The sequence below is a fragment of the Alosa sapidissima genome, chromosome 6 (assembly GCF_018492685.1).
Source record: "Alosa sapidissima isolate fAloSap1 chromosome 6, fAloSap1.pri, whole genome shotgun sequence".
NCBI classification, from domain to species: Eukaryota; Metazoa; Chordata; class Actinopteri; order Clupeiformes; family Clupeidae; genus Alosa; species Alosa sapidissima.
Window position 1 is genome coordinate 31,572,736 of NC_055962.1, and position 72,089 is coordinate 31,644,824.

Sequence of the window (72,089 nt, forward strand, 5' to 3'; positions counted from 1 at the left end):
AAAACCGTCCAGGAATTATTTATGCAAAAGTGGAACGTGCTTAACTTTCAGTGTCCCGCCGGCGGGATGGTTACCCCCCTCCCCCACCTCCCCCCAAGATTCTAAATCAATTGCACCATGTTGCTATGTAGCATAGTAATGTTATACACCATTTCAAAGCTTTGACTCTTGGGAATCCAAAAATGACAACTTTTTTCATGTACAATCCGTATAGTGCTTTACATTCTCAGATTAATCTTATTATGTCTCAATTAAATTTTATCCAAAATGCCCCCCTCCCCCCCTTCAGCTTTTGGTGCTACCCTGACTTCTGGCTGCAGTGTAGCTGCAGCACAATAAGTAGATGCAACATATTGGGTACTGAAATATTCACAAGAATCCATAGAAATTGAATCTTCATGTTGTGTTATCCAATATTAGTTGTACAGATGTATAGTCTATCTTATACACACTCATTGAACCAACAAAGTAAATGCAAAAATAGAGACATTTTTGTAATCATTCCATATTTAGTGTAGTCATTCCATATCAGAACCCCTGAAGTATAATCCAAATACAAGCATGAAACCTCAAAGTGTTACCTTTCATTTGAGACCAGGATTATGCTTCTACACAAAGGGGTTAATGTGCAGTAAGCATTTGATTGTCAGTATGCATTTTGGATAACAAAAAGTCCTATGGGGAGTATCCATAGGCATTTTACAAAACGCATGGGCATACCCTGGCAAATAATAGTCTAAAGCACTCATATTTTTATTCTATATTGATCTACTTTTGCACACAACTTCACAAGACCTGGTGCTAGGGCTCAGGTGTGTTTCTAAGGGATATCAAGAGACCTAGAGGGCTGAAATGTGGTCAGTTCAGAGATGCTTGTAATCCGGCAGAAAGAAACAAACTATATTCTAGCCTCTGTAACTCTGTGAGTACATCACACATTTATTTTGACTGTTTCCTACGAAAACTAGAGGTTCTCAGCTTTCTATAGAGGTCCAACATTTCATGGTAGGCCCCAGAAGCGGTGGGAACAATGCCCTTGTAAATAGGCACAGTGCAATTTCAGGCAAAAACTTGAAATTCTTTTTGAGAGTTAAGCTGTTAATGTTTAATTCTCCCTCCTTTTCGGCACGAATGAAACAGCATGAGAGAGCATGAACCATATTGTTTCTCCTGTTTTGTATTTGCCAAATTTGACAACAGTCTACATTCAAATCATAGCCTACTTCCAGGCGCGCTGGAACATATTTTTGACCAGGGGTGCTGAATAACAAAATAATCATGGATGTCTGACGATTTCTCCCCCAGCATATGATTCGAATTTAGACAGCTAAATACGCCATTTCACCGCCGTGTATGAGTAGGTCTAAGAGTGAGAAGTTTTATAATGCCCTGGGCAGCCACATTCCACTGCAACTGTGCGCAGTACTTGCCACTCCGACTCATCAATAAAAACTGTGCGCGCACACACCAGTCCCATAGAAGCGCACTTGACTTTACATCATTAACCTATTTCAATAGGTTATATAGCCAGAGAATGTCCGTAGACGGGCTCTGATATAGCCTAGTCTAAGGTAGCCTATATTCCTTTTCTGACTTCTTTCTCTTTATCGCCATGGCATTTAGAATAAAGAATAACGTTCGCGAACCGTTCTGGTTTTGTTGCCAGCATAAAAACAAGCTTACCATCGGCCTATCCGCAAATTTTAAACACAAGGGATGAATTGAACGATGACGAAGTCTGACATATAGGCATAGTTCATATTGGAAAACAAGTTATACAATTTGGAACTCTAGCTTTTCCCCACCGCAGTCTTTTAATGCCATCTAATCATAACGTGCGCAGACATCCCAAGTCTCCCGGAAGTTCCGGGAGTCTCCCGCATATTGATAGCGGATCCCTGACGCCCGCAAATTAGATAAAATCTCCCGGAATCTAGAGTGAGCTATCAAGAGTGCGCATCTGAGTGTAGCGCGCACACGACGGGAGAGAGAGAGAGGGGTGGTGCGTGTGTGCCTGAGCGCATCCAAGACAGAGAGCTTCCTGATTGGCATGTTTCGCTAAATCAACCAATCAGTTTTCAGTGTAGGTGGGCTTTAAGTTATCTCTTTTCTCCCGAACTTCAATCAGTTCAGTGTATAGGAACAGGTGTGTCATAGCAGAGTCAGTGCCTCAAAAAAAGGAAAATGTAGGCTACCCTTGTCTCATAAGAGTAAAAAATAATGATAGGCCTAGTCTTGCATCATGCTGCCCTGTTTGTAACAGTGACTTTAGCATTGCCCATGCCGGGTTAAATGATTGCAAAAGACATGTTGAGGTGAGTTTAAGTGCCAATTCATGTGCATATTGTTCAGGCCTATAGCCTACTAGATGGCTAGTTGCCAAGGCTACATGAAAAAAAAAAACTGCCAAAATCTACATATATTCACAATTTCTATGCCTTCCTTATTTGGTGTACTGACTAGACATTAAGTAGGCCTAGGCTAAAGTTTTTTTTTTTGGGGGGGGGGGGGGGGGGGTCGTGATACCTCCCTGAAATGACTTTTTGCAGGTTTGGATGTCTGCGCCATACTTAAGCCCAAATCACACCCAAGATTCGCAACGAGATGAGCAGCAACTTGAATGAACATTCTAAAACTGTGACCAGACATGTGAATGCTTTGCGACGGCTTGTAACGACATGCAACATCTAATTCACACTGCTGTAACCTCCTTTCTGTAACGGTTTCGTGTCATTGCGAATCTTTAAACAGACGATCTGACGGGTTTTAGAAGATTAAATACAACCCGAAACTAAAAAACAGACCAGGCCTCTACTGGAGACCGGCCTTTAACCCAAACCTGTAGCCACGCCAGGCGATTATTTGAAGTTTTACGGTATAAAAAGTATTCTAAAGAATAGGTCTAAATTAAGGGTTGAAATCAGAATAATTAAATCTTTGCTGAAGCCCAAAGAATACATTATGGATCCAGCTAAACCTGATTCGGAATGTACAACATTTGTTTCAGTTGTTACTTTATTCAGTGTTTTTTTCCAGCATTGAGATTTGTACTTAATTCACTCACATCACACATCATTGCGTGGGGCAAACAGGCAGACCAGACAGCACAGTTATGAGATGGCCCTCTAACACCAGAGAAAAAAAAGCTAAACTGCCAAACCAGAGTGTCAGGATGTCAGCAGCCTACACTCTCATAGCTTAAAGCTCTGCAAGAATCCCGAAGCAGAGGTACAAATATTAACATAAATATGAGCAAATATTAGTTGCACAATTATTAATTGAAAGAAATTATTATAAATGTAAAGTCTGTGCCACCTTTCAGCCTCTGGTGACCATAAACAGTTCATTCTGTTGGAAAATAAGAGATGTTTTATAGTGAGTAGTGTATCTCATGTGGGCCCTATTATGGGACAAGAAGCAGAATGTAAAGCATGCAGCTATAGCACTCGAAAAGTTACCAACACAATTATCTTATTAGAGAAGTTAAAATATAGCTATGGCTTGTGGTTGGGGTACAGTAGTCAGCACGCAGCACTATGTCATCTTATGAGGAAGTGATGTATGTGGAATGAGCAGATTAATGATCATCACACCCTGTGTGAGGCCCAGAATAGACACACACCAGCTCAGAGATCAGAGGAAATGGCAAAGCTGCACAACCCAATAGTGGGACTACTGCTGACTGTGCTGCTGCTACTGCAAGGTGAGACTCAACAAGTTTCATATCTATTAAAGTAGCTATGCGGAGTTATGTAGGCTTCAAGTTGATTTGAATGCAGACACAGAGCACACTTCAATTGACTTACATTTAAAACAGCGACACTGGTATTTAAAACTGGACACTTTAACAATGTAACCAGCATTAAGATGATAATTCAGAGAGTTGTAATCACTTCAGCCTTTACTCCATGCTTCTTAACAGATATCCCAGCATATAATGCTCTGACAAATATGCACATTTCCATGTATTTAGGAGAATTAATTGATGTGACATATAAAAAGATTTCAGACCATGTTTGAGCAAAATTACACTCGTACTGCGTATCTGTTAGTGATGTTGATTGCCATTGTGTGTTTTCCAGATGCCTATGGAAACCCAGCTGTGTTCTCTACTAAAGGAGGGGCCGCCACTCTGCCCTGTGCTAATGTGCAATATCACCGAGACTGTTCATCAACTACATGGATCTACAGCAGGAACAGCTCAACAGCCGCTGTTGAGGAAGTCACCCTTGGGAAGATCAGACCAGAAAACACACAGAGAGCTGAGAGGCTGAGTCTGCTCCCCAACTGTTCTCTCCACATTACTGATGTCACCACTGAGGACGCTGGACTCTACACCTGTCAGCAGTACCCAAATGGACAGAAATATGGAGAGGATGCTCAAGTCCACCTTTCTGTTCTTCACAGTGAGTATGACAGACAGAGAGACAGATAGATAGATAGACAGATAGACAGATACTATTTGGCACTACAGTTTTAGATTTGAATTTGTGCACATTCTAATGAGATGCATTTTCACATTCATATTTCATAAATATCTACCCTTAACAGAGCAAATTGAACAATACCTCCTGGATGAACCTAACCCTCTGGAAAAAATGAAGAGACCACCGTACATTTTTCTGATGTCATCCTACGGTTACTGAGTGACATTCAAATGAGTTGACGGTCATATTCAAATTGGCAGTGGTCTCTTAATTTTGAATAGGACTGTCAAGTCATTTGAATGTCACTTAGCAACTGTAGGATGACATCAGAAAAATGTGCAGTGATTTATTATTTTTCCCCCAGAGCTGTATTAATATAATTAGTTTAGAATTTACACACTCATACTACCCTTCAAATGTCATTGACCCTGAAAATGATGCGGCTAAGAAATACATATGCATTAAAATAACCAACAGATTAACCATACAATGCAATTGCAGTCCACATGTGTGCCTGAAAAAGGCTTAAAAAATAAAGTGTCTCTTTTTCAGCACAGTCAGTTAGTTATATTGTGTTTTCGATTTGTAGCTGCCTCAAGACTGGCTGAAAAGGGACTTGATGTGATCATCTTCTGCCTCCTGAACATCTTTGATGGCTGCAACAGTTTAGGCCAGGATAGGCATCTTAATCTGCAGTGGCTGAATGCCAAAGGAGTTGTGCAGAACTCAGACAACGTCATGATTGGCAGAGTAACTCAATGTGACATTAATTTGACTCTGAAGCACCCCGTTCTCCCTCAGAGGACTTGGAGATGCCAGCTGACTGCAGGAGGGCACGTTCAAGCTTCTGTGTCCCACACCATTGGAGAGACTAGTGAGTGGTTATGGGATTTTCTCACTGAAGACTACACAATATATACAGTAGTTGGTCTACTGTTGTACATAATATAGTTTTCTTCAGATATTTTTTCCTGTAATTTATCGCACTATGCAAAATGCTACACATTGACTTCACCTTTTCTACTGATTGCCCTGGTAATTATTTTAATCTTCACTCTACAATGACATTTCTTCCTCTCTGCAACAGCAAGGCCAACACCAAAAAGGACAACAACGACCACTATCACTACCACTTCCACCACAACAACAGCAACAACACTTGTTTTTACTTCACAAGGTACATTCAGTCAATCAAAGTACACCAGGTTTCAAAATACTGGCTATTGTTGACATTACAAAAACTGCATAGACTTTTATATTTCATTTTTACAGGTATTTGCATGCAAAACATGCAATCCACCGTTTTTACACTAAATTTCTTGGTTGGGAACTGTATGTCCAAACCGGTCGGTATGTCAACATGTAATGTTCACATTCAAAAGCATTCCAGTAAAAAGCAAATCAGTTTTTTTCCTTTACTGTTTATTACAGGAGGCACAGCAGAAATACTGTTTACAGTATGATAGAACAGAAAAAAATTACAGTATTGCTTACAGTGAACAAAATATCCATGAAACACACAAGAGCATTCTGAACAAAAAACAACAGCAAAAAGCCCAGATAAAAAGGGGGGAAACTTAGAAAAAGCACAAAATTACTGTATCTAATCTCTGCGATCTTCAGGGTTAGGCCACATGTTTTTTTTTATCAACATCGCATCTGATATTACAGTATCCAAGGCGATGCTAAAACCGCTTGGCAGCAGAAGAGGTTTTTATACTGTATCTATAAATATTTAATTTTTAAAAATATAATTAGACTTTCTGAGGCGGGCAGGGGGCCCCATTTTTTACATCTGTGCCCAGGGGCCCAGTGACCGTGTGTGTGTGGGGTATGTGTTTATGTCATCCATGAGCATCTTCTATCCATTTTCCCTAGAGATCCCCATTAGACTCAGCATCTTCTTCTTGGTGCTGATTGTACCTGGACTCATTGGAACTGTTCATTTAGTGAGGAGGAGGAAGCAGACAAGTAGAGGTGAGAGTGGCACACACACACACTCACACACAGTCACACACACAGTTACACACACACACACATACACCACACACACAGTGCACACAGACATACACCACACACACAGTACACACATTATATTTTAGATGTGTAGTAGTGTCAGACTGCTTCAGTGGTTTTATTTGTATTAATTTCATATAAACTTTATACGGTAAATAATTCCTGTCAATTTACAGAGGCTTCACAGTCCATTGAGCTGCAGGTGCTGAAATAATGTGATGTATTCAGGATGACGCCATCACCAGGATGAATGTGTTTCCACATGATATTCCCTGGAACACTCGTAACATGGCTTCAGCTTCCTCCGTCAGGTGGCGGACCTACAGTGGGCAAAACTGTCTCTTTCCAGATTTACATTTAAGCTATTAACATTTAAGCATTTAAATATTTAAGCTACAGAGCTACAGTTACAGCAATAGAATAAAATGTAAATATTTGAACATTTAAGCATTTTAATAGAATTACAGCTACAGCAATAGCGATTTCCAAGGTGCTGATGGATTGTTCCACTTCCTTATCAGTCAGGATGAGGATATTTGAGGATTATCTCTGTGCGTGCTTACTTACTCTTATCCATCAGTGTTAACATATGTGTCTATGAAGTCAAAAGGAAATTTAGTATCATTTCAATGTACAATGCCCTTGTTTTAATAATAATTATAATAATAATTATAATAATTATATTTATAAATAAAAAATAAATATAAATAATTATAATTATAATAATAATAATTATATATGAGTATTTGGTCTTTGTTTTGCTTCTGTGAGTAGGTCAAATAACATAGCGTTATGGGATATGTCTTAATAGGGCCCCTCAATCATGTACCATGGGTTATGTTATTAATGGGGTATGAATGGGGTCCAAAGAGTAAGTTTTAAAGTCCGCACATCCAAATGTCTGACATGGGAGCAGGACAAACAAACGACCAGACAAAAAAGAGAAAAAGTCCACTTCAACCAGGGTTTTCTGCTCCCACTTGTTTTTTTTTTTCGTGACGTTTCAGAAGGGTGATTACCCGAAACATCACGAAAAATAAAAACAAGTGGGAGCAGAAAACCCTGGTTGAAGCAGACTTTTTCTCTTTTTTGTATGAATGGGGTCCCTCAGTGAAATGACACAGTACAAGGTCACACTACACATATATATATATAGGGACTTCATGAACATGGGGAATTTTGGGTCCCATAGCAAGACCAGTTAAGAGCCACTGTCCTGCACGGTCTTGCATAGTCCAGCACGGTCCGGAACAGTTTTGCATAGTCCTGCACAATCCTGCTGTCAGGGTTACGAATATAGGACCCATGCGCAAGACTCTTTCTGACAGAAAACACACTTTAACTACACAAACTTGACAATTACCTGCATGCATGACTTGCACTAGACAAAACAGAGAGCCAATCCGACAGGGAACAGAGAAACAGGATGGTAGAAATACCTAGCGTTCATGGGCTTCGGAAAAACCTCCTCCGAGTGAAAACATCATCATTCCGCATTTTGCTAACAGAGTTGCCCAGTTAGGGGCTCGTCATCACTTTTGTCGTCACGTTGTAGTTCGTTTGTAGTCCATGTGGCCTTTCATGTCCAACAGTTTTAATGTGAACTTGGGAATTTGCCCTTTTTATCACTTGAAAAGCTGCATATCTTTCTTTCACGAGCATCTTACACTATATTTTAAGCAAATACAGTTGTTTGTTTAGGATTAGTGAGTGTATGTTTTAACCTTTGTTGTGGCATCCGTGTTTGTCACACATTCGATGGCAAAGCACTTGAACACTAGCTGTCAGAAAAACAAAGTAGCCATGGGTCCTTGTCATTCCGAGGTGCTCTGAATGCACCCATACACAGACCAATTAACAGAAAGACAGAGGACTGGACGAGACCAACGAGACAATAACGGGGAACAGGTGTGGAAACAGAAACGGAGGGAAAACTAACAAGACAGGAAGCACAGACCAAATAAGGAGATGGGGCGGAGACAAAGACAGGTGACAGGCAGGTCACACAAAGCACATGGGGAACCAGGCAAACACAGCACACACAGGACACTACACAAAGTTGCCACCAGGGTGGCACAAAGTCACTCCATCCAGGCAGGATCCTGACACCTGCATGGTCCTGCACAATCCTGCACAGTCTTGAATAGTCCTGCACAATCCTGCAAAGTCCTGCATAGTCCTGGTCCTAGGAAACAAATGCAGACCCCTCAGCAGAGTAAAGGCTTCTACATAATCGCCACTCCCGACTGGTTGCGCGGCAATGTGACGTCACGGGTGCGCTGTAACCATTTATATATCGCGCGTGGTGGTCGCAACACTAGTTGCAAGGTTATTACCGCTAGGTTATTACCACGGGTAAAACACTGCAGAATAGGGTTGTTGTTGCATTTGCATTCAGAGCCTGTCACATGATTATGCAGAACTGTGTTTTAGGGGTGTTTGTGGTAGAGGTGATGAGTACTTAGAATTCTCAGTTCTCAGAATATTCTAAAAATGTTCAAAGGTGTCAAAGACACATTTGCGTCTAGGGCTTAAAAGTACACTGTTGAGTCAGTCAAGTAAAATGTGAATAAACAGAACTTTAGATTGCCAATCTCAATAGATGTTCTCCCCAAAATGGGAATATAAATGGGACTGTAAGAAATAGGTCTAAATTAAGAATTAAAATTAGAATAATTAAAAAGCTTAATCTTGGCTGAAACCCAAAGAATCTACTATACTGTTGTGTGTGCAGCTTACGTTATCCAGTAAAACCTCCTTCAGGCTCATGCAGAGTGTGAAACATTCTCAATTGTTACTTTATTCAGGGTTGTTTTTTTGTCAGTATTGAGATTTACACTTAATCCACTCACATCATGCATCATTGCATGGGGCAAACAGGCAGACCAGACACAGTTAGAGACAAAAGACAGAAGTGACATCAGAGAAAAAAATAAAAGCTAAACTGCCAAACCACAGTGTTGAAATGGTTAGCACTTTAGTATTAAGCTTTAGCAAAAGTATATAAGTATATGCTCTTTTGATCCCATGAGGGAAATTTGGTCTCTGCATTTATCCCAATCCGTGAATTAGTGAAACACACACAGCACACAGTGAACACACAGTGAGGTGAAGCACACACTAACCCATAGCAGTGAGCTGCCTGCTACAGCGGCGCTCGGGGAGCAGTGAGGGGTTACTTTGCAGCCTAAAGCGATTATGCATTCTGTGAGTCTCAATGCAGAGATACAAACATAAACATATAAATATGAGCAAATATTAGCTTGATATACGTGTAAGACTGCCTGTTTGGGATTTCACCTCTGTTTGTCGATTAGAGATCCTCCCTGTAGTCCCTAATAAGGTGTTTTGGCAACCCTGTGTCATGCAATTGGGTCCAGAAGTCTGTAATTTTGTGGCAGTACAATTGTAATTCCATTCTGTTCATTTATATAGAAATATTAAATATTGATATTGATTCACAACACTTTACAGAGTCCATGGCCTGAACTCCCTAGCATCAACGTGGTGACAGTGGCAAGAAGACACCTTGAGCGAAACCCAGTTCAGAGTGGTACCCAACTGGAGAGGTACCCATCTGCTGCCATCACCCTGACAGTGCCAGTGGCCGGTTGCACAAAGCACCTTAAGTTTTTTCCCTTAAGTATGACCCTTAAGACTTAATTTCTCCTCAGGTAAGGGATTTACTTAAGGGTGTTGCACAGAACACCTTAAAATGTTTCCTTAGTTAAGGAGAAACGTCAAGGGATTTACTGCACTGAAAGGGAATTTCTGGCATGAAAATTCTATAGTTTCCACGGAGATTGTTCAACAGCTGTAGCCTACAGCTAACTGCCTTTGCCGCGATGCCGTTAGTTAACCCATCGAACACAGTGCTCTATCTTATCATTCATCTTACCTTAATATTAGCGAAAAATTATCCAGGTAGCAAGTAAAACATGTTATATACATGAACTGAACAATACTAGTTGGCAAGTTGACTAGTTCGCTCCTCAACACAAGCAGCAGAACTGGTGGATACTTTTATGGCTGCCAGACCCTCCAGAAGAGGCTACCATATGGGCCCTCAACAGGACCCCTGGAGAAGACCCCACCAAGCAGCCCAACGAGAGCCAGAGAAGACCTCAGCATCTGGTAAGTCTGCGGGTGATGGTGGTTGTGTTTTTAAGCCCTCTAGCAGCCCCAATAGACCCAGTGTTAGCTACAGTGTTAGCCCCACCTCAGCTGCAACAGCTAGAACCCCTGTCTGTCATGGTTGTGGACAGCAAGGTCATATCAGGCCTAACTGTCCTGTTAAGAAAGTGTCTGACTCAAGACTGTGTTATCTCCCTGGCCCTACCAAACACTTAACCTGGTATGTCTGATGTCACTGTCCCAGTAAAGGTAAAAGGAAAGACTCTGCAGGCTTTAGTTGATTCCGGAAGTAGTCAGTCTTTTATTCTTAAGTCTTGTTTAAAGTCCGATTTCCAGCCTGTAGGAAAGGTCAAGGATCGTTGCATCCATGGCGATGAGACTGAGCACCAGACCAGTGAGGTCCTCTTGGAGATTAACGGACAGAGGTACTTGTTAACCGTTGGTGTTTTAGATAAATGCCCTTACTCGGTGATTCTAGGCCAGGATGTACCTATTCTTACTGATCTTTTACAGAGTGTTAATACGGCTACTGCTTTTGTCACAACTAGAGCACAAGCTAGAGAGAAACAAGACCAGGTTTGGTCCAACTTACCATTTAAGTGTTGCCCTGGTGGCAAAACCAAAAAGTCAAAGGCAGAAAGGCGCAGAGCAAAAGTGAGGGGCACGGCAGTGCAGGAAAGACTCCCCACCTCTAGAGGGCAATGAAGTCTTGGTAGAAGACCTTATAAAGTTCCAGAGAGACGATCCCACACTTACCTCTTGTCTTTCTGCTGTAAAAACCCCAGATGAGACTAGGGAAGCCATTGAGGAGGGTGACACATGCTTTGTTTTAAATAATGAGAAGCTGTACAGAGTGAGTGCAGACATAGAACAGCTAGTGGTTCCTGAACATCTCAGAGCCAAAGTTCTGCATCTTGGACACAGCATTCCTTGGTCTGGCCATTTAGGCAAAGAAAAGACCGAGAGCAGAATTAAGCACAGGTTCTACTGGCCAGGTTTTCAGAGAGACATAGCAGAGTTCTGCAAATCATGTCCAGAGTGCCAACTAACTGCTCGCTCAAAGAGAGGTTTGAAAGCACCTCTGATCAGCCTTCCCATCATTGAGGTACCTTTTAGTCGAATCGCCATGGATGTAGTAGGGCCCCTAGAAAGAATCAGGGCAGGTCACCGCTACATTTTGGTCATATGCGACTATGCAACACGTTACTCCGAGGCCTTCCCCCTCAGACATACCAAGGCTAGACAGATAGCCAACTGTTTAATCCAGCTTTTCTCCCGTGTGGGGATCCCTAAGGAAATTTTAACAGATCAGGGTACTAACTTCATTAGCAAAACACTGAGGCAGGTGTACTCCCTGTTAGGGATTCGAGGTATCAAAACCACACCCTATCACCCGCAGACTGATGGCATGGTCGAAAGGTTCAACCAGACCTTGAAATCAATGCTGCGGAAGTTTGTGTCTGAGTCTGGAGCTGACTGGGATCAGTGGCTCCCTTTCCTGCTCTTCTCCTACAGAGAGGTTCCGCAGGCATCCACCGGGTTTTCCCCCTTCGACCTCCTGTACGGACGGGAGGTGAGAGGCCCACTTGACATCCTTCGTGAGAGCTGGGAGGGGGACGCTCCTCGCCAGCTGACCAACGTAGCGGGCTATGTCATTAGGATGCGGGAGAAGCTGGACCAGATGAGCTCCATGGCCCATGATCAACTGGCCAAGGCCCAGGCACAGCAGAAGACGTGGTATGACTCCGCTTCTGTATTGACTTTTCTAAACTGAACGGAATTTCTGCTTTCGACCCTTATCCCATGCCCCGTGTGGATGAGCTGCTGGAGCGTCTGGGGAAGCCTGAGTCTCTCAGCACTCTTGACTTGTGTAAGGGGTACTGGCAGGTACCACTCTCCCCCCGTGCACAGGAGCTGACGGCCTTCAGAGCTCCATCTGGCCTCTTCCAGTTCCAGGTCATGCCCTTTGGACTACATGGTGCCGCAGCAAGTTTCCAGTGCCTCATGGACCAGGTGCTAAGAGGCGCTGAGGACTACGCCGCTGCATACATTGACGATGTGGTGATTCATAGCTCCTCATGGGAGGCGCATCTGGAGCACCTGGGAGACGTCTTCCGGAGGAATTATCAGGCCGGGCTGGTAGTCAACGCCAGCAAATGCCAGCTTGCCCGGTCCGAAGTGTGCTACCTTGGGTACGTCCTGGGTGGTGGCACTATCCGCCCTCAAGTCAACAAGGTGGACGCCGTCCGCAGCTGCCAGCCACCCACAACCAAGAAGGGCGTGAGATCCTTTTTGGGACTGGTCGGCTGGTACAGGCGCTTCATCCCTAACTTCTCAAGTCGAGCTGTTGCTTTGACTGACCTCACTCGTAAGACCAGTCCTAACAAGGTGGTCTGGACTCCCGAGTGTGAGACTGCTTTCTGGGATTTGCAGGAGAGCATGTGCCATGAGCCGGTGCTGCAAAGCCCCGACTTCTCCTTGCCCTTCACAGTGCAGACGGACGCTTCAGGCCTTGGCCTAGGGGCTGTGTTGCTGCAAGGTGAGGGGGAGGACAAAAGGCCCGTGCAATATGTGAGCCGCAAACTTTTCCCTCGAGAGACCCGTTACTCCACCATAGAAAAGGAGTGTGTCTCGCCATTAAATGGGCATTAGAACGCTCTTAAGTACTATTTGGTGGGGAGGGAGTTTGTCCTAGAGACAGACCATAGGCCTTTGCAATGGCTCCATTGCATGCGGGATTTTAACTCCAGGATTACTCGCTGGCACCTGTCCTTGCGACCTTACAAATTTACTGTGAGGTACAGGGCTGGTAAGGACAATGTAATAGCGGACTTTCTGTCGCGCCACGAGATGGACGCTCCTTCTTAAGGGGGGGGGCAGTGCATACCCACCGTCACGGTAGCGAGGCGCTACCTTTAGTATACAAACGGACTGAGTGTCATTGTTACCTGTGTGTGTTTGTCTGACGTGTCTATGTGTTCAGTTCACCTCCATACTGTTTTAAAATAATTTGTTAACATTGTCATTCATCATACACCTCTGCCGTAATCCCGTAGCTGTTTAACTAGTCGACATTACCATCAAACTCTACGGTGCATTTATTGCATGCTACCAACCACTATCATTACATCGCTTACTGTTTACAATCATTTATTATTCACGTCACATATTCTGTTAAAATAACCACGCAACACAAATGTCTTTGTCTTAACTGTTCCGTTTATTTACCTTAATAGATACATGTGTTATCACAGCGTTATGTTTGTCTTACCGGTGTTTCGTCATGTCTCGTCTTGTTTGTATAAAGAATGTGTGCCGCGACTGTCCAGTTTAAATGTCGTTGAAACCCCCGGGTCAACCGGAAGTGATTCATAGTTTAATGAATTAATATTTTTTGCTGTTTCATATACATTTTAACTGTGTCAATTTTTTGTTTCATTTATTGAAAGTATTTTTTTGTTCTTTTGTTTATTTTTTATTATCTTAATTGCCAAAATACTGGCCTTATTTGGGAAAAATAAAAATCCCATCATCAAACTTACTCCTCTGCGTCCTCCTGAGTGTGATCACCTAGCTCAAGACTGCACTTCCACACTTTACCCTTCAACACTTTTGTTTTGACAAGTTGTCGTTGTTCTGTCTTCCACATTCATGAAAGGTTTGGTATGAGTGTTGAGTCATGTCTCATGAAACAGTCATGAATGCTTTATGTGCAGTTTATAGACAGCTGCTATGAATGTGTTATGAACTCACCCGTCAAGTAAAGTGTTACCGAGATGAGATGTTTTATAGTGAGTAGTGTATCTCGTTGGGGAAATAAGAGATGTTTTATAGTGAGTAGTGTATCTCATGTGGGGAAATAAGAGATGTTTTATACTGAGTAGTGTAGGCCTATCTCATGTGGGGAAATAGTGAGTAGTGTATCTCATGTGGGGAAATAAGAGATGTTTTATACTGAGTAGTGTATCTCATGTGGGGAAATAAGAGATGTTGTATACTGAGTAGTGTATCTCATGTGGGGAAATAAGAGATGTTTTATACTGAGTAGTGTATCTCATGTGGGGAAATTAGAGATGTTTTATACTGAGTAGTACATCTCACAGGGCTCTCAAGTTTTGAGGACAGGCAAGAGTGACATTCCCCGTCGACAATTCCCCCCCCGTCCGGGGGTTAAAGGGGTGGCTGGTCAGACGGGTTGCGAGAATGGGGGTGTTTCATTAATAATACTACAACTTTTTGTTGCTGTGTAATAATATGCCTTCAGATGTTCCAGAGGTCGTTTCGTCCGCCGCTCACGGCCCTCGAACCCGCCACCTCAACACACCGGCATGGGAGTCGAGCGCTCTAACCACTGAGCTAAAAGCCCAAGCTTCCAACTCAGCGGTTAGAGCCGTTCTTAAGGTTAGGGGTGTGAGAATTTACACGCGCAACTAGCATCACCAGCTAGCATACACCAGCCCCAGGTCGGTCAACAGTTGATCCAATATTAGTTGTGCAGAAATATAGCCCATCTTATACACACCAATTTAATTGAAATAGAAATTGTAAAGATTTGTATTTTTTGTAATTATTCCATATTTAGTGTAGTTATATCAGAACCTGAAGTAGCCTACAATCCAAATGCAAGCATGAAACTTTAAAGTATTATACCTTTCATTTGAGGCCAAGATTATGCTTATAAGGGGTTCATATGCAGTAGGCATTTGATTGCCAGTAGCCTACTGTATGCATTTTGGATAACCCAAAGTCCTATGGGGAGTTTTCATAGGGCATTTTACAAAATGCATGAGCATATCTTGGCAAATAAGTCTTGGCTAAAGTACTCATGTTGTCATTCTATATTGATCTACTTTTGCACACAGCATGACAAGACCTAATGCTAGGACTCAAGTCATATCAAGTCAAGACCTAGAGGGCTGAAATGTGGTCAGTTCAAAGATGCTTGTTATCCAGTAGAAAAAGAAAATAATAATCTAGCCTTTGTAACTTTGTGTCAGTAGGCTACATCACACTGTTTTCCAACAGTGTCTCAGCTTTCCAAAAGAGAGCAGGCATTTGATTAGTATGTAGGAGCAATGCCCTCCTAAGTCAAAATGGGGCAAAAGTATAATTTATAATTGCTCAGATTTGCAAAAGAAAATATTTGACACATGGCACTGACAATTCAATAATGGGCTTTTTCACCACCTCTGAGCATCCACTAACCTGGACCTTTTAGGGGGCTTTCCTCTCATGGTGAATGAGAGGATGCTTAATTGCTTTTTACCTGACATTTTTGAATACAGATGCAATGATTAATGCATCCATGGTCAGGATATAATTATATGATGATTTTAAAAGTGACCTATAACAATAGGCTATGCAATACACTTTAATTTGTTTAGTGCTAATAAAATGATTAAGCCTATTTGGAGTGAGAGATGTTTAGAATGTGACAATATGTCAGTCATCGTGTGAACGAAAGTAGGCTATGACTAGGCATAGACTACTTGTTCTGAGCAAGTGTTGTCAATGAACAGGCTGTGAAACTGTTGGCTAAGTTACAGACAGTCATGAACAACTGATGCTAATTGTCTGGGAAACATTCTCTAGCAGCAGTCACGTTGTCATTATTTGTGTCAAACAAGTTGTGGATTTGTTGTAACATTAAAAGATGACTTACTCTGTGCTGAAACCATGAACTGATGCTCGAAGCTTCAAGGTGAACGAAACAGGTTCGCGTTCAATAATTCCAGGATACGTGTTTTTTCATTGGTTGTTGCGTTAAATCTTACCCAGATACAATAGTGCTATTTTCTGATTGGCTATTTTGTAGCCCCTCTCGTTATTTTTGATTGGCTGATAAGTGACAGGCTCAACTCCAGGGGAGACGCGCTTGATTCCTGCCGGGTGAGAGTAGCGTGGCCAGAGACATTTTGGGCGCTGAGGCAGCATACTAAATATATAAATAGTTCTCTTTCAAGCATTCATTCGGTATCTCACTATGGGACACGCCCCCTCGCGAGTTCCCCAGAAGCCATTATTTCATTACGCCAGCCACCATTGGCTGGACGACTGACATATGCAACGTGGAGGAGGTACTTCCTCCTCCCTTATATTCTACGGCGCAACGTCATTGCTTCAGTCTAAAACCTCTTCTCGCCCCCAGAGGCTTGCTCTCTCGTATACAGGTGCTGTGGCTTGGTGGCTTAACTGTTCATTGAGCGAGGTAACGACTCGGTCCCCGAACGCTACCTTAACGCCGCTTCATCTTCGAAGAGCACTGGTTTGGACTTGGCTAGCCTGTCGCCAAACAGTAGCCTCTCCCTTGCTAGCCTGTCGCCAAACAGTAGCACGCTAGCCTGTCTCCAAACAGTAGCCCGCTAGCCTGTCTCCAAACAGTAGCCTCCAAACCCCAAAGCTAGTCTGTCTCCATACAGTAGCTCCAAAGCTAGTCTGTCACCAAACAGTAGCAACCGCTAGCCTGTCCTCAAACAGTAGCGAAACAACATGTCGACGCCAGTGCCCCCCCTCCCCGCGAGGAAGTACGAAGCCCCGGCTAGGATGTGTTTGTGTGGGAACAAGATTTCGGCCGCTGACACCCACCAGGTGTGTGCCGCGTGTCTGGGGCTGCAACACGCCCAGACCGCGTTAACATCCCCGGAAGTGTGTGAACACTGCGCCCGACTTTCCCTCCGGTCTCGCCGACGTAGGCTAGGACGCCTAGCTAGTCTCACCGACGACGACCCCATGCTAGGAGCGGATGACCTCCCTCCCCTTGAGTCAGCAACCCTTTCCCAGGAGCCGGCCGGTGCTGGAGAACTGGGCGCTAGCTGGGGCGACCAGCTCGACGCTCTATCGCCTATATCCGACACCGAAGACAGCCCAATGGGGATGCTAGGTGCGACTGGCGAAGCTGAACTCATCTCAGAGGATGACTCCGTCGACCTACTATCCCTGGGGGATGAGGATGCCGACGACTTATTCCTCCCAGCCACTCAGGCTGCTCGCCCGAGCGGCGTGAGAAGTGATAGCACCGCCACTGAGGCTGATGAAGCCGCAAGCGTGGGCCTTCACGACGTCTGCAAGAGAGCAGCTGCAAAGCTCGGCGTTCCCTGGCCTGAGGCCCAGAAGGAGACCGTGTCCTCTCGCTACGAGGGAAAGAGGCTCACGAAGGCTAAAAGCTCCACCAGACAACTACTGCCCGTCTTCCCCGAGTGCCTCGAGGAAGCCACACGCTCATGGAGCAGCCCATTCTCAGCGAAAAACCCGGCTCAAGGGCTCGCGGCGCTGGAATGGCCAGACATGGAAAGCAGTGGATTCTCCCATCTGCCCCCTGTTGAACCGCTCCTGGCCGCTCCGTCTGGCATTTTTTGTCTTATTGTCTTTTGTTTTTTGTCAATGTATTGTATGTAGAGCGCTTTGGGTTGAATGTTAAATGCGCTATAGCCTACTAAATAAAACTGACTTGACTTGACAAAACTGATTTCGTGATTCTGTTATGCATTTCGTCCACGTAATGGAATTATCATGACACATAATTCATTCCGTAAACTGCTGACTCACGAAATGTATTGCAGCAGGTCACAAAACTGATTTCGTGATTCTGTTATGCATTTCGTCCACGTAATGAAATTATCCTGCAACATAATTCATTCCGTAAACTGCTGACTCACGAAATGTATTACAGCAGGTCACAAAACTGATTTCGTGATTCTGTTATGCATTTCGTCCACGTAATGAAATTATCCTGACACATAATTAATTCCGTAAACTGCTGACTCACAAAATGTATTGTAGCAGGTCACAAAACTGATTTCATGATTCTTTTATGCATTTCGTCCACAGAATGAAAGCATATGTCACTGAATGCATTTCGTAAGTTGTTAAGTTACTATTGCGTGGACGGAATGCCTTCTGTAACAACACAATACTTCTGTGGACAAAATTGAAATAGGATGCACAGAATGGTGCGTGTAGGTGCATTCCGTATTTACGTAGACAGAATTACTTTTGACCAAACATTTCGTCTACGACAGTGAATACTGCATTCAGCATTATGTCCACGAAAGGAAAAGGCCACCAGTCAATTTCGTCCACGAAATGATGTACTCTCTTCAGTGTTTCGTGGACACAATGCAAACCAATTTGTGCATTCCGTGGACAAAAGGCGTTACGATGTAACATGGTTTCGTAATGAATATATGTATTTCGTCACACGAAAGTCATTCTGTCCACGAAATAAGGCATGTTACATTTGGCGCCCCATACTTGAGAGCCCTGATCTCATGTGGGGAAATAAGAGATGTTTTATACTGAGTAGTGTATGTTATGTGGGGACAAGAAGCAGAATGTAAAGCATGCAGCATAGCGTGACAGAAGTCACAAACATAATGCCCTTAATGGAGAAGTTAAAATATAACTATGGCTTGTGGTTGGGGTACAGTCAGCACACAGCACTATCTTATTAGGAAGTGAGTATTAGGAAGTATGTGAGACGAGCAGATTAATTCTCATCACCCCCTGTGTGAGGCCCAGAATAGACACACACCAGCTCAGAGATCAGAGGAAATGGCAAAGCTGCACAACCCAACAGTGGGACTACTGCTGACTGTGCTGCTGCTACTGCAAGGTGAGACTCAACAAGTTTTATATCTATTAAAGTAGCTATGTGGAGTTATGTAGGCTTCAAGTTGTTTTGAATGCAGACACAGAGCACACTTCAATTGACTTACATTGTATTTAAAACAGCGACACTGGTATTTAAAACTGGACACTTTAACAATGTAACCAGCATTAAGATGATCATTCAGAGAGTTGTAATCACTTCAGCTTTTACTCCATGCTTCTTAACAGATATCCCAGCATATAATGCTCTGACAAATATGCACATTTCCATGTATTTAGGAGAATGAATTGATGTGACATATAAAAAGATTTCAGACCATGTTTGAGTAAAATTACACTCGTACTGCGTATCTGTTAGTGATGTTGATTGCCATTGTGTGTTTTCCAGATGCCTATGGAAACCCAGCTGTGTTCTCTACTAAAGGAGGGGCCGCCACTCTGCCCTGTGCTAATGTGCAATATCACCGAGACTGTTCATCAACTACATGGATCTACAACAGGGAAAGATCAACAGCCGCTGTTGAGGAAGTCACCCTTGGGAAGATCAGACCAGAAAACACACAGAGAGCTGAGAGGCTGAGTCTGCTCCCCAACTGTTCTCTCCACATTACTGATGTCACCACTGAGGACGCTGGACTCTACACCTGTCAGCAGTACCCAAATGGACAGAAATATAGAGAGGATGCTCAAGTCCACCTTTCTGTTCTTCACAGTAAGTATGTCAGTCAGAATTAGATCATCTGGATTTATTATTTGGCACTACAGTTTTAAATTTGAATTTGTGATATTCTAATCAGATGCATTTTTCACATTCAGCAGAATGCTCCCCTTGGCCCTCTAGCTCTCTGTACTATTTGTATTTTCTTATCTACCTTTAACAGAACTAATTGAACAATACCTACTGGATGAACCTAAAGCTCTGGAAAAAATTAAGAGACCACCGTACATTTTTCTGATGTCTTCCTATGGTTGCTGAGTGACATTCGATTGAGTTGACGGTCATATTCAAAATTGCAGTGGTCTCTTTAATATGACTGTCAACTCATTTGAATGTCACTCAGCAACCGTAGGATGACATCAAAAAAATGTGCAGTGATCTATTATTTTTCCCCCAGAGCTGTATTAATATAATTAGTTTAGAATTTACACACTCATACTACCCTTCAAATGTCATTGACCCTGAAAATGATGCGGCTAAGAAATACATATGCATTAAAATAACCAACAGATTAACCATACAATGCAACTGAACAAATATGAATTATCTTTCGTTTGTTATAGAGTCCACATGTGTGCCTGAAAAAGGCTTAAAAAATAAAGTGTCTCTTTTTCAGCACAGTCAGTTAGTTATATTGTGTTTTTGATTTATAGCTGCCTCAAGACTGGACAAAAATGGACATGATGTGATCATCTTCTGCCTCCTGGACATCTTTGATGGCTGCAACAGTTTAGGCCAGGATAGGCATCTTAATCTGCAGTGGCTGAATGCCAAAGGAGTTGTGCAGAACTCAGACAACGTCATGATTGGCAGAGTAACTCAATGTGACATTAATTTGACTCTGAAGCACCCCGTTCTCCCTCAGAGGACTTGGAGATGCCAGCTGACTGCAGGAGGGCACGTTCAAGCTTCTGTGTCCCACACCGTTGGAGAGACTAGTGAGTGGCTATGGGATTTTCTCACTGAAGACTACACAATATATACAGTAGTTGGTCTACTGTTGTACATAATATAGTTTTCTTCAGATATTTTTTCCTGTAATTTATCGTACTATGCAAAATGCTACACATTGACTTCACTTTTTCTACTGATTGCCCTGGTAATTATTTTAATCGTCACCCTACAATAACATTTCTTCCTCTCTGAAACAGCAAGATCAACACCAAAAAGGACAACAACGACCACTGTCACTACCACTTCCACCACAACAAAAGCAACAATAACAACAATAGCAGTAGCAGCAGCAGCAACAACAACAGCAACATCACAACAAACCAGTAAGAATGTTGATTTAAAAAAAAAAAAATCTTTAATTTGTAATATCTTGGTTACTGAATAAGCTGGAATGTTGATTTTAACTGCTAAACCCACATTTTCAAGGTCAGGGAATCCAATGGTGCTAGTTACAAAGCTACAAGACTTTACCCCATTGACCCATAGATGCATAAGTGGGTCAAAAATGACCCGGTGTGGACGTGTGGTTGTTTTCTTGCAATATCATTGTAATAAAAAGTTGTTCACATTTAATATAGGCTACCATGTCCCTCAAAAAACATGTTTTTTATCATCCCATTAAAATACATCCACAAAATGGGTAAAAAAAACTACATGATAACGCTGACAATTCTAAGGGCTAAGGGCATACTGTATATAAATAAATATATTTCCATGCAGAATTGGTGGATATCTGGTTATTAACTTTACTGGTAACACAATAATGGTACACTATTTAACATTAGGTAAGTATTAGTTAAGCATTAGCAAACACTTAATTAATCATTATTAAGTATGTCTCCAACATTGCTTAAGGATTAACAAATGTGCTTTCCCTCATTATTTACTAGGTGTTATCAGTGGTTTTTGCTGTGTTATAAATCATGAATACTCCCTTTCCTAAATAGCTACATCTATATTACTAAGGGTTCAATTAATATGTGAAAGCAATAAATAAATACATAATTCCTAATGTGTACTGAACTTGTGATGGATTAATAATTAACTATAGATTATGCCAATGTTACTTTTCTTGGCACTTATGTCATTGATAAAGTATGAACATAATTAACTCCAATATAATATAGAGGGAATGCACCAATAGCAGTCTGAAAAAGATCTCAGAATTCCTGTAGCATAGCAGCTCTCTTTTGCGACTGTGAGACTGTTTTGCGGCTCGCAACAAGGAAGCAAGTGTCATCAGCGTCACGGGTTGGCTTCGATGTGAGTGGTTGAAGTAGCACGTCAATGAAGATGACGGACAAGTGGCTTATCCTATCATATGCAAGGATTTTTGATAAGGCCCAGCCTTCTGAAACACCTCTCCAATGGAGTGATCCCAGATGGATGAGTGGAGCTAGGCCGAACAAAATTCATCTGGCGAGAGTCAGGTTAGGGAATTAGGCAGTGTCCTACCTGAAACTAGAAAGTTGCTAGGTCGGTAATCGCCAAAAGAGGGCGCTTACCCAGGTCACTTTGGGAGTTACTGAGGATATGTCACGTCAGAAGCAATACATGCAGTAAAATATTTCTTTGGAGATAAGTGGTTAAAACCAAAGTTACCGGGATAAATGCAGTAATCTCATTTCATAGCATACACTCAGGATTTGGAATTGTCCACAAGTGTGAATCAAATCCCAGTTCAGGCACATAGATCCAAATATAGTGTAGTATGGATGCCATAGCTTGGTATCTCTCACACACACTTCCTCATCTCACAGGTTTCCCTTTTATTTTCATCTCTGCTGTGGTGGCTGGACTGGCTGTTTGTCTGATTATAATTCCTCTCATGGTGCGATGGAATAGGACAAGAGAGAGTGAGTATCTGTGCTCCTAGTTCTAGCACTAGTTTATATATATATACAGTAAGCACAACAAAAATAGTATTTTATATGGGATGGGCTGGGGTGTTGGCTACAATAGATCATATTTTAAAAGTTTCGCTAATGATGTTAATGATGATGATGGAACTGCTCAGTCTTTTTAAATAAATAAAGTGGCCAGTGTGTCATCCTTTGCATCAGTAAGGTATTTTAGATTATGTGTTGATACTACATGGGTGTCCAGTAGTGCTATTGGGACTGTACTTCACACTTCAGTTTCTCATGATTCATATCAGCTTCATATCTCCCTGTTTGACCCTTATGTGCCCGATGAGCAGAAAGCTCAGGAGGTGGAAAGACCCCCCAGCAGAACACTGTGAGTATAGCATGTGATATCAGCAGAGGAGCACTGTGATATAGCATGTGATATAAGCAGAGGAACACTGTGTGAGTATAGCATGTGATATCAGCAGAGGAACACTGTGTGAGTATAGCATGTGATATCAGCAGAGGAGCACTGTGATATAGCATGTGATATCAGCAGAGGAACACTGTGTGAGTATAGCATGTGATATCAGCAGAGGAGCACTGTGATATAGCATGTGATATCAGCAGAGGAACACTGTGTGAGTATAGCATGTGATATCAGCAGAGGAGCACTGTGAAATAGCATGTGATATCAGCAGAGGAACACTGTGTGAGTATAGCATGTGATATCAGCAGAGGAGCACTGTGATATAGCATGTGATATCAGCAGAGGAACACTGTGTGAGTATAGCATGTGATATCAGCAGAGGAGCACTGTGATATAGCATGTGATATCAGCAGAGGAACACTGTGTGAGTATAGCATGTGATATCAGCAGAGGAGCACTGTGTGAGTATAGCATGTGATATCAGCAGAGGAGCACTGTGATATAGCATGTGATATCAGCAGAGGAACACTGTGTGAGTATAGCATGTGATATCAGCAGAGGAGCACTGTGAAATAGCATGTGATATCAGCAGAGGAACACTGTGTGAGTATAGCATGTGATATCAGCAGAGGAGCACTGTGAAATAGCATGTGATATCAGCAGAGGAACACTGTGTGAGTATAGCATGTGATATCAGCAGAGGAGCACTGTGATATAGCATGTGATATCAGCAGAGGAACACTGTGTGAGTATAGCATGTGATATCAGCAGAGGAGCACTGTGATATAGCATGTGATATCAGCAGAGGAACACTGTGTGAGTATAGCATGTGATATCAGCAGAGGAGCACTGTGATATAGCATGTGATATCAGCAGAGGAACACTGTGTGAGTATAGCATGTGATATCAGCAGAGGAACACTGTGTGAGTATAGCATGTGATATCAGCAGAGGAGCACTGTGATATAGCATGTGATATCAGCAGAGGAACACTGTGTGAGTATAGCATGTGATATCAGCAGAGGAGCACTGTGATATAGCATGTGATATCAGCAGAGGAACACTGTGTGAGTATAGCATGTGATATCAGCAGAGGAGCACTGTGATATAGCATGTGATATCAGCAGAGGAACACTGTGTGAGTATAGCATGTGATATCAGCAGAGGAGCACTGTGATATAGCATGTGATATCAGCAGAGGAACACTGTGTGAGTATAGCATGTGATATCAGCAGAGGAACACTGTGTGAGTATAGCATGTGATATCAGCAGAGGAGCACTGTGATATAGCATGTGATATCAGCAGAGGAACACTGTGTGAGTATAGCATGTGATATCAGCAGAGGAGCACTGTGAAATAGCATGTGATATCAGCAGAGGAACATTGTGTGAGTATAGCATGTGATATCAGCAGAGGAGCACTGTGATATAGCATGTGATATCAGCAGAGGAACACTGTGTGAGTATAGCATGTGATATCAGCAGAGGAACACTGTGTGAGTATAGCATGTGATATCAGCAGAGGAGCACTGTGATATAGCATGTGATATCAGCAGAGGAACACTGTGTGAGTATAGCATGTGATATCAGCAGAGGAGCACTGTGATATAGCATGTGATATCAGCAGAGGAACACTGTGTGAGTATAGCATGTGATATCAGCAGAGGAACACTGTGTGAGTATAGCATGTGATATCAGCAGAGGAGCACTGTGATATAGCATGTGATATCAGCAGAGGAACACTGTGTGAGTATAGCATGTGATATCAGCAGAGGAGCACTGTGATATAGCATGTGATATAAGCAGAGGAACACTGTGTGAGTATAGCATGTGATATCAGCAGAGGAACACTGTGTGAGTATAGCATGTGATATCAGCAGAGGAGCACTGTGATATAGCATGTGATATCAGCAGAGGAACACTGTGTGAGTATAGCATGTGATATCAGCAGAGGAGCACTGTGTGAGTATAGCATTTGATATCAATCTGGTCAGCGGAACATAGTGTGAGTATAGCATGTGATCAGTCTGCCCGCAGTTGAAGACTAAAATGGAGTTGACGACTCAAAAGCAAAGTTTTAACACAAAGGGGAATCTTAACTAATTTAGGTTAAGACAAACAGAGGACCCTATATAGTATAGTATGTGATATCAGTGTGGCCAGCGGAATGGAGTGAGTATACTATGTGATATCAGTCTGGCCAGCGGAACACGAGTATAGCGTGATATCAGAACACAGTGAGTATAGTATATGATATCAGAACCCAGTGAGTATAGTATGTGATATCAGAACACAGTGAGTATAGTATGTGATATCAGGACATAGTGAGTATAGTATGTGATATCAGAACACAGTGAGTATAGTATGTGATATCAGTGTGGCCAGCAGAACACTGTGAGTATAGTTGAGGACTAAACTGGAATGCTCGACTCGGCAAAGTTTTAACACAAAAGAGAATCTTAACTCACTAATTTAGGTTGAGACAGGGCAATTCCACGCAAAACTGTCACGTCCATAACGCTAACTAAATGCCATGGTATTTATATGATGCAATGCTTACGTGAAAAGTATCTCATGTAAGTCCTACAACCAAGAAGAGTGAATGCTCAAATTTCAAGTAATCATCATTTACATCATACCAGCATTGTGTTGGCATTATGGACGTGACAGTTTTGTGTGGAATTGCCCGACAAACAAAGGACCCTACAATTTGAAAGATGGGCAAAGTCTTAAGTCGTAAAGGGGAATTCCGACGATTTTTTTCACTCTGTTGGCTGAAGCAACTCAAGCTAGGTAAAACCTATTGTTTTCAGGTTTTTTTCCGTACCAAAAGTAGTCCTCGACCTTGAGAAACAGAGATCTTTGAAAGATCGCCTCAGTTCCCCTTTAAATGTCATGTCATCATGGACCAAACATTATTCTAATCATCCTCATTGTCATGAACAACATTAAACATTATTCTCATTCTTGTAAGAAGAAAAGCAGAAAAATACATAACAGTCCTATGCAAGGTACTTGTCATTACACTGTTGTCTCCTGTTCACACTTGTTTTATTCATGCTCCAGGGTGCTACACTGTTGTCTCCTGTTCACACTTGTTTTATTCATGCTCCAGGGTGTTGCAGATGCCAACCGCTCTTCCACAGTGCAACCATCTGTGGTCAGTGTAGAATCTGGTGATGAGGTGAGGATGTGATCATATTATTTTTTTTCCTCAACAAAGGGTCTTTACTTTATGTGTAATAAGTGTGTAATGAGCTGTTACTGTTTAACACACCATTTTACTAACTCTGTTTGATCCAGACTCAGTGTGCAGACACTGTCCTCTATTCCTCTGTGAACAAATCTGCAAACCCTGCTGCTAAACTGGGTGATCCTGTGAGTATCTGTAGTTATTCTTACGGTACTTACATTACAGGACGGGGCGGGATTATGTGTAGACTGCCATATTGGTGTTACTAACTAACCCAATGCATTTCCATGGAGGATTATTTGAGCGCTGTGTCTCCTCATTAGAAAGTCTCTCTTACAGTAACGCTCTCCAGAATAGTATAGGGTCTTTGGCGCCCCCTATGGGCCATCTTCATGCATGGTGATTCCCCTCTTTATTTCAAGTGTAAAAAGGTGACTGAATGATGCAGTAAAACTGGTTGATCATGTGAGTATCTGTATCAGAGTTTTAGTATAAGTGTATCATTACATGCTGTTATTATATCAGCACATAGTGAAGTTAAATGCCCTAAAATCACAACACGTAATGTAAAGTTAAATTCCAATAGTTAAATGAGAGTTTAGAATGGCATCATAAATGTACATCATATTAACTGATAAATATAACAACCCAATCATATGGATAAATATCTTTCACTCTCACTATATTCTTTCTAATAGTTCCCTTGGCCTTTCTGATAGATATACTGTAGATACAGACAGAGGTCTTTAGAGTGCCACATGTGGTCAATTCAACTAAGTTTGTATTTCTTAACAGAAGGAGCCAGGAGATGTAACATATGCTGCTCTTGCCCACCACCCTCGAACACAAGCTCTCCCTCCTGCTGTGAGTACACAGTCTGAACTGAGTGGGCTGTCTGGCTGTTTACATAATCACCATCACAATCGTCATCAGTAACTGTCATTCCACTTTCATTTCAGACGCAACATGAAGACAGTGTGACCTACGCCACTGTCCACATCATGCACAAGGATTAAAGCAAGACGATATACACGACCCGAGAACTTCTTCTTGATGGCTGGGAACTGTTAAAAAATATTGTTTGTTTTTTTTAAGGTAGGCTAAGCCCGAGTCATATGAACTTTTACTATCTGAGAAATGCAATGTACAGACTGATTCAAGGCTTAAGGTTCTCAAAAAGATGGAATTCAGGTGCATGCGGAATTCAGGTTGCGGAATTCAGAACTGTGCTGGAATTCAGGTGTGGGTCAAGTGTGTCCATTTAATATTTGAAAATAGATATCTACAGGCTACAATAGAGTTGTAATTTTTCAGAAATTCAGGCACAGAAATATTCCTTGCTTTAAGCCCTTATGATTTCAAAACATGTTTTTAAGTATTTTCAAGTGTTACTTATGCAGGTCTGCACCACCACGTATGCACATGACATGATAAATATTCAGGTATCTCTTTCATGATGAATCAGATGTAATTATGGTATGGAAAACGTTAAACTTGTGATTTTGTTAATATATTTGTTAATATATTTTTTTGGCTTTTATGCCAAACCTGATTCCCCAGTGGGCACATGGACCCACATATGGTGTGGGCGTTGTGTAGCGCCACACCGACCCCCTAAACTTGTAATTTTCTTGTAAATATATTTGTAATAAACAAATACTGTAAATGATAAGGTCCTCAGCGTAAAGCCTACAGTAGAGAGTGGAAATAGGACTCGGAATGCAGTGCAACTCAGAAATCTTCTAATGGCATCTTTTGGACGCTCCCTTGAGTTCAAATCGCCTTATTCACCCGGCGGCCAGAGTGAGGCTACAGGGTACATTTGCCATTACACTTCAGTCCAGCAGATGGTGGAGGTAATGCACTCCTTTTTCAAACTGCCAAAAAAAAGCTCACAGAAAAAGAAGAAGGATTCGCTGGTTCTTCTTCTTCAGTGAGTTCTTTTTGGCAGTTTGCAAACGGAGTGCATTACCTCCATCATCTGATAAATATAACAACCCAACCACTTATACTGAGGTGTAATGGCAAGTGTATCCTGTAGCCTCGCGCTGGCCGCCGGGTGAATACGGCGATTATCTGTTAGTTGCTCCCCCTGCTGGCCAGTTTTTTATATGATCTTTTGTTCATCTCTTTTGCTCGTCTGTGCCATCTGTTTTCTTTCAGCCTCATGTCCTGATCTCTTCCCCTCTCCTTTTATGGTTGGCACTTCCTGTCCTTGCTAGTTTCTCTCCATTTCTGTTCTTACCTGTTCTTTGTTGTTATCCTGTTAGTCTTGTCCAGCCTTTGGTCAGTTTGTTAAATGGTCTCTGTTATTACCCTGTTAATCTTGTCAGTCTTCGGTCAGTTTATTAAATGGTCTCTATTATTACCTTGTCAGTCTTTGGTCAGTTTGTTAAATGGTCTCTGTTATTACCCTGTTAGTCTTGTCCAGGCTTCCGTCGGTCTGTTAAATGGTCTGTGTATTTTTTACACTGCTGTCCATGTATCTCACTTGTTTCATGTCATGTCCTAGCCTGTAAATTGTACGTATGTTTGTAAATAAGTTTGTTAGTGTTTCAAGGTTTCTGATTTCTGCTTGTTTTTTTTCCTACGGTGTCTTTGCCTCACACTTTAGAATAGTCTATCTGCCTGTTTGACTGGAACCTGTGTAGGACTGGCTGTTTTGGATCTAGTATGTCTGTCAATTAGAGATTTGTCCTGTAATAAAGTGTTTTGGCTACCTTGTGTCATGCATTTGGGTCCAGAAGCCTTTTTATTTTGTGACATTATAATTCTAGTTCCATTCTATTCATTTATATAGAAATTTTAAATATTGATATTGATTCCTGACACTTTACAGAGTCCATGGCCTGAACCCCCTGCGTAAGCACAGGTGACAGTGGCAAGAAGACACCTTGAGCAGAACCCAGTTCAGAGGTGGTACCAGAGCTACTGCCTGCTGCCATCGTCCTGCTGCCATCGTCCTGACAGTGCCAGGCCCTCACTGGCATCCCACAGGGAGACAAAACACACAGTCAAAACACACACACACCAACAGGCAGACACAGGCACACACACTCATACAAAGAGAGACTGTATGCCTTATTAGGCAGAAATGAGCAGTTAAACAATGAACTATGTCCTGAGGCACTCTCAGGTACTGAGTGGGCACAATGTTTCATCTTATCTGACCCTCAGGATGTCAGGACAGAGGCGTCTTTAACTGGAGGTGTAAAAGAGCATCAGCTCCTGTGTAAATGGAAGATTAGGCACAGTTCAGTTTTAGCTCTCCAGTGCCAGACACACACACCACACGCCTGGTTGTCCTTTCCACAGTAAGGTACACTCTGACCATATTAGGACAGTGTGCAAAGACTCAGGATGCAGCCTTGTCATGTGTCATGAGGATATATATATATATATATATGAAGGGCAGATACATTCTCATCATCACCTGTGTGAGGCTCAGAGTAGACACACACCAGCTCAGAGATCAGAGGAAATGGCAAAGCTGCACAACCTAACAGTGGGACTACTGCTGACTGTGCTGCTGCTACTGCAAGGTGAGACCAGGCAAAAAAGAGGACCTGATTCTCCGGCCATTATCTGATGTGTCACAACTCTCTAAAGGATGAATTTATAATGAAAAGTGTTTCCATAAAGTATTTTTTTTATTGTATTTGTTTTTTCCATAGCGAGTGTTCTATATTCTCTTCTCAGGTGTTGGAGGGCAGCAATATGTGTTCCCCAAAGCAGGATGGCTGCCACTCTGCCCTGTGCTAATGTGGTGGACAGATTCCCAAAGTGTTCATCTACTACATGGATCTACAACAGTCACAGAGAGGCTTTTGTTGAGGAAGTCACCATGGGGAAGATCAGACCAAACAACACAGACAGAGCTGAGAGACTGAGTCTCCTCCCTGACTGTTCTCTCCACATCACTGATGTCACCACTGAGGACGCTGGACAATACACCTGTCGGCAGTATGAGGGTGGAAGACAAATTGGAGGCGATGCTACGGTTGAACTCTCTGTTCTGACCAGTAAGTGTGATCAGCCAGACATTCACTTATTAATTAATTTATTAATTTAACCTTGATTTATTCTCGGACTTTCATTGAGGGTAGTCCTAATGTTCAGTTATGCCGAGAGTTCGTGTTGTTTACAGTGCGTTGAAGATTATCCCAGGATGTGGGAGCATTATGGCAAAAGGCTGAATTTCCCAGCTCAGAATATGAGGAACCTTGAGCATTGAAAAGTCCACTCTCTTGGCACTGAAAAAGTTGATGTTTTGATGTTTTTTTTATCCAACTTCATGTACAGGTTGGACTTGACTCAGGCTAGTTAAATGTTTTTATGCTTAATTTATGCTTAATTCTCAATGGACCCTTTCAAGAGAGTTCCATTATCAGCATCATAGTTGGCCCCACAAGACTTCCTTTTTAACATTCCATATGTTATCTTAATGCAGAGGAAGTAGATTGGGGCCCAAATAGAACGTTCAAGCATTGTTTTTGTTTACCTTGTTGAAAGGGTCCATACGTACCTGCAGTAGTGGATGTCTTTATTTTCTTTTTGTCTTGTAGTTTCCTTATCTAGGACAGAGGCAAATGGTGTTGTGACTCTGCACTGCCTCCTACACACCGACTATAATACGTGTGAGAATGCAATGCTCAAAAGAGATCTGAGCTGGGTGGGTGAAGGAGGAGTGGAGCTGCAGAACACCAACAGCCTCCAGATTAGAAGAGTATCTTCCTGTCACATCACACTGACTATGGAGCTCAGAGCGCCAAACCCTGGTCACACTCAGAGGACCTGGACCTGCCAGCTGACTGCAGGAGGGCGGGTTCAGACTTCTGTCTCCCACACCATCAGAGTGCCTGGTCAGTGATTAAGGGCTTGTCATATATTGTATGTTAAACATACACCATGTACATGGTATGAGAATTAGAATGCGGTTTTTCTGACAAGACTTCACTCTTCTTAAACTTTTGCAGTGGTACCAACTAGAATCCCTGTAGTGACAGCCCCAGAACCAACCACATCAGCAACAGCACCACCACCATCTCCGTATATGTGCGTGTGTGTGAGTGTGTGTGCATGTGCATGTGCATGCGTGTGTGTGTTTGTGTGCGTGCGTGTATTTATTTGTGTATTCCAGAGATTCTTATCAGACACAGCATCCTCCTCAAAGTGCTGAGTGTGCCTGGGCTCATTGGAACTGTTCATTTAGTGAGGAGGAGGAAGCAGACCTGTGAGAAAGAGTGACACACACACACACACACACACACACAAACACACACACACACACACACACACACACACACACACACACACACACACACCATAGCTCACCGTATCTGTTGGCTTGATCGCTAAAAAAATGTATATGGGTTGCGACTTAATGAACATGGGAAATTGTGTGTTCCAAAGCAAGATCAGGAACCACTGACTTAAATGACTTCATGGCATGTAGCCTACTTTGTGTGAGTAAATTCAGACATTGACGTCATCTGGAGCTTTTTGGAGCAACATTTTTGTACGTGCACTGGGATATTTTGTTTGGCCATCAATACGGTGTCCCTATCATATCTGAAACAAATCTACTCATACTGTTTAATAAAACCAATACAATGGGAGTGGAAGCTAATACAAATAGCATCGGTCTAAGTGTATCAAGCATTCTTGTGTTTACTGTACAGCACAGTTCCTATGCTGGGCTTGAACCCATAACCTTGAGGGCTCAGAAGGAGAGGCACACTGCTAGCATGGTCTGTCACCAGCAAGTCTAGAGGTTTACTGATTGCACAACATACTAGCTGCATGGCCTCTTACAGCAGAATGCCAGTGCTTTAAAGGAACACGGAAATTAGCTTACTTGCAGTCTACCTCAAAGCTGAAGTTAGGACACCTTTGCATTGTACAGCTTATTTATGCACTTAACAGCATATTTATACATTTTATACTTTTTTTACATTTTGTGCTTGGGAATTGCAATTTGATGACAAATAAAATTAATTGAATGGAATATCAAATGTAATTGTACTTTTCTTAAATTATAGCATCTTAATAATCCTAATTATGTCATGTAAGCCGCTTTGGATAAGCATCTGCTAAATGCATAAATGTAAAATCATGTTTTATTAAAAATGTTTATACATACAAGTGTGTGTGCAATATCTGCATGTTGGCTCTATTTTGTCAAACTGATTAAACATGATTTTGGAGGACCTTCGCCAAATTAATACAATAATAAATGAGTTTCTTATAAACTCACTGAAGCCAGTGACATTATACATTGGGACATGGAAAAACTCACAGTTTATTAAGTGACCATGTATAATGTTACTGGCTTCAGCTTTGACTGTTCAGAGGCTATTAGTGGCCATTAGCTAGAAACCAATCTGAAAAGGTGCTGTTTATTTTTTTATTTCAGAATCAACATTTATTTGTCATTGAACAATTAGATTTAAAGTGCATTTGCAACATAAAAAGGACATCAAGGCTTGAAGCTGATATACCACATTCACGCATGGAAGCTAAAGTGCTTAATGCGTTATAAACCTCAGATGTGTATAAAACAGAATAAATAAGGTATAGGCGCTAAAACAATAGGCATGTAGTCAGGATGGAATGATGCTCTGGCAGTGTTTGGACTCTTGTGGCAGTGCTTGGTTCTGGCCCTGGGGATGATGCTGTTTCTGAGTCTGTTGGTTCTGGATTTGATGCACCTGTAGCGCCTCCCAGAGGACAACAGGTGAAACAGATGGTGACATTGGTGTGAAAATGTCTGTGATGATGTTTCTCTCTCTGCTATGCCTATTGTTTTAGCGCCTATACCTTATTTATAGGCTTAGCAGAGAGAGTCAAAATAACATGAAAAACCGCACTCCCAAGCTTTTTCCTCATAATGCTTATATTTTATTGAACCATGTCCACTAACACAAACGCGTTTCGGCCTAAGTTGTCATCAGTGTGACCAGTTTTTACATTCTATACACAGACACCATTAATGTAGAGGAGGGTGACGTCTCTACACAGACACCATGTAGAGGGGGGTGACGTCTCTACACAGACACCATGTAGAGGGGGGTGACGTCTCTACACAGACACCATTAATGTAGAGGAGGGTGACGTCTCTACACAGACACCATGTAGAGGGGGGTGACGTCTCTACACAGACACCATTAATGTAGAGGAGGGTGACGTCTCTACACAGACACCATTAATGTAGAGGAGGGTGACGTCTCTACACAGACACCATTAATGTAGAGGAGGGTGACGTCTCTACACAGACACCATTAATGTAGGAGGGTGACGTCTCTACACAGACATCTTGTAGAGGGGGGTGACGTCTCTACACAGACACCATGTAGAGGGGGGTGACGTCTCTACACAGACACCATTAATGTAGAGGAGGGTGACCTCTCTACACAGACACCATTAATGTTGGCCGAGCACCACTGTGTGATAAACGAGGAGAAGATTCACACGTAGATGATTGAGCAGGTCCTCCTGAGACACCAGCCTCCAGGGGGGTTTTGGTGCTGATCTTATGTTGGTGTAAAGGTGTCTCAAAACCCAGTGGGGGAACAGGAGTTGAATTCCATCACAATTCACACTTCATGACACTTAGCTGCACTTGGAGGAAACACACACAGAAGGAAGGCTGACTGCGTGTCTGGAGGCTTGAGTCCACTCCCTGTGCTCTGATGGTGTTGCTGATCTGTCTGATTCTGCCAGACACACACACACACACACACACACGTAAAAACTTTAACACCTAAAACACATGTAGTGTAAAAAAAAAGCTGGATATGTCGTGTCTTTTTCTCAGACGCTCTCAACCCCACACAACACCTACACACTGAGGTCATAGGATGGTAATAAATAACTCATTTAACTCACATTCCTGTAAAAGGACTATTAGACGTCTTTATCCCATGTATCTTGTTTTGTTTCTATGCTTCAAACAAACTCAAGAGTTTGTCATAAGAAAGACCTGAACAAACTGAGGTCATAGGATGATAATAGATAACTCATTCCTGTTTCACAAAGTGTGTATGCACGCATGTACACACACACACACAGCCGTGGCCCACTGGTTAGCACTCTGGACTTGTAACCGGAGGGTTGCCGGTTCGAGCCCCGACCAGTGCGCCGCGGCTGAAGTGCCCTTGAGCAAGGCACCTAACCCCTCACTGCTCCCCGGGCGCCGCTGTTGATGTAGGCAGCTCACTGTGCTGGGATTAGTGTGTGCTTCACCTCACTGTGTGTTCACTGTGTGCTGTTTGTGTTTCACTAATTCACCGATTGGGTTAAATGCAGAGACCAAATTTCCCTCACGGGATCAAAAAAGTATGTATACACACACACACACACACACACTCATCTGACTCACCACATAGCTGCATTTAGAAACACACACAGAAGGGAGCCTGACACTCGACACACAGACAGAAGACAGAGAAGAGGACGAGTCTACAAACGATGGCCTCCATCCCCTGTGAGTCAGGACCACATGGGTGAGTTGGAGCTAACGTTACCTTGGTAACCACTTGTATAAACAGTGGTGCTCCATTCTCTACATTATCATTACATGTAGGCTGACTAACTTTTTGACTTGGCCATTAAGACATCATGTACTATAGGCCTAGAGCAGTGTGGAAATCAGTTAATAAAGCTCAGTAAATCTCAGCATACCACGCTAATTTGGTGGGTCATTTTTTATCTATATCTATGTACTCTCTCACCCAAGAACATGGCAGCTTGTCAGTGTGTTAGGCAGGATGTTGTCAATTCACTGAATTGTGTTTAGGTCTTTCTCATGACAAACTTTTGAGTTTTCAAGCAACATAGAAACAAAACAAGATGGATGGGATAAAGATTACTTATTGTGTTGTTCAGTGTCTCTGAATACAACATTACAATGGATTTTAATATTATGCATTTACTACAAATACAATCCAGATTTTAAAGGCACACTATGCAGGTTTTTTAGCTTAATATGCAAGTTTTTTCACTTAATTTACCTTCATTTAACAGCTTCAGAGTCATTTGAATGGTTATATGACTTTTTTCGGGTTGAATGGTGGCTGTCTCGCTTCCCCCTAGCGCCTGTGAGCGGAAAAAACACCCTTGCAACTGTGGGCCGGCGGGCCGACGGCCTCAGTGTCAGGAAATATAACGAGTGTAACGGTTCAGTGTGTCCCTCGGTTTTGAAGTCACGGTTTGGTTAGTGTAGATTACTGTTAAAGACTGCATTTGGTACATTCGGTAAACATCTGTATTGAACATAACGTCCTGTACCTTATTACCCCTAACAAACAGACAAGCATGAAAAGAGGACAGTCTGTCTCCCTGTCTCTCTCATTGCCCCTTCTATCTCTTTTTCTCTCTCCCTTTCTTTCTATGTGTGTGTGTGTGGTGTGTGTGTGTGTGTGTGTGGTGTGTGTGTGTGTGTGTGTGTGGTGTGTGTGTGAGAGAGAGAGAGAGAGAGAGGGATTTGTTCCTGTATAACATTATACAGTGTAGCACAGGTGACAAACAACTACCATTACATTATCATCTCTATACTGCAACAAACTCACATATTTTTGTAACTGAATTGAATTTTGTAATTGAAGTGTTTAATTGTTTCCAGTGTTAACTCTGACTGATGCAATGTCACCCCCAGGTGTCCGAGGGAACACCCCCACTGTGTCGTCCAGAGTGGGTGGGACAGCTACTCTACCCTGTGCTAACGTTGTGTATCCCAACTGCTCCTCTACTACATGGCTTTATAAATGGAATACACTAATTGAATTTGGAGAAAAATCTAAATATCTAAACAAAGAGGCTGCAAGACTGACACATAGAGTGAGTTTGCTCTCTGACTGTTCTCTCCACATCACTGATGTCACACCTGAGGATGCTGGACAATACACCTGTCGGCAGTACCCAAGAGAGGGTGGACCAAAACATGGAAACGATGCTCTAGCTGTTCTCCAGGGTAGGTTTAGTTGTTGTTGTTGTTGTTGTTGTTGTTGTTTTCAGGCATTCAGTCAAACTAACTGAAGTAAAACTTATTGGATATATTAAGTCTGTATAATAGATTTTTAGTTTGTACCGGTAACTTTTTTGTGTATGTAAAGTTTTGTTAACTTGTCCTCGTAATATACTCAATACACAAATGTCTTCAATTTATACTGAATGTGAAACAGTTTTAAAGGAGAATTCCGGTGTGATATTGACCTAAAGTGTATCGAAACATGATACCGAGTGTGAACGTATGTCTCATAGCCCATCTCGGCTTGTCCCCTGCACTCCAAAATCTGGCGCTAGTTAGCCGATGCTACCAACATCTTTTTCAATAGTGGTGCTTCGGCATCGGGCTAGCCATTCAAGATTTCAAGATCTTGAAAAAAATTCAAGATGGCTGCAAACGTTAAACTTCGTGAAGATACTGTCTGTATAAATCGTCTTGTAAGTAAACTACCAGTGCTTTTTCAAAGTTCTCAATGTCTCGTTTTAAATGTCAGGGCCCTAGGAAGTCTACCAATGAAGTGTGGAGATACATTGAGCCTCGTAAATGGGTGTAAAACAGTGATTTATTTGCATGGCTAGCCCGATGCCGAAGCACCACTACTGAAAAAGTTGTTGGTAGCATCGGCTAACTAGCGCCAGATTTTGGAGTGCAGGGGACAAGTCGAGATGGGCTATGAGACATACGTTCACACTCGGTATCATGTTTCGATACACTTTAGGTCAATATCACACCGGAATTCTCCTTTAAGGGAATGTTCTAAGAGTGTATGACCTTTTACTTCATGTTTACATGTAGTTGTCAAATAATGATCTCACCAGCTGTCTTGCAGTAAAACTTCATAATAGCACGGCTCAACATTTGAAATGGTCTGTATTTCCTATGATGTGTGTGTGATGAGTTATACAGTATATTTATGCACACTGTCTCATCACACAGGTGATAAAGTCACAACCTCTTCTCCCCCAAAGACAACAGTCATCACCGCCTCCCCAAACTCAGGCCCATCAGGTACAGCATGAAGACCACAATTCCCTCAGTCACAGATAATCATTCTAACATTAATCAAATTGTGCAACGCACTATTCACTTTTAAAGCCATTCGCTCACTCAGGAGACAGATTTTTAGTTGTCCTCGTAATATACTCAATACACAAAGTTATTTGTGCATATGTGGAGCTGTTTTAAGGGAATGTATATAGGAGACAGCTGTAAGTCCTGTAAGTGCTGGTGTTAAACCCACACCTTGTTCTGCCAGATGTTCCTCTGATAGCTGGTGTTAAACTCACACCTTGTTCTGGCAGATGTTCCTCTGATAGTTGGTATTAAACCCACATCTTGTTCTGTCAGATGTTCCTCTGATAGCTGGAGTTGGTGTCTCAGTTGGTCTTTTGGCTGCTGCTTTGATGATAACTGTGGTGATGCACAAGAGAAGGACAAGTGAGTGTTTCACTGGCAACTTTATGGTAACTTTACTATAAATACGATAATTCTACATTCTATCATTTAATCTTATTATGATCGCCGCGCAGCGAAGCGGCGGTCATATAGGTTTAGTCAGATTATTATTATTTTTTTTTTCTTTTTCGCATGCTCAAATTAACGTCAATGATTCCCTGGACACTGAAAGACCGGGGTACACGAAACTTGGTGGGCATGTAACCCCACATGGATAGCATGAAACCATCGTTTTTAGTTTTGATCTGTAGCCCCACCGCTGGACTGCACCCCCCCCGAAAGGAGGGTAGGGCAGACACAGTTTTCTGTTAATATCTCGAAAACCGTAGGGTTTAGGAGGACCATTTTTTTTTGTATGTTGATCTCAAGGGGCCATGTCAACCCATTCCATAACCACTCATTTCATGTATAGCGCCACCTAGTTAAACACAAAAAAGTAAAAATGAGGTGTTGTAATTGAAGGTATCTGTGACCTAACATAGTCAAAACTGCACGAAATTGGAAGTGTAGGATCATTATGACACCCTCTGTATGCACGCCAAGTTTTGTGGAATTCCGTTCATGGGGGGACACACAATAAATTAATTTATGTTACTATACTATACACCAACTGGCCTGTAGGTGGCCGGAGACAGTTTTCTGTGAATATCCCGAGAATATCTGAAGATACCTTCAATTACAACACCTCATTTTTACTAGCCCCCCCGCTGGACTGGACCCCCCGAAAGGAGGGTAGGGCAGACACAGTTCTCTGTGAATATCTTGAGAACTGTAGGGCCTAGGATGACCATTTTTTTCCGTATGTTTGCCTCCAGGGGTCATGTTAACCCATTTCATGTGCACACATGTGCACAAACAGATACACACACACACACATACAGTACATTCACAGTAATCATACGTATGACACATACTCACACAGTAGACATATGTACGCTTGCATGCACAGGCACATACGCAGGCACACACACAAGCACGCACACACACACACACACACCCACACACATAACATAAACATAACACAAACAATCAAGAATTTCTCAGAATTATGAACAGGCAAGATGGAGGTGGGGTTGTATAAAATGAATTTTACATGTGAAATCTATGAACTAATCATGTTTTGGTACTTGTTGTCTAGCAGATACCAGTGAGAATTGAGTGTGGATAATGCAATTTAGTGAGATAGTTAGAATCATATAGGCCTTTCAGCGTGATTTCTTTTTGTGGAAAAAATGTGCTGGACTGGGCGGCGGTCATATTTTGTACCGCTCTGCGGTACATCTAGTTTATATTCCAGATGCTGGAGGGGAGCACAAATTAGTGAGTAATAAACATTTTCATGATTTGTTCCACAAAAATAATGTACACGTGACACTGGTTTTATTTCTTTATGAGAAACATATTGCCATTTATGACACAACTCTACTTAAGTTTGCATATAATCTGAAACTCATTTTTTTCTACAGCGTCAAAACAGGACCAATGCCACAGCTGTCTGGTCTGTTCCACTACCGAAGTCCTCACTTAAAGTAAGCTAATGATATACTGGCATTATATACATCTATCTGAGATAGAATAGATGCAACAGTTACATCTACTGAGAGAGAGAGAGAGGAGGCTGTATAGGAGGATGAATTGATACTTATTGTTCTGCACAATTTACATACAGTGTTCTATACTTGATTTTATTCAAGACAATGGTCAAGTCAAGTCAAGTCAAGTCAAGTTTATTTATATAGCACATTTCATACACAGAGGTCATTCAATGGTGAATATCAAATGCCATACTAATGGTTTTGAAAAACAAAATGAAGTGAAATTCAACACTTTCTCTTTTCTTCTTATCTGGGAAACTTTTATTACCAAAAAGGCTGGCATTTAAATTTAAAATATGGCATTAGAGATGAGATGAGGTGGGGTATGGGAGGGTGGATTGTGACCCTATTATTGTTCTGTACACTTCATAGAGTGTGTCTATATTCTTGATTATTAACTCAATACATACAAATATTTTGACAAGACAACTTGATTGTGAGTCTTGATATTGAATCTGAGAAACTTGATATTGACTCTGAGAAAAATAATTTCTAAAAGTTGCTGAACCTTGACATTAAACTTTTCCTGCCGACGAGAACCTCAGCCCCCCTGCTGGAACCTCATGCCACAATTTTGCCACACCAAGACAACATCTCTAGATCCGCTACTGCTCTCTCTCTCTCTCTCTCCCTTTCTCTCTCTCTCTCTCTCTCTCTCTCTCTCCCTTTTTTTGTATGAAGGAAAAAGAAGTTGATCTGCACTATGCAACCTTGCAAGACCTCAGTCCATCCCAAGTTGCGTTCTCTGCTGTGAGTCACTACTAATCATCTTTGTTTATCTCCACGTTTACACTTCTTGGCCTAAGTTGATGTGTTTGTTTATTGGTTTATTTATATGTTTGTTTGTTTGTTTGTTTGTTTGTTTACATAAGCATTCTGAGGACACTGTGACCTACAGCACCATCATGGAGTTATCTGCTGGTGAGGACCAGAACAGCAGCAGACCAGCTGGAGGACCAGCTGACCCCAATGCTGTTTATGCCGCCGTCCAGAGTATTAACGCAGGCGCACATCACATCCACTGACATAAACACATGTGCTTTATGGATTAACGCAGACGCACATCACATCCAATGACATAAACACATGTGCTTTATGGATTAATGCAGGCGCACATCACATCCACTGACATGAACACATGTGCTTTATGGATTAACGCAGGCGCACATCACATCCACTGACATGAACACATGTGCTTTATGGATTAACGCAGGCGCACATCACATCCACTGACATAAACACATGTGCTTTATGGATTAACACAGACGCACATCACATAGACTGACATAAACACATGTGCTTTATGGATTAACACAGACGCACATCACATCCACTGACATGTGCTTTATGGTTGCATGCGATTGTGGGAGAGCTCTCTCACACGTCTTTTTACAGTTAGTGTTCTTGCCAGGGCGAGTGAAATGTGTCATCCTCTTTTCCTAACACACAGACAGTTGTTGATAAGGCTTGCTTTTTATAGATGCTCAATTTTCCATAATAGGAGATATTAGAGTTCTTTTTTGTTTTTGTAATGTTTTTGTTAATATATACATTTATTAGCAGACCAAACGAAACACACCAGAGTGGTAGCTCACCCCTCCCTCCCTTCAGTATTCCCAGAGAAACTCCACACAGGGTTTCGTTATTGTTTGGGTGACCCCATTTTGTTTGTGTTTTCAGTATTCGGAGACAGGGCTGCCTACAGAGACTATTTTAGGCTTAAAGTGGTGTACAATCTCATACAATTGCTGACTGTGCCTTTAAGTGTGACTATGTATGACTTAATAGATCTGCAGCTATTACAGAGTCTGCTTATAGAGTTGTAACGCTCTTTCAGATTTCAAGTACTCTTTTGATAGATCAACAGCATATTTCTAATGAATATTATACAACCAATGTGCCGCTGTAGTTTGTACCGCTTTATACAATTTTGGAATAAAGCTATTTCATAAGAAACTATTATAATATTTATTTCATTATTCTCCTTTCATATGTGTCTGCCATCCATTCACTGTCCTGCTAAATGTGAAAGACTGTTACCCTTTAACATGTGTCCTTAAGGAAGGAGGCTTGGGTAGTTCTATATATATAAAATCCTGCTTGTTTGGTTGTAGTTGGACATAGTGTAAGTTAACTTGAAAAACGAAACCACATATTGATCTCAGAAGTTGGCGACTGTGGCTGCCAGTTGTGCATTGTTGCTGAATCTTGCGTCATGTTGTGTAATTGTAGTTCATCAGCCACGGTGGGAAATCCCCTACCTGTGGCACAAGGAATTACACTCTTTTTCTGTGTGTCTGAAATTAGCTGCATAAACAAGCATGACACACTTGCTTGTTTACACACATGACATATCTGTACACACTTGCTTGTTTACACACATGACATATCTGTAGTCTTAAAGAAATTTGGTATTTTCCAGGGTCTATATTTACCACCGTTGGTCAAGCTGCGCTACTCTCTTTGTGGGGGCAAAAGCCTCTCTATATGACCCTCTATGTGAAGGCTACCAACGTCCCACACAACTCAATGAACTCAGACAGAAATACATTTAAATTCAATTAAGTTCAAAACATCAAATGAATCAACTAAAAAAACAAAGAAGGCAAAGTGGAACACAGAGAGCTTATAGCTAGTGTTAGCATAGTAGCATACATACCAATGGTTTATAGCACACCCAGGCAATTTCTACCTGGAGTTACTTTGTACTATAATGGGTCCTAAAACCATCCGGCTACATATGTTTGGATGATGATGAAATTTTAGTTTGGGACCAAAACAACACCTCCTTTTGCGTCCATTGACATTAGTTTGCGTCACTTTCGGTAATCGACTAAATCAATTACAAAACTAAGGCAATGCACTGACTACTCCTGTTTTATACCATTTCTTTACATGTAATCATATAATGTGGCGAGTGCTGTTTATATTAAATCACATTTATCTACGAACAACTAGGACATTTAGAACAGTAATGTAGACATGGTGGTAACAAAGTAAGTGGCTACATACCCAAGGGGGCAGGCGAATTCCCGGAAGTAGAAGAATCGACGTAGGCTGGAGGGACCACCTCTCTGCTAACTCCCATAGAAGTCCATTCATTCTAGGATTTTTTTGAAATACCATAACTTCATATAACATATATCCTGTGCCGATATTGTAGCTTCTGTGTAATCTACATAAACACTACAAAGGCAAAACAGACTCCATTACCTCGTCCGTAACGTTGGTTACCCATAAGAAGAATAGTTAGCTTGTTCGGTTGGAGGGAAGCTAGCTTTGACGTAATCTCTCTTTCGCGCCGTAGGGAGATAACCGTATTGTTTGGATAAGAAGCTCAGTCCACCTTACTGTCTATGACGGTAACTCATAAGCAAAACCCATAGATATATCTATGAGCAAAACCTAGCATACACGACCGTATGTTAAGGTAAAGCATTACACAGAGGCAACCTAATAATAATAAAAAAAGTAAACCTAATTTTTTTTTAAAAACGGCACTAATCATTTCAGAGGTTTTCGATGGATTGATCGTAGGTCGGAAAAGTGGAAAGAAGATTAGCTTCAAGGCTATAACTTTTTTGTTTTGTTTTAGCATGACTGTTTTTGAAGATGATCACGTATGGTAGCTTCAACATTAACACGACTTGGTGAGGATGATATTAATAATAATACATAAATAAATGTTTAACTTTGATGACTTTGAAGGCGAAGGAAGTGTGAGAAGAATTTCTGTGTATCTATCATATGAGTTACAAGATTCAGTTCGATGACTAACGTCACGAAGTTAAGTGTGAGTCTGCACAGTACTGGGGGGACCAACTGAAAAATCGTTCTATTTGACTCAGTGCCCTCCCATTGACAACGACGGAGTCTGTTCGTCCATTTCTTTTACTGTCTATGGGAGTTACATGGAACTAACGTAATCGCTGTAGTCACACAAACACACACAGACTCTCTCTCACACACACACTTTCTCTCACACACACACACACTTTCTCTCACACACTCGCACGCACACACACGCACACACACACCACACACACACACACATTACTCCTTATGTAGGCACATGAAGGCTAGTAGACAGATACTACTGAGAGATTATTTCAGACCCAGCGACAGTAGCATGTGTGGTTTTGCTGCTATAAGAACAAACAATGCTCGAGGAAATAGAAACAGAGTAGGAGGTGACTCTCACTCTCATCACACACAATCACCTATCACACACACACACACACACACACACACATATATATACTAACTTACCTCACTAACCACATAGCTGAATGTAGAGGAAGAAACACACACAGAAGGGAGCCTGATACTCAACCTGGAGTCACTCAGTTAACAGCTTTGTACACACAAACATACACACACATAGAGACAGAAGACAGAGAAGACAACGAGTCCACATTTGGCAAGATGGCGACCACCCTCTTCTGATAGTGTTGGTGTTCAGCCTGTGTCAGGATCACATGTGTGAGTTATAAGGAGCCAACGTTGCATGCGTAACCATAACATGTGGGCAGCTATAGGCCCAGAGCAGTGTGAAAATGACCCACCAAATTGTGGAAATAAGTTGCTACTAAAGTCATTTCTAAGCATCTCAATATCTAGTAGTATCTTCTCCCATGTTGTTAGAGACAGCATGTTGTCAATTCACTGTATCGTGTTCAGGTCTTTCTCATGACAAACTCTTGAGTTTTCTTGAAACATAGAAACAAAACTAGATAGATGAGATACTATTTCTCCTTTGACATATTCGTATGCCATCCATTCACCGTCCTGCTAAATGTCAAGCATTGTTAACCCATAAACATTTGTAAGTTCCTTTGAAAAAAAACCCCAACACAGACAAATATTTGATATTGATCTCAGAAGCTGGAGACTGTGACTGCCAGTTGTGCATGGTCGCTGAATCTTGTGTCATGCTGTGTAATGTGAAACAGGCTTGGTAGTTGATCGCCCACTGTGGGACTTCCCCTACCTCTAGCACAAGGAATTTAACACCTTTCCTGTGTATGGCTGAAATCAGCTGCATGAAAGGCCTCTGTAGCCTTAAAGGGGAAGTTTAATGTCTTTAATACATGTTTTTGTTAATTATTTTATGAATTATTCATTTTTCATTTTATTTTTCTCAGAATAAATTTTCCTTCCCTTCAAGGGTGGATTTTTCCTCATTGTTTTCATTGTGAGAGTACAATAAATCGTCAAAAGATTATTTTTTTTATACCTATATTTCTTTAACTTTACCAAAGGTGGCAATGGTTCTGGAGGGTACTGTATGTACTCTACCATTCAAAAGTTTGGTGTCCATTCCATTTCCATTCCACTCCATTGTAGACAGAATACCAGCTGAGATCAGTTGCATGGTTCTCCAATGGTTTCTCAAGGACACAAGGATACAAGGAAGTTTATTGTCACATGCATATAGTTACTGGAAGTAAGAAATGCAGTGAAATTATGTCTGGTGTCAGCCTATTTGTGCATTTATGGGGGGGGGGGAGGATTGGGATTGGGCGGGGGGCACCAACAAGGAGCACCCAAGAGCAACAGGGGCAAGGAAAAACTCCCTTACCAAGGAAGAAACCTTGGGCAGATCCACGGCTCAAGGGGCTAACCCAACTGCCAGGGGTCTTGGTGTGTGTGTTGGGGGGATGACAGGGGAGATGGGATAGTGTGCTGTGTATGTGGGGAGAGGGCAGTGTGCAATATGTGTGTTGGAGAAGCTTCCTCATGAGACAATGTGCTGTGTATTGGGTGGGGGGGGGGGGGTCAGTGTGCTGTAAGTATGTTGGGGATGTGTGTTGGAGAAGCTTCCTGATGAAATAATGTGCTGTGTATGTAGGGGAGGGGGGGGGGGGGGCAGTGTACTGCAAGTATGGTGAAGGGACTTACTATTGCAAGCAGAGTATATGTATGATGTATGTGAGTGATGACAGTGAAGATGTGTGTGTGGGCGGGAGGGGAGTGGAGCAGTGACTGTGTGTGTGTGTGTGTAGTGTGTGTGTGGGTAGGTGGGGGCAGTGTGCTGTAAGTATGTAGAGGATGTGTGTTGGAGAAGATCCTGAAGACCATGTGCTGTGTATGTAGGGAGGGGGGGGGGGGGGGGGGCAGTGTGCAGCAAGTATGTAGAGGAGGCTTACTGTAGCAAGCAGTGTGCTGTATGTATGTGAGGTGATGACAGTGATGATGTAAGTGTGTGTGTTTTTTTTGTGTGTGTGTTGGGGATGGGGGTGGGGTGGGGGCAGAAAGGCTAGGCAATCAAGGACATGGGTAGATAGATGGAGGAGAAATCAAAACAGTTAGCCTTTTGAAATGATATCAGATTAGTAAACAGAATGTGTCTATGGAACATTGGATGAATGTCTGCTAATAATGGGCAATGTAGATTTTCCATTAAAGATCAGGCATTTCTTTCTACAACAGTCATTTACAACATTAATGATGAAAACATAGACATTTCGAAGTGTCTCCAAACTTTTGAATGGTGAAAATATCATATCTCATTCAAAGACCTTAGATGGAAAAGTAACAATCATTTTTTGAAGCGTCCAGCCAGACTGGTGAAAAACATGCGTAATAGCCACTACAACAACAATAACATAATACAATATGGTGTTGTAAGATAAACATCATAAACACCCTTTTCAGTAAGGGTGTAGTAGAGGCTGTCTTGTGTTTGTGGTAAATAGTTCTGCAACTAGTGTGGAATCTGGTCATAATGTGCATATGTAAATAAAAACTGTTTAGCACAGTATCTGCTCTTTGGTGGCCCTTTGTGGCGTATCTTATTTTTGTTTGCGCAAGTAAGAGTGCAGGGGGATGTGGCTATTTACTTCATGTGTAATAAATGTGTCATGACTGTTTCAATGACACCATGAGTCCTCCATTCCACTCTGAAAATATCTGCTAGCCTATTAAATCTGAAGTAACCCTAAGTATGTCTGGTGTTATTTCAGTTGATTGTGATGTTTTGATGACTTCAATTAATGATATACATATACATTATTTCAATAAAAGTGCAAAAATCTGTGTAAATATACACAATTTAAGATATTAGTAATGGAACAAAATGAATTCTCTCAAGTTAGAAGGGAAGGTATGTAAAACAGATTGGCAGCTCTCTATAACCTATTCATTCAACAAAGGAATATTGGATAGTCTTGGAAGATGGAAAAATCTGCACTGAAATCAGTGCAGAAGTCCAGGCACCACAGATGATCATGGGAGGTGCTAAAGTCTTTATCATAATAGCTATAAAGCATTAAAACAAACGTCTGTTTTTCATGAGTTTCTAAAAGCCCTGTCGAAGACCAGAAGTGGCCAAAACCTTTCACCGTGTACAGGAAGAAATAGCACAGGCCTTCTTAACCACACATCAGCATGCTGCCTTTTAAGGAAGCACAGAGTGCCTGAATAAAGAAGAGAGAGTGACCAACAGCTTTTACTTCAGTGATGCACTCAGAGTAAAAGTGAAACAGGAGGATAAAGGAGAAGATGGCGTCCATCCAGTGCGCTCTGATGGTGTTGCTGATATGCCTGAGTCAGGACCACATGGGTGAGTTACATGGAACTAACTAATGTTACCTCGGCAACCACCAGCACTACTCTTGGTGTTCCCTATCACGTCTACCAACTACTACTACTGCTGCTACTACCAACTACTACTACTACCAACTACTACTGCTACTACCAACTACTTGTACTAAGTACTACTGCTCTTCTAAGGTTGTAATAGATTTGAATGTGAAATGCAGGCCAATGTGACCATGGAATCAACACTATAAATGTTATTGAATTTCCCCTTGGGGATCAATAAAGTATCTATCTATCTATCTGATAAAGTTACAATGAACTTTAATGTGGATGAGATACAAACCAGACATTGGACATGGGTCAGAATCAGAGGTCATGTTTAATTTTCAAAGGAAAATGGACATGTGTGTAAAGATTGGGGCATCAAGTTTAACATATTTCAAAGGGAATATGTGCTACCAAATGAATGTATTAATTACAAAATCATGTAACACTGTAGTAATTCCTCCTGTCAGCGGGAAGCACAAACTGACTGTTGCAGTTTTCATTACTCTGTCTACAAAGCAAAGGCTGTTTACACTTTCACAGACAACAGAAGTACAAAAACAGTCATACACTAAAAAAATAACCCATTTGATTTACATAATTTTAATATGTACATCGGTTGCACATAAATTAAGTGTCTAACATAAATTTAGCAGTTCTCTTTTACTTTTCTCTTTCAAAATTGATTCATGCCAAGATGACGCATTTTTAACAATGAATTCCAATGAAATTGTTTAAATTACGTTTTAAGTTAACAAGAAATATACATGTCATTTCGATATGATTATGTGATACAGATGAGGCTTATGGGTATATAGCATTCAGATGTTGTCATTAATATTGCAGCACCAGTGTTAATAGAATATAATTTGCAAAGTCTTGAGATGAAACATTGTGCCACAGTATTCAAAAGCATTCATTGTGGAAATTTAGTAATGTGTAACATGGAACCATTAATAACTTCTGTAAGGTGGAAGTTGTAAACCTAATGCACTCATGGTGGGAGCAAAGAATTGCATCTGAAAGCATAACATAAGATTCAACACAGCTCCAAATTATATTGGTCTCTGAACATAACTAACAATAAGAAAACCTGTGAGAACACTTTTGGCAACACTGATAGTTGCTTGATTATCTCAGTATTCTTGCAAAGGCTCATCGGAACACAATAAAGCGGTGACACCATGGGATCCCATGTGATCATTTCCTCTTCCTGGTTTCACCAAGGGATCCCATGTGATCATTTCCCCTTCCTGGTTTCACATTCATCTTACATGGTTGTGCTGGATAAATCCGTTGCGTTGGCACTTGGCAAATTATGTCAGTTCAATGTAATAACATTGTGTGCAAAATGCAATTCCATGTTTTGTGGTTTAGTAAATGTGACAACCAAGCATAACTAACTAACTCTGTTCCTCACTTGTTATGCTCCTCATACAGATGACAACACATAAAGCACTAGTGACAACCCAGTACCCTACTGGTACCAATACAAGGAGCCAAATAGTGTCTATTTGTCTTGCTTAAAGAATTATTGGACCTGTATCAAGAATAATTGGACCTGTACTTAATCTTTGCCAGTGACTTATGTGATCTCGTCCCCAGGTGTCCGAGGGCACCGCCCCCCCACAGTGTTCTCCAGTGCAGGTGGAGCAGCTAGTCTGCCCTGTGATAAAGTGGTTGGTCCTGGATGCTCCTCCACTAGATGGACTAATAGCACTGGAACACAGTTGGTTGAATATGGAAATATCCAACCTGCTGTAGCTACACATAGAGTGAGTTTGCTCCCTAACTGTTCTCTCCACATCACTGATGTCACACCTGAGGATGCTGGAGACTACACCTGCCAACAGTACTTGAGAGAAAGTAGAACACAACCTGTAGTTCGCCTGACTGTTCTTTATGGTGGGTTTACTTTTCTGAAACTCCGTAACCAAGTCTTTGAGAAGAATTAACGCTTATTACACCCTGGATACAATTTTAAATAATCACTGCAACAAGCTTACTGTACATGGTTGGAATTAAATTTAGGTTTATTCATGTTATTGACATTAACAGGCCGTAAACTGATGATGTCATTTCCTCCTGCAGTCTTTGCTTCCTCCAGAGAGACTGAGATGGAGGCAGGCAGTACTGTGACTCTCCACTGCATCCTGAACCCTTTTGGTGTCATGCAGAAGGTCATGATTACGAAATTCATCTGAGCGTGCTGGATGAGGGAGGGAAAGAGCTAAAGAACAACAGTAATGACCGAGCACGCTGTAAGATCCAGCTAACCGTGGAGCTCAGAGATCCAAACACCACTCACACTCAGAGGACTTGGAGATGCCAGATAACTGCACGAGGGCATGTTCGGACCTCTGCCACCTACACCATTAGAGTTAAAGGTCAGTGATGATGAGACACTTTTATATAACCCGCAAACACACAAATATTACATTTTTCAACATGTTTTGTGAAGGCAAATATTATTATTTTTATTAAAGGATAATTCCGGTGTGATTTTGACCTAAAGTGTCTTGAAACATGATACCGAGTGTGAACGTATGTCTCATAGCTCAACTCAGCTTGTCCCCTACACTCAGAAATCTGGCGCTAGTTAGCCAATGCTACCAGCAGTGTTTCGTTGTGATGCCTCGGGCATCGGCCTAGCCATGCAAATAAATCACTGTTTTACACCATTTACGAGGCTCAAAGTAGCTCCATACTTCATTGGTAGACTTCCGAGGTCCTTGACATTTAAAACTAGACATTATTTGCATGGCTAGGCCGATGCCCGAGGCACCACAACGAAACACTGTTGGTAGCATTGGCTAACTAGCGGCAGATTTCTGAGTGCAGGGGACAAGCCGAGGTGAGCTATGAGACATACGTTCACACTCACTATCATGTTTCAACACACTTTAGGTCAATATCACACCGGAATTATCCTTTAAGTTTATTTTTTTTATGTACAGTACATAGCTTACCATTTCATCACCTGAGTAATAACATACCTGTGTTTCCAATGCATTTTGTGAAAACTCAAATTAATTCTGTCTGATCTTCATCAGTACCAGACTCCACTCCAGCATCCCTTACAGACTCATCAGGTAAGGCCATGACAAACCAATATTCAATCTATTTCCTGTCTGGATGTGATAAACATGTCATGATCATATACTGTAGTTTCCTTTGATACTGATGATGTTATTCATTTAAGGGAACTCATATCAATGCAATTTCTGCTTGATCTTCCTCTCACTCAGTTCCAGACTCGACTGCAAGCTCTACTACCTCATCAGGTGAGACACCATCAGGTGAGACACCAATCCCCTGGACAACCAATCAAGGCCCAGATGGGTGGGGTGGAGGAGACGGAGGGTGGCACTGAGAACAGAAGGATGATTTGGGAAACTTGAATGATACAGGACAACTCATGTGTTCTTTGAATGATACAGGACAACTCATGTGTTGTTTGAATGATACAGGACAACTCATGTGTTGTTTGAATGATACAGGACAACTCATGTGTTCTTTGAGTGATACAGGACAACTCATGTGTTGTTTGAATGATACAGGACAACTCATGTGTTGTTTGAGTGATACAGGACAACTCATGTGTTCTTTGAAAGATACAGTACAGGACAACTCATGTGTTCTTTGAATGATACAGGACAACTCATGTGTTCTTTGCTCAAGCAGCTAAAACATGAACCGACAGCTTATAGTTCACATGAAATCTGTCTTTTATTTGTTGATTTGTAAATCCACATTTGCAAGATTTCTCTAAAAAATGTAGTTATCTGCTGTGCTATCTGCACCCCCCCCCCCCCCAGTCTTCCCAGATGTTGTTCTGATTGCTGGAGTTGCCGCCTCTGTTTCTCTGCTGTCTGCTGCACTGCTGGTGGTTGTGGTGATACACAAGAGAAGGACAAGTGAGTACTGTAGATCACAAGAAACACAGCCACCCTTAGTATGGCCATTTAATATAATTATGTGCATTACACAGCTACAATATTTATGTTTATATTGCAGATGCAAGAAAAGAACACAGATCGGTGAGATGTTTTTTTTTTGATGCACTTCAAATTATGACTGTTGAGTATTGTTTGTTTGTTTGTTTATGGTATTCTATGTAATTCGAGCCATTGTTTTTTTTTTCACAGAGTCAAAGCGTTTCATTAATCCATTCCGCCATCCAGTCTGCTCTGCCACCAGTCCCCTCAGTAAACATAAAACAATAATATACTAACAGTGCATGCATTCAACACAATAATATATTAACAGTGCATACATTTAACATATATTAACCGTGCATACATTCAACACAGGCCAAGAGCTATTGGCCAGTTTATAGGCAATTTGTACTGATGACCATGGAAGTAAAATAATGGTCTGACTGTGCTTCTGAGGTTGACTATCTGCTAATAATCTGATTCCCATTTAACTTATGATTGATCTTGTTGCCAAATCAATGGTAATGTATCGGTTTTCTGTACAGGAGGAAGAGGAAGGAGCTGATCTGCACTATGCAGCCTTGCAGCACCTCAACCCAACTCCAGCTGGGCCTTCTGCAGTGAGTCATTACTCATCATGTTTGTTTATCCTCATGTTCATGCACCTCAGTGTGGGGTGATACGTTTGTGTGTTTGTTTGTTTGTTTACAGAAGCAGTCTAAGGACACTGTGACCTACAGCGCCATAGAGCATTTCAGAAGCAGAGTAGTGGACCCTGATGCTGTGTGCACAGATGTCCAGAAGCAGAACCATAAGCAGAACCGGACCAATGCTAAGATGGACTCTGAGGACACTGTGACCTACAGCGCCATTAAGCTGCACAGCAGCAGAACAGTGGGCCCTGATACTGTGTATGCAACGACCCAGAAGGATGCCATGATACAACATTAACACAGAGTCACACTGACACATACACACACACAGACAGACAGACAGATAGATTGATAGACAGATATACAGACACACACACCTATGTCTTATGGGAGTTACATTTCCCTGTGTGTGTGCAGTGTTTGAGAAAACCAGATACCAAAACCTATGTCTTACATTTCCCTGTGTGTGCAGTGTTTGAGAAAACCAGAACTGGTTTTAAATGGTTACGGTTTTATATTCTGTGGATTTACTGGACTAGACTCTAGTCTTTGGACCCAGTCTTCTCTGTGTTTATCGCAAGCTACCACTGCAGCTGACTCTCTGTTGGTGCGACATTGATTATATTAAAATATTTTTTTACTGCTTGAACGACCGCATATCCTGGTCATAGGCCCATAGGGCGTGACCGGTTCATTCATGTTCACCAACTGCCTATTATTTGTTTATGTTTCTGGTATTTAGCAGATGTATTTGCACAAAGTGACTGATAATGACACCAATAAGCGATAACATGAACAGTTTACAGTAAAATCAAACAATATAATTAATGAACTAAATAGAATTTAACAGAATAATTATAACAACTAGATGTACCGCAGAGCGGTACAAAATATGACCGCCGCCCAGACCAGCACATGTTTTCCACAAAAATAAGTCACGCTGAAAGGCATATATGATTCTAACTGTCTCACTGAATTGCATTATGCACACTCAATTCTCACTGGTATCTGCTAGACAACAAGTACCAAAACATGATTAGTTCATAGATTTCACATGTAATATACATTTTATACAACAACCATCTTGCCTGGTCATAATTCTGAGAAATTCTTGAATTGTGTGCATGTGTGTGTGTACATGTTTATGTTTATGTGTGTGTGGGTGTGTGTGTGTGCGTGCATGTGTGTTTGCCTGTTTATGTGCCTGTGTGTGTGTGCATGTGCATGCATGCGTATATATGTCTACTGTGTGAGTATGTGTCATACGTACTGTAGGATTACTGTGAATGTATGTGTGTGCGTGTGTATCTGTTTATGCACATGTGTGCATATGGAATGGGTTTACATGACCCCTGGAGGCAAACATACGCAAAAAATTGGTCATCCTAGGCCCTACGGTTCTTAAGATATTCACAGAAAACTGTAACCCTCTTTCGGGGGGTCCAGTCCAGCGGGGGGGCTACAGATCAAAACAAAAAGCGATGGTTCCATGCTATCCATGTGGGGTTACATGCCCACCAAGTTTCGTGTACCCCGGTCTTTCAGTGTCCCGGGAATCCTTGTTGGTGTACGGTCACTAAATGTACACATACATTATTTTATTGTAAGGCCCCCCATGAACGAAAGTCCACGAAACTTGGCATGCATTCGGAGGGTGTCATAATGATCATACACTTTCAATTTCGTGCAGTTTTGACCATGTCAGCCAGAGATATTGTGATGAAAACACCTAATGTTTTGCTTTTTAATTTTAACTAGGTGGCGCTATACATGAAATAAGTGGTAATGGGATAGGTTGACATGCCCCCTTAAGACCAACATACAAAAAAAAGGTGGACCTCCTAGGCCCTACGGTACTCGAGATATTTACAGAAAACTGTCTCCGGCCACCTACAGGCCAGTTGGTGTATAGTAACATAAATTAATTTATTGTGTGGCCCCCCATGAACGGAATTCCACGGAACTTGGCGTGCATTCAGAGGGTGTCATAATGATCCTACACTTCCAATTTCGTGCAGTTTTGACTATGTTTGACTAGGTCACAGATACCTGCGATTACAACACCTCATTTTTACTTTTTTGTGTTTAACTAGGTGGCGCTATACATGAAATGAGTGGTTATGGAATGGGTTGACATGGCCCTTTGAGATCAACATACAAAAAAAAATGGCCCTACGGTTCTCGAGATATTCACAGAAAACTGTGTCTGCGAAAAAGAAAAAAAAAAGAAATCTGACTAAATCTATATGACCGCCGCGCAAGCGGCGGTCATAATAACCTTAAACATATACAGACTGTGACTCTATGAGGCAACATTAATTAATATAAAATATAAAACTTCCACAGATTTTTTATTCTCAGACTACCAGTGTGTGTTGTTTTTTCCCCGAGGCCAATATGCACAAACACATACACAGCGAGAGAGAGACACACACACAGTCATCATGTCTTTTTCTCAGGTGCTCTCACCACTCTAAATGCACCTCAAGCACTCTAGAGAACACAGTGGAGACACAAGTTGATCTGTCATTTCTGGCGTTCAGGTTGTGACGTGTTATAAGTTAACGAGACCCCTCTGGTGTTACTGTCAGTGTTATGATGACATCACACAGGCTGCTCAGATTTTAGTTGTATTTGCGAGTTGTAGTTATATTATAATAATATAGTATAAGCAATGAGCACTCACACACAGGTGAGAAGATCTTAGTGAAGGATTGTGATCTGAGTGTTAGGGTTAGGGTGCGTGTGCTTTCAGAAGCATTGCGGTGTTGCAGTTTTGTTGATTTAAATGATACACTACAGTAATGCTGTTTCCAGCTCTCAAAACCACAAACACCAAAAGAGGAACAAGGAGGGTTTGGTCACACACACGCACGCACACACACAAACACTCACAAACACACACAAACAGCATTTACTGCATTTATAGGAAACACACACAGAAGCGGGTTGACACTGAGTTGGTTAGTGTCAGAGGCAGCGAGGCAGAGACACACACACATATCCAGAGGGCATAGAACAAGAGGCAAGGAGGAAACAGAGAAGAGTAGTCAGGAGAGTGTCAAGATGGTGTCCGTGCCCTGTGCTTTGATGATGTTGCTGATCATGGGTGAGTTACAAGGAACCAACATTACTACACTACCAGTGGTACTTCTGCATCAACTATGATCAGATTACAATCAATGGATTTCAATGTTAGTGAAACACCAACCATGTGGGTGACGGTAGCATAGTGGCTAAGGTGCTGGTCTAGCATGCAGTAGCCTGCAAAGTTGTGGGTTCAATACCCTTGGGTCTGAGCAACTTGAGCAAGGCACTCTGGGGACAGTGGCCCTTGTAATATAATGGACAAATGTAAGTCGCTTTGGTTAAAATGCAGCTGCTAAATGAAGACATGCGCAATTAACTGAGCAATTAACTGACCTTCGTAATAGTCTCCATTTCCTGCCACGGTGGAGCATCGTTGTGCTCGAGAGACAGCCGACAAAAGTTCTACAAGAGGGCAGCGCGAGGAGGGACCTCGACGTGGACTGCTGACCGCCTGGAGATCGGCACACTGTGGACAGGTGGCAACGGCCACGAGCTGTCACAGAAGCTAGAAGGGGCTACCGAACGTCCAGGGGTTCTAGCGTATCTGGGGGTTCGGCTTGCAGTGGGACTGTTTGCTGCTGTTTGAGGTAGCGCAGCTGCACGGCGGGAAACCGAGGGCCCAAGCAACACCACGACCCACGTCTGGCCGGTTCTGGTGCTTGTTCGGGGGAGAACTGACGTGACAGAGGCAGCCGAGAGCCCTTCCAGTCGGGAGGGGTTATCGTGCAGCCGGAGGCTTTCCGGTCACTTGGACTTAGCACTGGGACTGACACTGATGCAGCCGCGAGCGGTGAGCTGAGCTGTCATTGCCGGGGACGACAATGGCTCGGGAGGGGGTTATGTAGCGTCAGTGGATGTGCATGTTTAGCGTTGAATGAGTGTCTCCCAGAATGCAGTGCGAGTGAATGCTAGAATGTGTAATGTCGGTTATAATAGTTGTAGTTACGTTTAGCATGTTGTGTATTTGTCTTCCTGTTCCAATAAATGGTTGTCCTGGCCAAAGGTGAATCTTGTCTGAGGGTGAGATCGCTACAATATGTCAATATAAAATACTAATAGGCTACATATGGTTACATTTGGAGAAAGGAACTGGATAGCGCTAGTAATGCAATACAACAAGCCAATCAACCACAAACCAGGCACTTTCAATAAATGTGTAAGGAGATATTTAAGTACAGTATAAAAACAGCTTTGTGTGGATGGAAATTTCAAGCATCATGCAAGGACATAGCACTCCAATAGTTGCCTGTAGGCTATACATTTAAAAAAGGAAGTATACTAGCCTACAGACAATGCCAACCTAATAACACAGGTAAATAAATAATTGGAAAACCAGGCACTTTGAGGTTTGTAGAGAACTATTAAAGTAGGCCTATATAGGCTTACATATAGACAGTTCCAACGAGTTCCACAAACCATTTATCAGCCTGAGTGGCCCACTAATTAGTCATTAGGCTAGGCCTACATATCAACATAAGACTATGTGCTAGTTTCCGCCTAGCAATAACGTCAATTCTTTAGCTTCGCTAACCTTTCTCTCTGCCTTCCATCCATGTAACAGCAAGCAACCACGCAAATCCGTCGAGTGTCAAAAATCCTGTAGTTTTCCTCGAACTTGATCGCTTGTAGGGGGCCGCTCATTTATCCCCCTTCATTTCTGTAAATAGACTTGACCTGCAATCGGTTCATTGGATAAACCAGAAACACATCCCACAGTCCCAGGAGGCTTTGCTCCATTCTAGCCTAGGCCTACGTTAATTTGGACTACAGTTGAAAATTAGCCTGCTGGCTAACACTGGCACATTTACAGAAATGTTGATCAATGTGCACTGTCCTTTAAATAAATAAATAAATAAAATAAAAAAAATAAAATTTAAGAACAAACAAACAAATTAAATTGTCAATTTTTTTTATTTGTGACCATGAAAGTTCTGTAACGCCTGAATAAGACAAAAATGAATTAAGATTAAAAAAAATGCAGGCTAGCCTACACAAAAATCAGCATGGGAGAGATGAATGTGCAGGGAACCATGAATGACCTATAGACAGTGAGCGAGTGGTATAAATATTGGTTAGACGTCCCTAAACTTCACAGTTTTGATCACGTATATTTTCCCGGAAAATTCATAATGTATGATTTCGATGGCCGCATACGCCTCATGGCCGCGACAGTAACTCTATGGGCCGGCCCGCATTGCGTGCATTCCTCGGCCGGTCCACCGGGAAAACTCCCGATCGTCCCGATTGCCACTCCGCCCCTGCACTAGCCTACATCTGTTCAAGACCCAAGGCTGCAACTAGCCTACTTATTGCTAAGGATATAGGCTACACTGCAGCTAGAAGTTAGGGAAGCACCAAAGGCGAGGAGAGGAGGAGGGCATTAGGCTATTGACTAAATTTAATTGAGACATACTACTACGTCCTAATGTTAACGTTACTGCCATCAAGCTGCAATGATTTGCCGCGAATGAATGCCGCCCAAATCAAGTCATCTTGTAGTGGTGCGTCAAGTGCAACGTAGCTGATCCGATCCGCTATTAATGACGCGAAAAATAATAACGGTAGGCTCAGGGCCGCTCTGGGTAGGCTGAAATTATTCGAAACTAAAGTAACGAGCCAGTTTTGTAAAATGTAAGGAGTAGAAAGTACCGATATTCATGTTAAAATGTAAGGAGTAAAAGTAAAAAGTCGCCTCAAAAATAAATAGTAAAGTAAAGTAAAAATATCTGAAAAATCAGTAACAAAGTATTTGTACTTCGTTACTTCCCATCTCTGTGTGTGTGTGTGCGTGTGTGTGTGTGTGTGTGTGTGTGTGTGTGAAAAACACGACAGAGACACGCTCTTAAGAAGGTTTTCTACGATTCATCTTACGATCGTTCGTTTGGTTTTTCCGACTGTTTCCCGAACATGCTCGTAGCGTGAACGTGCATGCACTGCTCTTAAGATGCTCTTAAGGGGAGCTGTCTACGTTAATAGTTCTGAAATATCCTCTGATTTGATGGTGATGTCATGTGACTGCACGTCACAGCTAGGCCTACCATTTAAACTCCGGATCTACACATTAATTCACATCAATACGAAAATAGAAACACTTTGACATCTGCATGTAAGCATCCCAAGTAGGTTATATAATACACACAGACATAAATAATTGTAATTATTTAAGATTAGATTGTTGCACCATGCAATACTTTTTCGCTGTGTCACTTAAGAACACGTTTGAAGATATGAAAGAAGTCGAGTAAGAAAGTGAGGAAATGTGTAGGCTTAGATTTTGATGCAGTAGGCCTACAGACTAAACCACATGTTTCTTTTCTCTGCTTTTTACCTCATAGGCCTAATAAAATATTCACTTAGCAAAGATAATGGCAAACTATTCTGGCAACGTCTCGTTTCATAACTTGATTGCATTTTTGTCCGCTTTTCATCACATTATTATGACCATTAAATGTAGGCTATGCTATTTTGCACGCTAAAATCTGATTCATCACAGGTAAACACAATAAAGAATGGGAACGTAAATTGGATTATGTATTCTAAGTTGTAATTCCTCTGTATGTCCTGTTGGTGACCTCAGTGAGAAGTACTGTTAAGACGCTCATAGCCGGTAACGAGAACTCTGGAGCACTCGTAGATCTATGTGTGTTTTCACGACGCTCTTAAGCTACGATGGTTTCGGGAAACAGTCGGCAAATCTTAAGACGTTCGTAAGAGGGACTTTACGACGCTCTTAGGCTTAAGATGCTTTCGGGGAACTGGGCCATCTACGAGTGCTCCAGAGTACTTGTTAAACATGTGGTTTAGTCTGTAGCCTACTGCATCAAAATCTAAGCCTACACATTTCCTCTCTTTCTTACTCGACTTCTTTCTTATCTTTAAACGTGTTCTTAAGTGACAACGCAAAAAATTATTGCATGGTGCAACAATCTAATCTTAAAATAATTACAATTATTTATGTCTCTGTGTGGTATATAACCTACTTGGGATGCTTACATGCAGATGTCAAAGTGTTTCTATTTTCGTATTGATGTGAATTAATGTGTAGATCCGAAGTTTAAATGGTAGGCCTATAGCTGTGACGTGCATCTGACATCACCGTCAAATCAGAGGATATTTCAGAACTATTAACGTGGACAGCTCCCCCTAAGAGCATCTTAAGAGCAGTGCACGCACGTTCACGCTACGAGCATGTTCGGGAAACAGTCGGAAAAACCAAACGAACGATCGTAAGATGAATCGTAGAAAACCCTCGTAAGAGCGTGTCTCCGTCGTTATCGGGAAACTGGGCCCAGGGCTGTCTGGGAGTCTATGGGCCTCCTCCCTCTCTCCAGCTCTGAGCTCGGGGTATAGTAACCCCAACATGACACTAGGGGGAGCTACTGCAAAGCAGCGGCCTCATTGTCCTGTCTCTCCTCTCTTCTCCCTCTAGTGGAGTGAGAAGGGGGCTGGATTTAAAGTGTACATTACTGAAGTATACTTACACAGATGAGGACAGTCAACTCTACTAAAACATATGTACAGGAAGAGTTTTGAAGAGTACTCCACTAAAACATACTTACACACAGGAGTGCAGTGAGCAGAGGTCTATCTGTTTTAGCACTGCCGACTGAGGAGTATGAATGCTCATACAGCATGACACTCACACTGCTGATGTCAGACTCACATGGACATTCCTCTGGGAGCAGTTCATCTGGATGCATATCAGTGTTTCCCATACATTGACTTATTTGTGGCGGCCCACCAAAATATCAACATTGACCACCACACAATGATTTTCCAGGTTGTACTAAATTGTACTTAAATCTGGTTAGCATCATAACCACGCTGTGCTAATTTGTTAAAAACTGTTGTATTTAAGTTAATTCTGCAAACCAACCACCGCAAATGGAATTCAATTCTGTGGAAAACACTGCATATATACAGATTTGTACAGGCAGACAAAAACACATCAGAGATGAAAACACTCAAACACACCCACACACATACACACACACACTGCTAAAGTATCACTCCTCCTCTTGTGACTTGCACGTGGTTTCATCAACGTTTCGACCTGAGCTTTGCATCTATTCTGAGACTGTGTGAGAACATGGACACGGTGTAGAGAGTGACCCACCACAACAGGATGAGGACATGTGGTTTAATTTGAATTCTGAAGAGAAACAAGCTAAGTGGAGGTGTCAAGCCTGCAGAAATCACAGACCCACAATAGACCCACCATATATGTTTACATCATAACTGTCAAACCGGCAGAAACCACAATAGCCATATATGTTTCATGCAGAAATTCTGTACCTTGGGCTGCATGTCATTTGCACATATGCAACCTGCAGAAACCACAGACCCACAATTGGCCATAAATGTGTTAATCACAGCTCAAATGATCACATGGCTGCTGTGAAAGGGGAATTCTGTCATTTTCCCACCTTAGCTCTATACTGTCAGATGTCTTTAGGTACTTTCATTAGGGATAAGGTCATTCTAACAATAGGACACCAGGTTGAAAAAGAAAACAAATCTGCCTTTAATCTTTAATCCGCCTTTAATCTTTAGAATATCTGCTAAAATATTTGAAAGTGTTGAGCTGTTCATCCTAAGTGTGAGTACATCATCAGAGACCGTCCACAGATTCACTCTTGAGTGCAGAGAGAGAATTAGACATTGATGATGAGCCTCTCAGAAGCAGAGCAGACAGTGCAGCATGAAGAAAGAGACTCACAGCGATGTTCTAATGGAACAATTGTCTAAATAGTTCTTGTGGTTGGGTTTCAGTGGTCAGAATGTGCACTATGTCATCTGATTAGAAAGTGATGTATGTGTGAGAGGTAAATTAACCTTCATCACCCCCTGTGTGAGGCTCAGAGCAGAGACATACCAGCTCAGAGATCAGAGGAAATGGCAAAGCTGCACAACCCAACAGTGGGACTACTGCTGACTGTGCTGCTGCTACTGCAAGGTGAGACCAGGACAGACACACACACATATACACTGTATAAGGTTTCATTACTCTGAGGGTGTTAAATGTTTACATTTCCCAGGTAGTGGAGGAGAATTTAACACTGTGTACTCCAGTGCTGGAGGGACTGCCACTCTGCCCTGTGAGAATGTAAGCTCACTTTACACACACTGTTCATCAACTGCATGGATCTACAGCAGGAACAGAGAGGCCACTGTTAATAAAGTGGACTTTGGAAAGATCATACCAGAGAACACACACAGAGCAGAGAGACTGAGTCTCCTCTCTGACTGTTCTCTCCACATCACTGATGTCACCACTGAGGATGCTGGACTCTACATCTGTCACCAGTACCCAAATGGAGGATCTGATGGACCTAATGCTCCAGTTTACCTCTCGGTTCTTGGAAGTAAGTATGGAAAAGTCGGCTTTAGCCTCATATTTCATATCCAGCTGCATCTATTGGTTATTACTAGTATCAGAGGAGATTGATACAACTTTACAGCACAAGACACACCCTACCCACTGAACTGTGATGATGTGATCCATTATTTAATACATTTCGTGTTAATATCATTTGTTCTTAGTAAGTAGTTAGTAAGTAGTTTGTATTTCAATCTGGTGTGGTCGCAGTGGTAGCAGTAGTCTCAGGTACATGTCTGTGTTCCTGCTGGATTATATTTGTCTTTATTTCACTTAACCATGAATTCATGTGTTAGTTTTGTTCGTTTGCTTGTGAGTTACTTCCTTGGGGTCCCCTGGCTGACTGGCCTAAGTGGTTAGTGGAGCCTGATTATTTAGATCACCTGCTTGAATACCTGTGGTGGGCTCTTTGTTTTGTGGACCAGATGTGCGGTTCTTTGTCAGTAGCTGCTGTGAGTGACTTTGGCATTAAAATAGTGTCTGTTTAGAAGGTTAGGACGATTCTAAGGGCCCAGCACTGACAGGGCCCCCCCTAGACAACCCCCCCAATAATACTATTTATTATCGGGGGGCCCAGAATTATTGTCTGTCATAGGGTCCTAAATACAGTTTTTCTCAGTCGCTTTGGTGCTTTTCTCAGATCAGAATGAAAATTCTCATAACTATTAGTTCAACCTCCACAACATTTAGTCATTTGTGCACATCATAGTAGCAATTTCTTCTTCCTCTGAACACATGCAAATGCTTTTTGAGTCATTACATACAAAATTGGTGAACTAGTTATCAAATTCTGTAGAATTGCAAAGAGCAAGCTCACTTACTCCCCTAACTACAGCAATTTGTAACTTTACTGTAGTTTTCAAATGGCTTTACAAGTACTGTATAGTGCTGGCTTGAGCATTTTCAGGTAGTGTCACCGAGTTCTGACCTTTTTTTGCATGGGAAAACACTGAGAGCATAAACTGTCGTAATGAAAACATGACAAAGCCATTTGACTATCTTGTTCATAAACGATGGTGTCAAGGCTTCTCATTTTGATGACACTGGCAGTTTCATTGACATACAGTAAATAATTGCTTTTGAGGAATGGACTATCCATTTTGAGCAAGTGACGTGCTTTTGCAGGTTATCCACTAGGTTTTGCAGTTTGCACTAATTGTTTAGAGAAATGCACTAACTGCTGTGCAAATGTTAATAGTGATGTGAGAAAAGCACCAAAGCGACTGAGAAAAACTGTAATACACACACACACACACACACATAGAGGCATGAACATACATACAGTACAGGCTTGTATGCACACACAGATGCATGCACACATGTATGCACACAAACAAGCACACACACACACACACACAGATACACACACACACACCATTACCCCCCACACACACACACTCACAAGTGAATACACACACACACACACACACACACACACACACACACACACCATTACCCCCCCCCCCCCCCCCACACACACACACACAAACTCACAAGTGAATACACACACACACACACACACAGAAGCACACATATACGCAATACCTGGCACAGAGGCGGAGCCAGGTGTAACAGGTGTGTCTGTAGCAGTAACAGATGTGTCTGTAGCAGTAACAGGTGTGTCTGTTTTTTTTTCCCCTGTTGTGTAGTTTACTCACATGAGAGCCAAGCTGGCAGTGATGTGAACCTGGAATGTTCCCTGTACACCTATACAGACTGTAAGAGTTTAGCTAGTTTTAAAAAACTGTTCATCTGAGCTGGGTGGATGACGGAGGGGCTGAGCTTCAGAACACCAGCAGCCTCCAGATTAGAAGAGTAACTTCCTTTTACATCACACTGACTGTGAAACCCAAAGATCCAAACCCCACGCACTCTCAGAGGACATGGAGATGCCAGCTGACTGTAAAAGGGCAGGTTCAGACTTCTGTCTCTCACACAGTCAGAGTGGCAGGTCAGTGATTGTGTGCTTCTCTTACAGTATGTGAGACACATGTTGTGCTCGAACATCACATTCAATATAATCTCCAACTCCACATCCACCAGACTTCACTCTTCTTTAACCTTTGCAGTGAAACCAACTAGAACTCCAGTGGTGACGAGAGGACCTGCACCACCACAACCAGCACCAACTCCAACATCTCAAGCAACTCCACTACAGCCTACGTCAACTCCACCCAAAACAGCATCCACTCCAACTCCATGTTCTCCATCTGATCTGGGTAAGTTTGGAATGGTACCCATCTTATCTTGTATAATACAGCAGAATGGCTATTGTAAGCTCCAATGTAGTGTTCAGTCAAAGAACTCACACACCACGTACTGCTGATTACTGCACACTTTCACGCAAAGATACACATATACACTGCATACTTTTGCATCGGCTATGGTGTGCGAGTGCTACTTGGTTTTTGTGGAAATAACATTGGGGCTTTTCAGGTGCTGCGTCCAAATCACTGCGCCCAAGGAGCGATGCTTCTCCTGAATGAGAATATAGTTTCAGCTACAGTATAGGCTAGTTGGTTCCAAACATCTCAATTAGCTGTGCTAAGCTTGGCCAACGGTGGGTGCGTCAGACTGAGTTACTGCACACACAGGGACAAGAAGTGTATCGCCTGACCTTTACCGGGCAGTAAAAGGTGTCCAAAACAACAAACCCACATGAAATAAATAAACAAATAAATAAATTAACAAACAAACACCGTCCACTACATTACACAGCTCACTCACAATTATTTCTCTCAAACTCTGGCTAAAATTTACTGAATGGCTTAGAACCTCCTCAATGACCCCACCCCTTATTAAACACTGACCTATTTAAACCCCTAATTTTCCCCCTGGACATCCCCATTTGTTTATTTTTTATTTTATTCATTTATTGTTTATTCATTAAAAGTATTTGTATTTTACACAATGGTGATAAAAACCAAGAGTTGCAAGGCTGGTTCTCCGTAGACAGGAAGGTTAAGGCATAAAAAGGTGTGCTATTCTCTAGGGATATAACTGATGCACTGTGAATAGGCTAAAGCAAGAGACAGAAAGAGGGAGAAAGAGCTGTTGGAGCCTAATGTAGCTTAATAGCAACAGCACCTAGTCTATAGCTTAATAGCAACAGCACCTAGTCACCTAGTCAATATCTGCATAATGTGTGCTGTCATAAATAAATAATCAGAAATACAGTATTTATAATAGTGTATATAGTATTATACATGTTATACAGTGCATACGGAAAGTATTCACAGCGCTTTACATTTTCCACATTTTGTTTCAGACTCATCTTATTATTTATTTTTTCTCATCAATCTACACACAAAACACCCCACAAAAAGCAAGTGTTTGGATTGTTTTGTAAAAAAGACTGAAATATTCCATTTACATAAGTATTCACACCTTTTGTTATGACACTTGCCATTGAGCTCTGGTGCATCCTACTTCTATCAATGGTCCTTAATATACTTCTACAACTTGAGTCCACCTGTGCCTAAATGAATTCACTGGACATTATTAGGATAGGCACACATCTCGTTATATAAGGTCTCACAGTTTATGATGTATGTCAGAGTGAAAACCAAGCTGCGAGGTTGAGAGAATTGTCCGTAGACCTGCGAGACAGGGTTGTGTGAAGACACAGAACTGGGGAAGGGTACAAGGAAATTTAAAAGGAAAGTTCAGAACAACAAACAGTCTTCCTAGATCTGGCTGCTCAGCCTAACTGAGTAATCCGGGATGAAGGGCCTTGGTCAGACAGGCAACCAAGGACCCAAAAGTCACTATGAATGAGATCTAGAGTTCCTTTGAGAAGTGTGAGAAGCAAGAGAAGTGTAAAGAAGGACAAACATCAGTTAGCTCAGTGCTTGGCTTCTTCCATTGTGAATTGTGGCCAAATAGTTCAGTCTTTGTTTTGCACTGTATCGAATCATGAGTTGAGTGAATATTTACAGTACATCCCTGCTATTCTCCCTATTACAAGTTACTTTACCATCAAAATGACAAAACTGTTATACTAGCGCAAAAAACTTGCATAGGATGCCTTTAATCATGTTGACTGCTATAATTAGACCTGTGTGTGTGTGCGTGTGTGTGTGTGTGTGTGTGTGCATGCGTGTGTGTGTGTGTTTCTGGGCACCTCAGAGGTTGCCATTAGACTCAGCATCTTCTTCATGGTGCTGATTGTACCTGGACTCATTGGAACTGTTCATTTAGTGAGGAGGAGGAAGCAGACACGTAGAGGTGAGAGTGGCACACACACACACACACACACACACACACACTGCTGCTAGAGGGGATTGCTGTGGGATCGATTGGAAATGTGACCAGTTCATAAGTAACACAATAACACAAGTTATTTGTTGGTGCCCTTATCAAGGGCGTCACAATGAAACACAGATGAAGGAAGGTGCCTGATTGATAAGTCACAAAGGCTGCTCTGTTGGTGTTTTTGTTGTTGATGATAAATAGGTTTGGTTGTTGATTGTCTGCTGTGGGATATCCTTTAGCACAAGAAATTTAGCACCTCTTCTGTGAAGATCTGTCCATTAGCTAGACTAATTAGAGCTGTGCTAGTTTCTGACTGTTTTCAGACGTTCTGAAATTGTATCCTTCATCTCTGTCTGTCCACAGAGGACCCCCCAGCCATGGAACTGCAGGTGCTGAACTGACCGGATATCATTTCAGATTTCCAAAAGGCTCCATTACAAATTGTATTTTTTTTTTTTTTTTTTTTTTTTTTTTTTGGGCTTTTATGCCTTTAATTGACAGGATAGTGGAGAATGACAGGAAGCGAGTGGGAGAGAGAGTCGTGGTGGGATCCGGAAAGGACCACGGGGCGGGCCCTGATGAATGGAAATGAAATATATGACGATCGAAAACTCATGAAAACGCACAATCTGGACATTTTATCTGGACATTTTATCATAACTCGGTTGCCGCTTTGGGTCGAATCAGTGACGCATGCACGTCAGCTTAAAACCAGGCCATTTTCATGGGTCTATTACTAGGTGGCAGTCTCGCCAGGTCACTTCCCAGAAACTTACAGGCAACACTTCATATTTCATGAAAGATGTTATATCTCCATTTCTAGAAAAAAAACAGTGATTTTAATGAAAACTAGCCACTGTTTAGCTTGTGATTTCTCAGGAACAGAAGCGTGTAGAAATACACAGTTTGCACCCACTGAGAGCTTAAAGTCTCACCATTCAAACGAGCCATTGTATGTGTTCATAGCTATAACACATAATATGCTGTGGCTGTACATCAACATCAACAATGGTCAAGATTGCTGGCACTCTAGGACAAAGCTTCCGAAAACATATTGGCATTCAATGAGTTAATCTGATCATCTGATAATATGACCAGTGACGCAGATTCAGTAAAATACTTACGAATTGTGTTTTGTAGTTTTAAAGTGTACAGTACTCCACTAAAACATACTTACATAGGAGTACAGCAAGAGTTTTAAAGTGTACTGTACTCAATCACTCTTATTAATCTCTTCTTGCTCTACACGTAGGAATGTGTGCGTGTGTGTCCAGGATCAAAAGAGTATATATACGTATAAGTATATATACTCTTTTGATCCCCTGAGGGAAATTTGGTCTCTGCATTTATCCCAATCCGTGAATTAGTGAAACACAGCACACAGTGTACACACAGTGAGGTGAAGCACACACTAATCCCGGCGCAGTGAGCTGCCTGCATCAACAGCGGCGCTCGGGGAGCAGTGAAGGGTTAGGTGCCTTGCTCAAGGGAACTTCAGCCGTGCCTACTGGTCAGGGTTCGAACCGGCAACTGTCCGGTTACAGGTCCGAAGTGCTAACCAGTAGGCAATGGCTGCCCCCACACATAGAGGAGTACTGTACAGTGAGCAGAGGTCTGTCTGTTTTAGCACACTTCACTAAAGCACACTCAGGCCTCCACAGAGGAGTACATGAAGAGCAGGGTCGTCTGATTTACAAGCAGCCTTAAAACATACTACACTGAGTAGAGCAGGTATGCATGACACACACACGTGCACACACACACACACACATTCCTACGTGTAGAGCAAGAAGAGATGGCAGGAAAGATTATCCATTGTCTGTGTTGTCACCATTCAATTGAAGTTTGTTTATTCTTTTCTTAAAAGTTATTTCTTCGTAGTTAAATCCAGCCTTATGGGTGTAGGCAGGTTTCTTTTCCAGAGGGCCAGAGAGCTAGCTGTGCTGACTGGTTGAGGGGAAGGTGGGGGTGGGTGGAGAGACAGGATGCTACAGTACATCTCTAAATAGTGCTTGCGTCTTTAACACGGATATCAGGTCACCCATGTCCATATCTTTACTCGTCTTGCACCTCCGCACTGGTCCTCTGCTCTCCTGTTTAGTTCTTGTTAGACATGAAGGTGTTGACACCCATTGTCATTAGGTCACAGTAGTCTTACATGAAATATGACTAAAATATTAAATTTACTCTCTTTCTCACACACATGCGTTTACAAAAGCACAGATGGTAGAGCTGTATCTCGTCTTGTCAGGATTCCCACCTGATCTCCCCCTACCTGTCAATGTGTTAACAGTTTTTTGTTTTGTTGATCTAGCCATGTGCTGTTGTCATGGTGCCCGGTGCCACGCCCATAACCTTTATTTTGGCAACTTCCTGTCTTTGTACTTTTCCCTCTATTTTGTCTGTTCACCTGGCCCTCATTATGCCAATCAGTTTGGGTATTTATACCCTGCCTTGTTCAGTTTACTTTGTCGGATCGTCACAGATTATGCTGTATGTTGCCTGAGCTCACTGTGAGTAAGAGAGTTAAGCGGTCCAAATACATGTACAACCTATTCTCTGGTTCTGGTAGGAATGGGCAAATCGAGGCTTTATGAAACACTGAAACGTTCAAAGCAATTGTACCGAATTGTTCCGAAGCTTCGAAACAATTCCGACACTTCAGAGCTGTTTAGGGTGAAACAAATCTGTCAAATGCCTCGTATTGGACATATAGTTTTTGAAGTCCATGGCTCGCTGTGTTAGACCTACCTTGGTTCATAGGTCAAAAGCTAAGCAGTAAAGCCCTTGGTCAATTGCTGGATGGGAGACCTCATGAAGTCAATCTTATTGCTGCCGTTAGTGTTCTCTAAATTACTTTCTTCTTATAAAAACAATGTGTTTGCTTTTTGACCATTCTGAGAGTTTAGTTGAAACTGTGTGGTTAATGATGAAGTAAGAAAACATTAAACAGATACGATCTGAAACAATAGCCTCCCCCAAACGGGGATCGAACCACATTTAAGCAACAGGCTACAGTGCAAAAGCACCCTTACTAACCACTACACCATCATGGTTATTGCAAAAGAAAAGTCTACACTGTTTGTTAAAGGAGTTCGGTCTCATACAGAACTACTGAGGTGCCTGAGCCCGGGGAAGGCCTGGCTGACGCGCTAGATGTTATGAGTGCTACGCTCACTTGATTGCCCTGTGCTAAACAAACGCATAAGACAACTGTTGACGCTGAAAATCCAAAGTGGTCCATTTATTCCAATACAGCACTTGTCCATAGTTTCCATCAGTAGCAATACAAAAGTGCCGCGCGCAAGCGGTCAAAAACCCTTTGCCCTTCCGGGTCAGACACCTGCCAACAACATTGTATTTGCTACCTTTATACCCAAGACATACGCCACCCAGTGTTCGACAAAGGAACAATAATATGAACACAACACAGCATTTGGCTCTTACACTGTTAATTGAACGCACAGGTACGCCTGTCGCCGACACCGGTGAAATGCACCGAAGACAGCCATGACATGGCTGTTTTGAACCACGTTTCGAAGCAGTGTTTCGAAACACTTGTGCTTCGAAGCCTCGACACTGATTCGAGACGTCAGTTTCGAAAGTCACATCTCTAGGTTCTTGATTCTGCCTGCCCCTGACCAAGTCCTCTGCCTGTTGTATCTGGATTGTTTCCCTGTACCTGTCTGCCTGTGAACTCTGCCTGTCCCTGACCAAGTCCTCTGCCTGTCGTTTTGGATTCTTTGCCTGTACCCGTCTGCCTGTCCCTAGACTGTGTTTTTGCCTGCCGTCTGAACTGTCACAAAATAAATTTGTTCATTGCAAGTTTGGCCTGATCTGCTCTTGATTCCCATCAATCTGGGTCCTGACACATCTGCAGTGGTAGGAGAAGCAATGCAAGCAGATAATCGGACCCCAGTGGGCATCGAGCCCTGGGGCACCCCTGTGGTGGGGTACTGAGATGCGGACAACTGTCCAAGCCAGAACATGTTGAACGAGTGCCCTGTGAGGTAGGATTCAAACCAGGTAAGGGCTGAGCTAGAGATGCCCATGTTTGTGACTATAGAGAGAAGGATGCGGGAACATGAGCTTTGCAGCCTTTGGGCACTTTGACAATGATTGCAAGAAGTTACACAGGTTGTTCATAAGTTATATACGTATATACTATATTTCACTTGTAAAGTGACACACAAAGACTAACGAACAGACTGAGTGGTGGTTTATCTTTAGATTGATTAATAGCAGCATGTACATTAACAGACATGGTGGTAGTGGCTTCTCTCTTTTATTGGTGCAAATATGTCATCTCTTATATGATGTGTGAGCTCTCAGAACCACCAACAGATAGACAGACAGCTTCACATTCACACAAAAAAGGCATTTTGGTCTATGGATAGATGGCGCTGTTGCTAATCTAGTTTATCTACCCATCCCTGGACAGATAATGACTTCCATACAAATGCCCTATGGTCATTTCAGTTTACTTCCTGGTTGGTTTGATTTTCAAAAAATAATGATAAAACAATGTTTTTATTTTACGATGTAAAATGATGTGAGTTTTTCCCCTGCATTATATTTTTGCAACGTCTTTGACACATTCTGGTCGAGGTAAAAATGTACATGTTTTTAAAATAACAATAACGTTGGTTTTACTTCATTGATCCGAAACCAGCTTAACGTGATCCCTGAAACCTCCCCCTTTGACAGGCGCTGGAGTTCTAAGGGTTAACATTCTTTTTTTTGACAAGAGTGGACAACACACACACACACACACTTCTCTCTCTCTCTCTCTCTCACACACACACACTCTTACTCACTCACACACATACATACACACGCACACACACACACACAAACAAACATTCATCCCTCACACACACATATCCTCACCCCTCTCTCACTCTCTCTCTCACACCATCACCCCTCTCTCTCTTTCTCCCTCTGTCTCTCTCATACACACACACACTCTTAGTCACTCACACACATACACACACACACACATACACTCACTAACACACACACACAAACACACACACACTCACTAACTCACACACACACACACACACACTAACTCACACACACACACACACACACACACACCTTTCATGGAAATAATGGGTTCCACTTGTTTCCCTTTTCCTCTTTTTTCTATTGTTTTCCAAAACTTAAAATGAGAGCACAATTTAGTGTGTGTGTGCAATTTTGTAAAATGGTTATACACCAAAATATATCTTGCAATGACCCCTCCAGAGTTCTGTATAAGAAATGAGATGATTGTCAAAATCATCTCATCTCCTTCTCGCACCACAACAAAAAAACACTGGTGACGGTACACCATAACACATGAAAACACACTGTAACTCATTGCTATGACTGCACACACATAGGCTTAGGCCCAAATACATAACAAGGATGCTCACTTACATCATAGCTGCATTTTCCGGACATTCTAAATCGACAGTATGGGAAGTCCAGAGAGACGACTCTGTCCCATTGAGCTCATCAGGTAGATTTTTTATTAGTTTCATTTCAGAAAAAGAACGCTCTGCAGAGGCCACTGTCACTGGGCTGGTCAGAAAAAAACATGAAAACAGTGCAAACTAGTGTTAATTTTGTCACCTATTTTTAATTTAGTCTTAGTCTTAGTCTTGTGACAAAATGTCCTTTTTAGTCTTTGTCATATTTAGTCATTCAAATATCATTTTTGTTAGTCAAGTTTTAGTCGACTAAAAGTCTCGTCATTTTAGTCTAGTTTTAGTCAAAAGAAAACTAAAGGTATCTTAGTCTTAGTCAGTTTTAGTCAACACATTTTAGTCTTGTGGCCACTGAAGGGCATCGGTAAGATGCTATGACTACCGCCCTGTGGCACTGACACCCATCATCATGAAGTGCTTTGAGCGGCTTGTCATGTCACATATCAAAGCCATTCTCCCCCCCACCCTGGACCCCTTCCAGTTTGCATACCGAGCCAAGCGGTCTACAGAGGATGCAATCTGCTCTGCCCTCCACCCAGCCCTCACCCACCTGGAAAAAAGAGACTCATATGTGAGATTGCTGTTTATAGACTTCAGTTCTGCATTCAACACCATAATACCACAACAACTCATCTGCAAACTTGACAAACTGGGACTCAGTACCTACCTCTGCAACTGGCTACTGGACTTCCTCTGTCAGAGGCCCCAAGTAGTACGTGTTGGCAACAATACCTCAAGCAGCATCACACTGAGCACGGGGGCCCCCCAAGGCTGCGTGCTCAGTCCGCTGCTCTTCACCCTGCTGACGCATGACTGCACTGCAACCTACAGCAACAATCACATAGTGAAATTTGCTGACGACACAACTCTGGTGGGTCTCATCACCAAGGGCGACGAGACTCAATACAGGTTGGAGGTCGACCATCTGACCACGTGGTGCAGGGACAACAACCTCCTGCTGAACGTCAGCAAGACCAAAGAGATTGTTGTTGACTTCCGGAGAGGTCACACCCAACACCTGCCACTGACCATCGATGGTGCTGTGGTGGAGAGAGAGTCTTCCTGCGGAAACTCAGGCGAGCAAGTGCTCCACCAGCCATCATGACCACATTCTACCGAGGCACCATCGAGAGCATCCTCTCCAGCTGTATCGCTGTGTGGGGCGGAAGCTGCACTGAATACAACAGGAAAGCCCTGCAGCGCATAGTGAACACAGCTGGAAGGATTATTGGTGCTTCACTCCCCTCCCTGAAGGACATTTACACCACCCACCTCACCCGCAAGGCGACCAAAATTGTGAGTGATGCAAGTCACCCCGCTCACAATCTGTTTG

At 42.1% G+C, this 72,089-nt stretch overlaps 2 protein-coding genes across 2 annotated transcripts; both read left to right on the forward strand.

Annotated features, from left to right (window-relative positions):
* The first annotated feature begins 3,642 nt into the window (after positions 1-3,642).
* Positions 3,643-28,175, forward strand: LOC121711187. The gene is made up of 10 exons (XM_042094549.1): positions 3,643-3,703; positions 4,083-4,406; positions 5,017-5,301; positions 21,054-21,179; positions 22,617-22,712; positions 23,057-23,094; positions 26,248-26,316; positions 26,436-26,510; positions 27,121-27,189; positions 27,285-28,175. Exons 1-10 carry the CDS (start codon positions 3,643-3,645, stop codon positions 27,339-27,341), a joined length of 1,200 nt encoding a protein of 399 aa, XP_041950483.1. The 3' UTR covers positions 27,342-28,175.
* Positions 28,176-46,884: 18,709 nt separating this feature from the next.
* LOC121711188 lies at positions 46,885-52,191 on the forward strand. The gene is made up of 9 exons (XM_042094550.1): positions 46,885-46,945; positions 49,092-49,355; positions 50,022-50,060; positions 50,217-50,252; positions 50,787-50,885; positions 50,986-51,008; positions 51,117-51,176; positions 51,452-51,526; positions 51,618-52,191. The coding sequence occupies exons 1-9, from the start codon at positions 46,885-46,887 to the stop codon at positions 51,855-51,857; spliced, it is 897 nt and encodes a 298-aa protein (XP_041950484.1). The 3' UTR covers positions 51,858-52,191.
* Positions 52,192-72,089: the final 19,898 nt, after the last annotated feature.

Excerpts from the sequence above, each read along its gene's own strand:
- LOC121711187 (XM_042094549.1), top strand. The coding sequence starts at position 3,643 with ATGGCAAAGCTGCACAACCCAATAGTGGGACTACTGCTGACTGTGCTG. Across the intron at positions 4,407-5,016 it reads CCACCTTTCTGTTCTTCACA|CTGCCTCAAGACTGGCTGAA; the intron begins GTGAGTATGACA and ends TTCGATTTGTAG. Across the intron at positions 27,190-27,284 it reads CACAAGCTCTCCCTCCTGCT|ACGCAACATGAAGACAGTGT; the intron begins GTGAGTACACAG and ends CTTTCATTTCAG.
- LOC121711188 (XM_042094550.1), top strand. The coding sequence starts at position 46,885 with ATGGCGTCCATCCAGTGCGCTCTGATGGTGTTGCTGATATGCCTGAGT. Across the intron at positions 50,061-50,216 it reads ATCCCTTACAGACTCATCAG|TTCCAGACTCGACTGCAAGC; the intron begins GTAAGGCCATGA and ends CCTCTCACTCAG. Across the intron at positions 51,527-51,617 it reads CTCCAGCTGGGCCTTCTGCA|AAGCAGTCTAAGGACACTGT; the intron begins GTGAGTCATTAC and ends GTTTGTTTACAG.